We start from the raw sequence: 72,089 nt of genomic DNA, 5'->3' as shown, positions 1-72,089 counted from the left end.
TTACGAAAAGGTTCAAATTTTACTCGACAATGAAACATAAGACGAGCCTTTTCCAAAATTTTCAAATTATTGACCTGATCCTTTTTAAAATGGATCAAATAAAGTTCAGGAGCAAAACCAACACTACTGGTATTATTCGTGTTGGTTCTTTTCCTCATTTGAATTACTTGAATTGGAGAAAAACCTAACAAAGAATTTAATTCATTTGTGATCTCATCCGGTGTCTGATCGCCGGTGAGACCACGAAGTACAACTTTAAAAGGACGATCACCTCTAGTGTCGTACGTAAAAAATTGATGTTTTTTATTATTCAAATAATTTAAATTTTTTTGAAAATCATTTAAAGATTCCGCCAATATACGAGCAGTTCCCCTTCGACCGATCTGAAAAGAAATCTTCACATCCTTGACGGAAGTGACGATTTCTTTTCGAAAGGCATTGAAGTCAGGAATCGTGACCGTTATTGGTGGAATCTTTTCGTTTTTAAGAGTATAAGAAGAAGAAGAAGGTTTCTTAGTACTCTTATCAGAATTAAATATGAATATTTCCTCATCACCAATGTTATGAAGGACATCGAATGAATTGGAAATTTCAACTTTTTTGGCAGATGGCCCTGGATTAGGTTCAGCAATCCGTTTTCTTCCGGCCCTTGAGCCGGCCGAAGACTTCCCCATGCTGGAAAGAAAAGAGAAAATATGAATAAAAGAAAATGAAAATAATTTTAGCACTGAAAAGTGCTGATTGAAATACAGGTAAGGAAAAAATAAATAATTTAAAATGTTCCTGCAGGTACACAGCAACGATACGATGCTCCGGCGTACGTGTTGACGGCTCAACGGTACAGATGGAAGTGACATATGATGGTTTTAGTTAGATACAGCTAACTATGACCGAGTTAGCGATTCAATTAGCAGAGCTGACTTTTCAGCGAAGCCGAACACTGGTATTAAGCAATCAGTTTATATTTAATTCAATTTGTTAATTTAAGTATGTTCATTGACAAGTGCGGCGATATGAAATGCTAGGTACCTAGAAGAATTTGTAATGGAATGAAGGATAGGCGATGATTAAGTTAATTTGTTAAATGTAGATACTCGAAGGCAAAAAATAAATGTCCACTCAAGTTTCAGACAATTGAAGTTTTACCTAAAAAGCTTGTTTTAAAATATGGCCTAACAGAATTGCCACACATTTATTCAGTTTCTCATTATCAAAGAAAAAACGCTTACCTGCATCTAAGTTTGGAAAACATAAATTATACAACTCCCCAGACGGGCTGGCGAATTTGCAAAGTCATAGAAGCGGCAAATCAAGCAAATGAGAAAAGCCTAGCACTTCGATCGTGTGTTTCCACGAGCTGTCACAAAACCTCCCAATTCATCATCAAAAAGCACAGGGCCAGAAATGAACCGAAAATTCGGCCACCGGCTTTTGTTACATGAACTCTCAGACTGACTTTTGCTAACCTAGATTTTTACAATGTTTTTCGCCTTTCTTGGACTTTGGGCAGTTAATTTCAATCTAAAAATCCAACGCTTTAAGGTATTGTTGTCGTTGCCAAATTGCGCAATGGGGATGAAAAATGCTGCGAAACGAAACCAGCATAAAGCAACCGAAGGCGTTTGAAATAATGTATTTTCGTTTTTTTTTATAACTGAATCATTTTCCCCCGTGACAAAAATGACATTTCATTGGTCAAAATAAATTTATTTGTTGTAATAATATCTGATATCATTTTTTTACATTTTCTTGATATGAAATGACCACAAACTATGAACTGAACCTGGCATGGCAATTTGGCTAACCTTCATTAAAATTATGTCTTTTTTTTAAAGAAATTTCTGAAAAAAAAACATTCTTTATAACGATCCCTTCAAGTTTTCAACCAATTCCTGGTGCTGAACGAAGAAAATCCGCCAAGTTGATACGTTCACATGGAAAGTTGTTCTTTTATTGCCTTCCGATGGTTTCGAGTACCGAGTTTGTCTTAACTTTCTTTGGAAATGTCGGAAGCAACTCGGAAATGAGAGGCGCCAAACAGGTTTATGTGTGTTACCAGGGCCTCTCGTGAGGGAGGGCCCTTGCCTGGTTGTTGAATCAGTGTTGGGGGAATAAATTAATAAATCAACTCAATGAAGTGTGGTCAATTGAGAGTTCAGCTTGAACATTTCTCAAGCATGCGACTAATCTGATTATCGAGCCACTGAATAAACAAGGAAATAAAAGGAAATGGTATCTTTAATCTAATTATGAGTTTTTACCATGCTTCGTAAAAAAAAGTACTTGAAGCAATTTTATATAAAAACGGTAAGCAAAACAACGCTTGAAAAAAATGTACGAAAATTCTTTATTCGTATCACCAGAATAGAAAAATTAATTATTTTACAAATAAGGCTAAAAAACATTACAAGTCAATTTAGGTCTTTTCTAATAGCTTCACGTGACGAATAAAGAAACAACAACTATTTTTTTCGATGAATGCGATTTAAGTGTTGGGAAAACTAATTATTCAAACAGAGACCTGAGACCTGAAACTACAGACTTGAGACCTAAATCCCGAAATATGAACCCTAAAACATGAAAAATGGGATCGAAGGCATGAGACTACTGTCGTGATTTTACGAATCTCACTTCAGAGATTCACCTAAACACGTCTGTCGCTTGCAAGAATAGATCAATGACTGACTTTGTTTTGTTTGTTTGTCAAGTGCTGCCAAAATAGCAAATGTTCTCATAGAAATTTATTTTATTCAATTCATCTACAGTGTTGCCGAATACAACTATTATTTTATTTTATTCCTAATTAAATTTGATTTATTTCCTGTATATTCTTCATCTCATCCCTACATTCCTTCTCACCTCTATTCTTAATTAAAACTTTTCACACGTCAACATTTGTTTTTTTTTCTTTAGTGCGAAATTTTATTTACCAAATATTCTCAATTTTTATTCCATATTCCACATCTTTATTCTCCATCCTACAAATTTTATTTAATTTCTGCTTATCCTTCATCACATTTCTACATTCCTTCTCAACTCTATTCTCAATAGAATCTTTAGTTTACCGACTTTTGTTTTTTTTTAAATAAAAAAATTTATATCCCAAATATTCCTCATCTCAATTCTACATTCCATTCTCTGCAAAAGCTTTTCAAATCTTTTTTTTTTTGGAATATTCTTCATTTCATTCGAAAATATTCTTCACAAAAACCTTCCCATTTTGTGCTTTCTCTGTCGCTCTGCTTTTATTTACCAGAGCCGGAACAATCCGCAAAAAAACATTCTTAGCAACAGCTTTCTCAAACTGTGCTTTCCTTGTTACTCTGTCTCTGTTTACAACAGCCGGAATAATTCGATAGTATTCTAAGAAACAGCCTGCCCAACCAGAAGGCTTATTCAAAACAAACAATCAGCAGCAGCAGCCTTAAATATCTGCGCTTTTAACGGCAATTCCGTCTTATTTCCATCGGAAAGCAGCCTTAAATATCTGCGCTTTTCAGGGGAAATTCCATCTTATTTCCACCGGAAGGCCAAGTCAAAACAATCAGCAGCAGCAGCCTTAAATATCTGCGTTTTTCAGTGGCAATTCCATCTTATTTCCACCGGAAGGCCAAATCAAAACAATCAGCAGCAGCAGCCTTAAATATTTGCGCTTTTCAGGGGCAATTCCGTCTTATTTCCACCGGAAGGCCAAATCAAAACAATCAGCAGCAGCAGCCTCAAATATCTGCGCTTTTCAGGAGCAATTCCGTCTTATTTCCACCGGAAGGCCAAATCAAAACAATCAGCAGCAGCCTTAAATATCTGCGCTTTTCAGTGGCAATTCCGTCTTATTTCCACCGGAAGGCCAAATCAAAACAATCAGCAGCAGCAGCCTTAAATATCTGCGCTTTTAACGGCAATTCCGTCTTATTTCCATCGGAAAGCAGCCTTAAATATCTGCGCTTTTCAGGGGCAATTCCGTCTTATTTCCACCGGAAGGCCAAATCAAAACAATCAGCAGCAGCAGCCTTAAATATCTGCGCTTTTCAGGGGCAATTCCGTCTTATTTCCACCGGAAGGCCAAATCAAAACAATCAGCAGCAGCAGCCTCAAATATCTGCGCTTTTCAGGAGCAATTCCGTCTTATTTCCACCGGAAGGCCAAATCAAAACAATCAGCAGCAGCAGCCTTAAATATCTGCGCTTTTCAGGGGCAATTCCGTCTTATTTCCACCGGAAGGCCAAATCAAAACAATCAGCAGCAGCAGCCTTAAATATCTGCGCTTTTCAGGGGCAATTCCGTCTTATTTCCACCGGAAGGCCAAATCAAAACAATCAGCAGCAGCAGCCTCAAATATCTGCGCTTTTCAGGAGCAATTCCGTCTTATTTCCACCGGAAGGCCAAATCAAAACAATCAGCAGCAGCAGCCTTAAATATCTGCGCTTTTCAGGGACAATTCCGTCTTATTTCCACCGGAAGGCCAAATCAAAACAATCAGCAGCAGCAGCCTTAAATATCTGCGCTTTTCAGGGGCAATTCCGTCTTATTTCCACCGGAAGGCCAAATCAAAACAATCAGCAGCAGCAGCCTTAAATATCTGCGCTTTTCAGGGGCAATTCCGTCTTATTTCCACCGGAAGGCCATATCAAAACAATCAGCAGCAGCAGCCTTAAATATCTGCGCTTTTCAGGGACAATTCCGTCTTATTTCCACCGGAAGGCCAAATCAAAACAATCAGCAGCAGCAGCCTTAAATATCTGCGTTTTTCAGTGGCAATTCCGTCTTATTTCCACCGGAAGGCCAAATCAAAACAATCAGCAGCAGCCTTAAATATCTGCGCTTTTCAGTGGCAATTCCGTCTTATTTCCACCGGAAGGCCAAATCAAAACAATCAGCAGCAGCAGCCTTAAATATCTGCGCTTTTAACGGCAATTCCGTCTTATTTCCATCGGAAAGCAGCCTTAAATATCTGCGCTTTTCAGGGGCAATTCCGTCTTATTTCCACCGGAAGGCCAAATCAAAACAATCAGCAGCAGCAGCCTTAAATATCTGCGCTTTTCAGGGGCAATTCCGTCTTATTTCCACCGGAAGGCCAAATCAAAACAATCAGCAGCAGCAGCCTTAAATATCTGCGCTTTTCAGGGGCAATTCCGTCTTATTTCCACCGGAAGGCCAAATCAAAACAATCAGCAGCAGCAGCCTTAAATATCTGCGCTTTTCAGGGGCAATTCCGTCTTATTTCCACCGGAAGGCCAAATCAAAACAATCAGCAGCAGCAGCCTTAAATATCTGCGCTTTTCAGGGGCAATTCCGTCTTATTTCCACCGGAAGGCCAAATCAAAACAATCAGCAGCAGCAGCCTCAAATATCTGCGCTTTTCAGGAGCAATTCCGTCTTATTTCCACCGGAAGGCCAAATCAAAACAATCAGCAGCAGCAGCCTTAAATATCTGCGCTTTTCAGGGGCAATTCCGTCTTATTTCCACCGGAAGGCCAAATCAAAACAATCAGCAGCAGCAGCCTTAAATATCTGCGCTTTTCAGGGGCAATTCCGTCTTATTTCCACCGGAAGGCCAAATCAAAACAATCAGCAGCAGCAGCCTTAAATATCTGCGCTTTTCAGGGGCAATTCCGTCTTATTTCCACCGGAAGGCCAAATCAAAACAATCAGCAGCAGCAGCCTTAAATATCTGCGTTTTTCAGGGGCAATTCCGTCTTATTTCCACCGGAAGGCCAAATCAAAACAATCAGCAGCAGCAGCCTTAAATATCTGCGCTTTTCAGGGGCAATTCCGTCTTATTTCCACCGGAAGGCCAAATCAAAACAATCAGCAGCAGCAGCCTTAAATATCTGCGCTTTTCAGGGGCAATTCCGTCTTATTTCCACCGGAAGGCCAAATCAAAACAATCAGCAGCAGCAGCCTTAAATATCTGCGCTTTTCAGGGACAATTCCGTCTTATTTCCACCGGAAGGCCAAATCAAAACAATCAGCAGCAGCAGCCTTAAATATCTGCGCTTTTCAGGGGCAATTCCGTCTTATTTCCACCGGAAGGCCAAATCAAAACAATCAGCAGCAGCAGCCTTAAATATCTGCGCTTTTCAGGGGCAATTCCGTCTTATTTCCACCGGAAGGCCATATCAAAACAATCAGCAGCAGCAGCCTTAAATATCTGCGCTTTTCAGGGACAATTCCGTCTTATTTCCACCGGAAGGCCAAATCAAAACAATCAGCAGCAGCAGCCTTAAATATCTGCGTTTTTCAGTGGCAATTCCGTCTTATTTCCACCGGAAGGCCAAATCAAAACAATCAGCAGCAGCCTTAAATATCTGCGCTTTTCAGTGGCAATTCCGTCTTATTTCCACCGGAAGGCCAAATCAAAACAATCAGCAGCAGCAGCCTTAAATATCTGCGCTTTTAACGGCAATTCCGTCTTATTTCCATCGGAAAGCAGCCTTAAATATCTGCGCTTTTCAGGGGCAATTCCGTCTTATTTCCACCGGAAGGCCAAATCAAAACAATCAGCAGCAGCAGCCTTAAATATCTGCGCTTTTCAGGGGCAATTCCGTCTTATTTCCACCGGAAGGCCAAATCAAAACAATCAGCAGCAGCAGCCTTAAATATCTGCGCTTTTCAGGGGCAATTCCGTCTTATTTCCACCGGAAGGCCATATCAAAACAATCAGCAGCAGCAGCCTTAAATATCTGCGCTTTTCAGGGACAATTCCGTCTTATTTCCACCGGAAGGCCAAATCAAAACAATCAGCAGCAGCAGCCTTAAATATCTGCGTTTTTCAGTGGCAATTCCGTCTTATTTCCACCGGAAGGCCAAATCAAAACAATCAGCAGCAGCCTTAAATATCTGCGCTTTTCAGTGGCAATTCCGTCTTATTTCCACCGGAAGGCCAAATCAAAACAATCAGCAGCAGCAGCCTTAAATATCTGCGCTTTTAACGGCAATTCCGTCTTATTTCCATCGGAAAGCAGCCTTAAATATCTGCGCTTTTCAGGGGCAATTCCGTCTTATTTCCACCGGAAGGCCAAATCAAAACAATCAGCAGCAGCAGCCTTAAATATCTGCGCTTTTCAGGGGCAATTCCGTCTTATTTCCACCGGAAGGCCAAATCAAAACAATCAGCAGCAGCAGCCTTAAATATCTGCGCTTTTCAGGGGCAATTCCGTCTTATTTCCACCGGAAGGCCAAATCAAAACAATCAGCAGCAGCAGCCTCAAATATCTGCGCTTTTCAGGAGCAATTCCGTCTTATTTCCACCGGAAGGCCAAATCAAAACAATCAGCAGCAGCAGCCTTAAATATCTGCGCTTTTCAGGGGCAATTCCGTCTTATTTCCACCGGAAGGCCAAATCAAAACAATCAGCAGCAGCAGCCTTAAATATCTGCGCTTTTCAGGGGCAATTCCGTCTTATTTCCACCGGAAGGCCAAATCAAAACAATCAGCAGCAGCAGCCTTAAATATCTGCGCTTTTCAGGGGCAATTCCGTCTTATTTCCACCGGAAGGCCAAATCAAAACAATCAGCAGCAGCAGCCTTAAATATCTGCGTTTTTCAGGGGCAATTCCGTCTTATTTCCACCGGAAGGCCAAATCAAAACAATCAGCAGCAGCAGCCTTAAATATCTGCGCTTTTCAGGGGCAATTCCGTCTTATTTCCACCGGAAGGCCAAATCAAAACAATCAGCAGCAGCAGCCTTAAATATCTGCGCTTTTCAGGGGCAATTCCGTCTTATTTCCACCGGAAGGCCAAATCAAAACAATCAGCAGCAGCAGCCTTAAATATCTGCGCTTTTCAGGGACAATTCCGTCTTATTTCCACCGGAAGGCCAAATCAAAACAATCAGCAGCAGCAGCCTTAAATATCTGCGCTTTTCAGGGGCAATTCCGTCTTATTTCCACCGGAAGGCCAAATCAAAACAATCAGCAGCAGCAGCCTTAAATATCTGCGCTTTTCAGGGGCAATTCCGTCTTATTTCCACCGGAAGGCCATATCAAAACAATCAGCAGCAGCAGCCTTAAATATCTGCGCTTTTCAGGGACAATTCCGTCTTATTTCCACCGGAAGGCCAAATCAAAACAATCAGCAGCAGCAGCCTTAAATATCTGCGTTTTTCAGTGGCAATTCCGTCTTATTTCCACCGGAAGGCCAAATCAAAACAATCAGCAGCAGCCTTAAATATCTGCGCTTTTCAGTGGCAATTCCGTCTTATTTCCACCGGAAGGCCAAATCAAAACAATCAGCAGCAGCAGCCTTAAATATCTGCGCTTTTAACGGCAATTCCGTCTTATTTCCATCGGAAAGCAGCCTTAAATATCTGCGCTTTTCAGGGGCAATTCCGTCTTATTTCCACCGGAAGGCCAAATCAAAACAATCAGCAGCAGCAGCCTTAAATATCTGCGCTTTTCAGGGGCAATTCCGTCTTATTTCCACCGGAAGGCCAAATCAAAACAATCAGCAGCAGCAGCCTTAAATATCTGCGCTTTTCAGGGGCAATTCCGTCTTATTTCCACCGGAAGGCCAAATCAAAACAATCAGCAGCAGCAGCCTTAAATATCTGCGCTTTTCAGGGGCAATTCCGTCTTATTTCCACCGGAAGGCCAAATCAAAACAATCAGCAGCAGCAGCCTTAAATATCTGCGCTTTTCAGGGGCAATTCCGTCTTATTTCCACCGGAAGGCCAAATCAAAACAATCAGCAGCAGCAGCCTCAAATATCTGCGCTTTTCAGGAGCAATTCCGTCTTATTTCCACCGGAAGGCCAAATCAAAACAATCAGCAGCAGCAGCCTTAAATATCTGCGCTTTTCAGGGGCAATTCCGTCTTATTTCCACCGGAAGGCCAAATCAAAACAATCAGCAGCAGCAGCCTTAAATATCTGCGCTTTTCAGGGGCAATTCCGTCTTATTTCCACCGGAAGGCCAAATCAAAACAATCAGCAGCAGCAGCCTTAAATATCTGCGCTTTTCAGGGGCAATTCCGTCTTATTTCCACCGGAAGGCCAAATCAAAACAATCAGCAGCAGCAGCCTTAAATATCTGCGTTTTTCAGGGGCAATTCCGTCTTATTTCCACCGGAAGGCCAAATCAAAACAATCAGCAGCAGCAGCCTTAAATATCTGCGCTTTTCAGGGGCAATTCCGTCTTATTTCCACCGGAAGGCCAAATCAAAACAATCAGCAGCAGCAGCCTTAAATATCTGCGCTTTTCAGGGGCAATTCCGTCTTATTTCCACCGGAAGGCCAAATCAAAACAATCAGCAGCAGCAGCCTTAAATATCTGCGCTTTTCAGGGGCAATTCCGTCTTATTTCCACCGGAAGGCCAAATCAAAACAATCAGCAGCAGCAGCCTTAAATATCTGCGCTTTTCAGGGGCAATTCCGTCTTATTTCCACCGGAAGGCCAAATCAAAACAATCAGCAGCAGCAGCCTTAAATATCTGCGCTTTTCAGGGGCAATTCCGTCTTATTTCCACCGGAAGGCCAAATCAAAACAATCAGCAGCAACAGCCTTAAATATCTGCGCTTTTCAGGGGCAATTCCGTCTTATTTCCACCGGAAGGCCAAATCAAAACAATCAGCAGCAGCAGCCTTAAATATCTGCGTTTTTCAGTGGCAATTCCGTCTTATTTCCACCGGAAGGCCAAATCAAAACAATCAACAGCAGCAGCCTTAAATATCAGCGCTTTTCAGTGGCAATTCCGTCTTATTTCCACCGGAAGGCCAAATCAAAACAATCAGCAGCAGCAGCCTTAAATATCTGCGTTTTTCAGTGGCAATTCCGTCTTGTTTCCACCGGAAGGCCAAATAAAAACAATCAACAGCAGCAGCCTTAAATATCTGCGTTTTTCAGTGGCAATTCCGTCTTATTTCCACCGGAAGGCCAAATCAAAACAATCAGCAGCAGCAGCCTTAAATATTTGCGCTTTTCAGGGGCAATTCCGGCTTATTTCCACCGGAAGGCCAAATCGAAACAATCAGCAGCAGCAGCCTCAAATATCAGCGCTTTTCAGGAGCAATTCCGTCTTATTTCCACCGGAAGGACAAATCAAAACAATCAGCAGCAGCAGCCTTAAATATCTGCGCTTTTCAGGGGCAATTCCGTCTTATTTCCACCGGAAGGCCAAATCAAATCAATCATCAGCAGCAGCCTTAAATATCTGCGCTTTTCAGGGGCAATTCCGTCTTATTTCCACCGGAAGGCCTAATCAAAACAATCAGCAGCAGCAGCCTTAAATATCTGCGCTTTTCAGGGGCAATTCCGTCTTATTTCCACCGGAAGGCCAAATCAAAACAATCAGCAGCAGCAGCCTTAAATATCTGCGCTTTTCAAGGGTAATTCCGTCTTATTTCCACCGGAAGGCCAAATCAAAACAATCAGCAGCAGCAGCCTTAAATATCTGCGCTTTTCAGGGGCAATTCCGTCTTATTTCCACCGGAAGGCCAAATCAAAACAATCAGCAGCAGCAGCCTTAAATATCTGCGCTTTTCAGGGGCAATTCCGTCTTATTTCCACCGGAAGGCCAAATCAAAACAATCAGCAGCAGCAGCCTTAAATATCTGCGCTTTTCAGGGGCAATTCCGTCTTATTTCCACCGGAAGGCCAAATCAAAACAATCAGCAGCAGCAGCCTTAAATATCTGCGCTATTTTTGCTTACTCTACCAACCACGCCATTGTCGTGATTTTACGAATCTCACTTCAGAGATTCACCTAAACACGTCTGTCGCTCGCAAGAATAGATCAATGACTGACTTTGTTTTGTTTGTTTGTCAAGTGCTGCCAAAATAGCAAATGTTCTCATAGAAATTTATTTTATTCAATTCATCTACAGTGTTGCCGAATACAACTATTATTTTATTTTATTCCTAATTAAATTTGATTTATTTTCTGTATATTCTTCATCTCATCCCTACAACTACCACATAAGCACGAAATAAGCGCATTTCGTTTTCTGATATCTCAGAGAAAACGGCTCACATTTTGGGAGTCAAGCATATATAAGTTTTTTTTTAATACAACCTTATTTATTGTGCACTTTGTTTTTGGGGAGGCACTCATTTTCACGGGTTAGGAATTTTATTTGGCAAACTATAAAACCTTAATCTTGTAAGCCTTTCAACCAAGTGTATTCATGTTTCGACCTAAATATAAGTAAGAATAGTTTTAAGCGTAGATTAAGAGAAAATCAGTCTGTGTGATATTGAGTTATCGTAGGCCGTAATCGACAAAATAAAATAAATAAAATAAATATCTAGGATATTTTAACATATTTTAATTATTTAGCAAGATAAGCATTCTTGAGTAGTGAATCTTTCCTAAAGCTTCCCAATAAAGGATTTTCCTATGTGTTATACCTATCTTTACGATAGCCCGTCATTTTGACGAATTTGTTATGTTGATATGCCGGAAATATATATATTTTAAAGATAATTCAGGGCTGTAAAAGACTTTCGACAATTTAAATGCTTTAAAAATTGAACTAGCGATGATAAAACTCGAAAAAATAATTGTCAGATGTCGTACGCTATTTAAACAATAAAAACTATAAAAACTGTTTGAACTATTTTCAGCGGAATAGAGGGATTAAGCTGCCAAAAGTCAATTATGATTGAATAGCGGTGTTTATCTTTGCACACACGATAAATTAAAGTATTTTTATTTTCATTCAAATATGATTCATTAGAAATATGCTAGAAAAAAATGAATTGCTGTCTGCCTGTCTGTTTATAAACTCGTAAAATAATCAACAGATTTGTGTGAAACTTGGCAGATGAGGGTATTGTAGGCCAGAGAAGGTTTCTTTATTGGTTTCGGACCCCTCCCTTTTCTTGGAAGGAGGTGATATCTCATATAAAAGTAAAAAGTCTTCATATTTAACTCGAGAACTGATCAAGCAAATCATACCATACTTGGCATGAGGGGTACTTGGATACGAGGAATGTTTCTAAAAATGTTTGGCTCTCCTCTCTTCTTCCAGTGGAAAAAATACGAAGGGGGGAGGGGGCATACCTTACAATTTTTTACAAAACTGGAGAACTAATCAAGCTGGCATGGGAGGGTAACGCATAAATGTGTAACTGAAACAGAAGTGTTAATAACTGTAAGATTTTTGCAATACTATGTTGAGGCATTTTGCTTGCTCTGCGCATTTTTTGCCCAGTTCCTCTATGTTTCAGATTAATACTTTCTACATCTATCGTTGCACGTGCTGAACGAGGTTGGTCGTAAAACTTCTACTTTTCTGTAAAATATACTTTTATTAGTTATTTGTAGTCGTTTTGTTATTTGATGAAATGAATTTTTTTTGGTAAAAAATGTATGTGCTTCAGAGCTTCAGGTATCAGCAGTGGGGTAGGAAAAGCAACGGAAAGATATCCAAACAAACAAACTGTGCCTAGCCTAGGGATACCATACGTACTCTTTTAAGAGCACATGTACTCTTTTTCGATTAATGAATGAGCGTACTCTTCTTTTTGTGAAATTTCACGAAATGTACTCTTTTTTTTATGAAAGGAATTCAATAACATTTTCTCATATAAATTTACTATTTTTCATGAAGGTTGTATTCTTATAAATACAAGAGATCAAACTTTTAATGCATTCGTTGCAAAATTCTTTAGTATTGCTTCTTTTGTTGAATGTTTAAAAGGATGGCTATCAATGGAAGGAATCACGAGTACATTCACAGTTTCAATCGAGATTTTTCAATCAAAATAAGCGCCTTTGAGTATGCAATGATTAACGGACACTAGGCAATATGCATAGCAATAACTTGTTTAAATGCAGAGTGCACAAATTAAAAGCGCACCATTCAGCAATTATGTTATTAAAGAATAAAGAAATGGCGCCATTGAAAAATCTCTTTTAAAATGCAGATTTTTGCTATCATAAATGACCTAAAACATCATGGTTTTTTCAATAAATGGCGTTTGTCTTTTCAATTTTGAAAATTTTTCTCAGTGTACTCTTTTTGGCGTTGCAGGATATGGTAACCCTAGCCTAGCCTATCGTTCCCAGATACTTTTACGAAAAAGCGAGACATCGTCTTAACAAAAATTAACACAAAACATAGCGACAGAGGGTGCTCCTTTACAATTTTCAGCATTACTGTAAAAATAATCAAGCAAATGGAACAAATTTTGGTGTGGAAAGGTATTTGATTACAAGAAATGTTTCTAAGGGAGGAGGGTGCTCCCATACAATTTTCTGCATCACTCGGGAACTAACCCAGCAAATGGAACGAAATTTGGCTTAAGAGAGTATTTGAGCACAAGGAATGTACTACTGGTACTACTGCCTCCTTCCAGTTGCGTGATAGGAAGAAGAGAGGGGGCTGCTTTACAATTTCTCGCAAAACTCGAGAACTAATGGATCAAATGGAAACAACTCTGGCATGGGAAAGCATTTGGATACGTTAAATGGTAATATGTTTATTTGAGACTTCTTTCTCCTTCAATTGGGGATACAGTTAGATAAAACGGGAGCTCACATACGATTGTTTTGCATAAACCAAGAATTAATCTAACAAATGGAATCAAATATGCCATGGGAACAATCATAAAATCGAGCAAATGGAATAGAATTTGGCATGGTAGTATATTTGAATACACGGAATATTTGACATTACCTTCCATTTAAAGAAAATACGGTTCAAAAATTGACACTTGGCCAAAATTAAGATCGCGGAATAGATAAAATGTGAAAAGCGAAAAATCGACAAGTAGCAACTATTCGCAGCGAGTATCTGAAAAATGGCATCGTCGCTAGAACCGTTCTCGCATAAGAAAAGCTTAGTAGGCCCATGGGTTGTTACGTTTTTGCTCGTTTGAAGTGTCTGTAAAATTCGTGGCTCGCTATACATGGGAATTCTCTTTCTCATGTATAGTTAGCTAGTTGTAGAGCAAAGGCGGGACAATTCATGAGGCTTTTCATCAACATCCCAAGCAACCAAAATTCCCATAAAACAGGTACACAAACGCTTACTCAGCCCCAGTGTTCGGCATCGCTAATTGAAAAATTAGCACCGCTAATTATATCGCTAACACATTCAAAGTTAGCGATCGCTAATTAAATACGCAAAATGTGCCGAAAAAGATATCGCTTTAAGCTCAAACCGCTTATCGCTTATCGCTAACTGTTGGCCAATACTAAGGCCGAAACAAATATCAAACTTTTCTTTTGTCACGCCCTTTCCCCCTTCGGGTTTTCCAACTCCTCAAGGGGGAATAAATAAAGTTTGAAGTATTTCTTTTAAAATGTCAAAGATATATAGTGTTTTTATCACCTCTCTGTGTTCTACAAACAAAAAAAACTGAATTTTCGAAGACTTACAAGAGCAAAAGAACAGAATGTGGAATATGGCAGTTATATCTCTGTTTTTTGGTCAAAAATTTACCCGATTTATCGGTTTTGTGCAAAGTAGATAGTTTGCAATTTCGTTGCAAACAATCTTTTGCGGAATATTTTTTTTTGTTTTCTGCGTTATGTATTTTACATTATCCTCATTTAAAATCTTTAATCTTTCAAACTTGCAGGAGCAATGTCAAACTTGAACATCTATAAAACTCCTATTTGAACCTAAAATTAAAGTTACAATGAATTATTAGCAACTTAACAATTTCAATTGATTCTATGGTGATAAATATAAAACTATTGTTAACATCCCTTAATCAGCTTTTGTTTTAAAGTGCTTGAGATATTTACTTAGATTGCGTAAAAGGTGTTAAAAGAGCGAAAAATGACACTAAATACATGTTTCCTCTAACTCCAGTACGCATTCCTCCAATGAATCCTATTAAGCAATCAGAATGATGCCCAAGAATGTTACCTTAACTTGATTAATGACAAAAAGTTTATTCTATCACTAATAATTCGAGAGATTGATACAAATATATACAAATATATACAAATATAGCGGTCCTCAATCAGCGGAACCAAAAAATAGCGGAACTTTTTAATTCGCTACATCAATCCAAACATAATGGCAAAATTAAACCGCTAACGAAAAGTTAGCGGACTAACTAGCGATTAGCGGTTTTACGCTTTTGTGCCGAACACTGCTCAGCCCCATCATTTATATGAAGGACATTCTATGCAGCTCAAAATTTAAGTTCCTATTGATACTTTTGAGTTCCAAAACATGTCTTAATGATCTTCTATTCAGCTTCCAGCGGGCTCTTGATTCTGCTTCCAAAAAATCGCAAAATGAGCAAAAAATCTCTCTCTATCTCAACTGAACCGTTGGCTTCGGTTCATATCACCTTCTCTTGATTATTTACTGTGTTCTGTACTGGTGCCGCCATGATGCCACGCGCCAGATTCCAAACTCGACAAATTGCTCAATTGCTTCTTTCTTACATTTCCTACATATATCCCATCAGAATGGTCACTCAATCACTAAATTACTTGTTGAAAAAAAATTTGCCCGACTTGGGGATCGAACATCCCGACCTTCGTGGTGAGAATCGAGCACGCTACCACAAGACCATGTCTAGAGGTTGTTCTAACTGAAACTAAAACTCGAAGTGGTGGTTTGATTTTGAAAGCACATCAATGTACTTTTTGTGACTTACCAAATCCCGTTTTTAACACTTTTGTGCCCTTTATGTGACTTACCAAATCCCGTTTTGAGCACTTTTGTGCCCTTTATGTGACTTAAATCCCGTTTAACGTACGTATAGATCACTTAAGCAACTTTAAAGTTCGTTAGTGAGTACATTTAGTTCACTCATGGGAATTGGGCAAAACAAGTCACATACAACGTACATACTAATCACTTTTGCAACTTTCAAGTTCATTAATGAGTACATAAAGTTCACTAAAGGGAAGAAGGCAGTTTATTCTCTTTGTCAGCCAAAATGTAACTTCCAATGCCTATATTCAAGTAAATATGTGACTTTTGGTTGCTTGGGATGCCCTCAAGCCCAAAATTTCAACACCTATCAAGCTTTCTCCTATTGGCGTATCAATGCCTGTCTATCCACCTTTCTTTAATATTTCTATATAAAAAAATAGATTCTCTCTTGTTTTCATTTCGCCGAACATGCCATTAAAATTATAACCATTAAAATTACGGCGATTAAAATCATATAACAGTATTAAAAAGAGAAATTTTGTTTTATATTTAAATTTGTAGTTCTTGAACTTAATTCATACGCAAAATTCAAACATTTATTTCATATAATGTTTCAGAAATCATCAGACAAAACTCTGTTTATTTAAAATAGATATTTGAGTAACAGGAAGTGTTGTGATACTTTTTGAAGAATGAGGTTTCATTATAAGATTAATAAAATTTGAATTATGCTTTTTAATGGAGCATACTACCGGCTAGCAAAACGAGATATCTCGTATTGGGTCCAGAATATGATATTGTGATAAATTTCATACTTAAATCATTAATTTGATTCAATTTTGCATCAAGAAAACTTGATCCGAAAACCTGAGGATTTTTATCTCTCACTATTTTTGAAAATTTGATTTATTTTCATCAAAGGTAAAAATCTTTGAATTTGAAAAATAGTTTGGGCTTGTTTGAATTGAGTATAGGATAAGTTTTTTAAAATGAATGAAAGATTTTCCTATAAAAGCTTTTTTTTGCCAAAATCAACTAAGTTTTATCTATTAGACTCTTGAACAAATTCAAAGATTTTAACCATCGATGAAAGCGAATTTAGCTCACCTTTGAGTATAGGACCAATTTTCTAAAGTTACGATTTAATACGATTATTTTTAATGAATATGTATATGAATATGAATACATTTTTTTGTATTTGTGCATTGTTGGGCAAAAAATCATAGGTAAAAATCAGTCACCAAAACCCCCTTATGAGTCGGTTCATCCAACGGCCCTGTTATATGGTATCAATATTCAGAAACATTAAAAAAATTGTTTTCAGTTCATATAAATAGGAGAGGATTGAGGTGGAAATTTCAACTGATCAATTTTGATAGAGGGCAAACAAGTGGTGGCAAATGCTCAAAATATACAATTTAATGAGGGTTGCGTTGTTTGATTACAAAACAGAGGCTATCTAAGAACTACCTACTTGCTTGTAAATGATAAACTATGATTTTCCTGTTAGCTATAGCTCAACTTTTGTGTTCGATGGATTCAAAAATATGCACACGTTTTGGAAATAAATAATTGAATTTTAAATTTTGTTTTTTAAAACAACAGTTTTTTTTTGCATTGACGGTTAATGATAAATGAAATCTTGATTTTTATGCTGATGCTTCAAAATCATTGAAAAGCCAAAAAACATGTAAAATTAGGCTTCAAAAATTCTTTTTGCCTGTCTTCTGGACCTATGAAAATCCATGTGCCAGACGGGTTAGCACGATTTTTTGAACATTTTGTTCAAAAGTATGTATAATATTTGAGCAGTGAGCTTAAGAGCCGCAGTTTTATATCCAAAGAGCTGCAGTTTGTCGAACTATGGTTAAGAATTTTTGATGTAAATCTACTTATTTGATTAAGTGATCTTAGAATTTTCAGTACTTCAGTACTTTATTTCTTGACCAAAATCATCCAACACACCTAGATTTCTGCCATTTACGACTTCAAACTGAAAAAATATGTTTTACTGATTTAAAAAAAAAAATTTGAATGAGAAGCTTGTTTTTTATTCAAACTATAAATTAGATGAAAATCAAATAAATTGAAATAAATTGCGCGAAAACTTGTCTGCAACAAAATGGCATACTATATCATTGCAAAAAACCTTTAAATCAAGTTATTTTTTATCGATAAATTCAATGGAATCAGGATTAGAAAAGGTGAAACAACTGCCATCTTAAAAAATTTGTTTTTTTGGTCTTGTTATCTTTCGGACATTTGATTTTTTTTTTAAATTTACATAGAATACTTCAAACTTTATTTATTCCCCCCTTCGGATGTTTTGGATATTTCGGAAGGGGTAGGGGGCTGACAAATAAAGAAATTGATATTTGTTTCAGCCTTATTCATATTTTAACAAGCATAACACATAGTGGTATACCATACAAAATTTAAGTTTGATACGCTATTTCAAGTACCATCCTAATCATCTCGTATTACACTGAATCTTGATGACCCAAAAGGTATCGAACAATTTTCTACATCAATGGCTTCTAAAAACTCAATGTCCACAGATAATTAAACCTTTTTTACATAAAAAGTTCTAAGGTTGATAGGACATCAAATTGGCGTAGTCAGCAAAATTATTGTTTTCACCAGTTATTTGTTATTTACAAAAACATGAGATTTTCACCCTACCGTACACGGGGTAAGATTGATCACTTTTTTCATCATTTCTCGATTATTTTTCCTGTCAAGAGGAATGTTTCATATTTTTAAAACCAATACTGGACTCCTATGAACGTGAAACATGGTTTGCAGAAATTATATTTATTAAATGAAATGAATTTGCGGCTTTATCGGTGAGGGTTAAAGAGTTGAAATGAAAGACGGATAGAAGAACAGAAGAAAATTCTAAGGTGGTGAAAAGAAATTAACCATAATTAACTGTATATATATATATATATATATATATATATAATATATAATATAAACCATAATTAACTGTATCGAAAAATGTAGTGCCTTCTCTATTGGGTACTACTTCTTCAATACAGTTAATTGATGCGGGACAAAGAATTTAGCATGTGGTCAAGCTTCTATTTCAAATGCTCTTCGCTCTTTTCACCACCTTAGAATTTTCTTCTGTTCTTCTATCCGTCTTTCATTTCAACTCTTTAACCCTCACCGATAAAGCCGCAAATTCATTTCATAAAACAAATTCACGGTGATTTCTCCTCTTAAAATAATATTTATTAAATTTTATCCAAAACTCGATTTCTTCTTTTTTTAAGAATTTTATGCTTTGGGGTAACATTGATCATTATCTATTTTACGGTTTTAACGAGTTTTCCTGATCATAAAGAAAACAAAGCACCTTCATATGTCCCAATTCTTTAAATATGAAAAATTTACCTGAAAATACAATAAAAACTATACCAAAACTATAAATTTACTAAGGAAAAAGTTGAACTGTCACATAAATCAACCTGCTGCTTCTAATCGCTTTGATGTCATTAGGAAGGGTGTTTGTTTGCGAGCCTTCGAAAAAATAGATTTTTCAAGATTTTGAAATAACATTTTCACTTACATTTGAAATTTTCAAAAACAAACCAAGTTTTACCCTAATTGAAACTCTACATGTAGGTTTTTAAACGTAGAAAAAAGCTTTAAGAAATTTTAATTTTAGACCTAGTTATTGATGATTAAGTGGCAAAATTTCATGTTGATCAATGTTACTCCGATTTACGGTACTAAGAAAAAGGGGTAAGATGCAACAAACTCTGTTGTTAATGAAAAATCAAATGAAAACGTTTGTAAATTAATTGTTTTCCATTTATTTGTGAAGCATCAATTGCAGTTATTTTAAGTGTTGTTCGAATTTAATTTACCATTTTTTCTGTCAAAAATGATTTTAAAGAAAAAGCGTAAATTTGTTGCATACTTTTAGGGGTAAAAATACTACAAAATATTGTATTAACCGAAACCATGAAAATAAATCTCAGGATGGATGAAATTTTGTGTTAACAAAAACGTAATGCAAAACAATCATATCCCAGCACATAGAAAAGAGATTTATGAGGTTTAGTTTTGATTTGCATTATTTTTTTTTTTATTTTTGCCTCAGACAGGTAGCTGAATTATAAAAATATTGGTTGTTTTGCAGATGGTTATTTTAAAAAAATTGGTAATTGTCCAAAAAAATATTGACACCAAGATTGCTGGTATAGGATAATGAAAGCAATATAAAGTGTGTAGGTGATTACATTAAGCTTATTATTCATACCGGGTAAAGTTTTTAACGGCATCGAAAAATGTAGAAAATTTGTACATCTATTGCTCGATTTTTCAAACTTGTTATTAGCATCAAGCACTTTTAAAAACTCTTTAACGATGTTTAAATTAGGTTGCCAGAATTTTTCCACTCCCATCCAAGCCTAGCAATCCCATTCCGAGCATTTTTTCAAAAAAAACCTGGCAAAATCCGGGCATGGATTTCAATTTTTCAAATCCAAAAACGGGGCAAAATTTAGGTGTTATCATCAGAGATGCCATTCTCTACCGAGAAAGACGGAGAACGGAGAATAAATCACCCCCGTGCGATAGCTGCAAATCACCCGGGTGAGTTTTTTTGTTTCTCTCCTCACATTATTCGCACCCCGGTTTCGAAAGCCACACACACCTAATTCCAATAGCTCCGGCGTGCGACAATTCGTCACCGTAGAGCACCCCGGTGAAAACACAGGACAGACTGGTTCAAGCGATGAAAAAGCAAAGACAAAAACAAACACGATAAGGGTATATACGGGCGCCAGTATTGGCGAAAAATTGGCCTCAGCCATAACCTCAAACTTTCATGAGCTGACGGCCTCACCAGTGATGCTAGGCGCGTTACTAAAATCAGTATTTGTTTTTTTTTAACTAATTATAATATTTCTGAATTGATTAAATTTTTTAACAATCACAACTAATCGTTTGAATTCATTACGGGGCGTCTCTAATAAAATTGATGAAGATAAGCCATCTTCCGCTAATGAATTTTCAAGGTGAATTTAAAACATTTGAAATATATTTTCATGTACTGCTCGGTAAAGTAAAAAGAGTTGTTTCCAACTTCTAAACGAATGCAAAATCATTCACTGTTACAAAAAAAAGTAAATTAATAAAAGCCACGTTGATGTTGACTATGAAAATAATAGCCTGCATGCTCTGATTAATTATAATATTTTCACATAATTCACTACATCGTTTAAGTGTGCGATACAGACAGTTGTTATTCAGTTCAGATAAATGTTGCGTTTAATTTCATATTCTAATAGAAATCTAGGGGAAAGTTGCAAATTCTCAGTACTCATAAAAACGTTTTTCAATAAAAATTCAATTTAAAATATAATCATTTTCCAAATGTCAATGCACTTGGCAGCCCTGACCACCCAAAAAAATCAAAACACGAGCATCTGTGTGTCGCTTTTCCACAGGGCGAATTTGTCGATATTAGTACCGCAAAATCGCGTTTATCGTGCGCCCTTCTCAAAAATTGATTCTGTTCTCCCATGGTTTGAGGTTAGGGCTGAGGCCTCCTGCTAAGGTGGTGTTCGTGTAAAACTGTCAATATATCCTAATGGTGTGCATAATAATAGCATCAACAAACGCTGAATGTTCCGGGCGAGTGAAACAGCTTCGTATGTGTTGGTAAACGCAACAAGCCAAGCCAGCTGCCGTCGCTGTTGCTCTCCGTGGTGAAAACATTTTTTCACTGTAGTGTGTGTTCGCTCTGTCGTGTTGATTTACAAATTCTCTACAGAGGTTCGGCTAAAAATCTCTGCGGTGCGTTTCAGAGAATCTCTACCGAGAATCGAAAACCGAGCACGTCGCACAGTGGGGCAGAACTGACCAATCGATGGTCAAAACCTCATAACTTTTTCAAATCAAATCCTACTGGTTCGAAGTCTTCTGAAAAGTTGTTCATCTAATCAATATCTTTAATATGATGTATTTTTTTTCATCTAGATATTGTAAAATTTGATCTAGATAACTTTGTTTAGCAGATATCCCTTATCAGCTTGAAGGCTACTCAGTATGGTGTCCCAAAATTGCATTATGTCTGATAATCTGGGGGCTCACCCCCCATACGATAGATTAGGATGTGGAGAAAAAAACTTTTGTATGGGGCCGACCAAAAAAATTATGTTTATAGGTTCCGCAAGCGCGATCTTTGAAAAAAAAGTCCACTTTCAAAGTATTTGATTTTAGATAAATTCTGGGTTCAAGAACTTTCACAAAATTGATCTATTTTATATTTTTTTTAATTTTGTTTGGATTAAATACTACACGTTAAAAATGAAAAATGAACCAAATTTGTTTTGAAATAGAAAATAAGCAAGCTATTTTCATAAAAAAAAAATATTTTTTTTTATCCATTTTTTGAAAATTTTTAGTTTTTAACTGACCAAAAAGTGTACCAAGCGTGAAATATTTTTGATACCAATGCCATCAAAAGATGCGGATTATGTGCAATTAAACTTTGCTGAACAAAGCATGTTGTTTGTATTATTGTGTGAAGAGTTATTCACGGTTTAATCCTTAAAAAATCACAATTTTGGATTTTTTTTTAATTTATCAAATTTGTCAGAAAAATACCTACTTTGAAATCAAAATACTTGCAAAAAAAAAAGACTTTGATGGTTTAAGGGAGTAATCAGAAGGCCATATGGCAAATTTGAGCAGAATCGGAAAACAGGAAGGGGTTGCACTGAATCTCAAGTGCAAAAGGGATTCTGAGGCATAATGTTCTGAAGAAGCATAACAAATTGGGTTTTCATCAAACTTTTTGTTTTTCTACCAATCGAATGCTTGATACTATCAATTTTATTAAAATATCAATTAAGACTAACATTTCACCCAAAGACTGCAACTCGATTGGACTGAAAACCAAAAAGTTATGGCTGTTCAAAGATTTTATATTTGTGGCAAATTGTCGTTTCATACACAATGATTACATTTTACTCATTGCGTTTTACAGGACTATTTGCGATCAAAATTCAATCTTTGAACAGCCATAACTTTTTTGTTTTCAGCCCAAACGAGTTGCACTCTTCAGATGAAATATTAGTCTTAATTAAAATTTTAATAAAATTGACAGTATCAAGCATTCGATTGGTAGAAAAAAAACTACTAGTTCAGACTACTCGAACGAACTGAACAGGTTGAGAACACGCTACTAAGTCAATTTTTTATGCTCGAGTTGCTGCCGTGCATTGAACGGAATTTTGTTCTAAATGTCATGTCAGTGAGATCAGTGGTAACAGAACAAATAAATTCAGATAAATAAGCCATAAACTCATATTGGTACCTCGTTAAACTAATGGATCAAGTAGGCTGTTGCTCAATATGGTAGAAAAAAACATGGTTGCATTGTTTTTTTTTAAATATCAAAACATTCATGTAATTAATTTTTGTTTAATTTTTGAGTAAAACTGGAAGATTTAGTTTTTTTTTCCTTTTGAACGAATGTTGTAAAGACATTTCACAGAAAAAAGTTGAATAAAAAATTCAGTTAGTTAACAGATACTAAGCATCTGAGCAAAGGATTTTGACAAGGTTATAGAAGTTTATATTCCAAAGAATCTTATCTGCTTGTCTGAAGATAAAAAAAAAACTTTTAATAACCAAAATAGTATTATCAAAATAACAAAAAAGAAAATAAGTTTAGAAAAAATTAAATGAACTGAATTTCAAATTCGATTGAGTTCAAGTTTTTCTAGCAAAACCATTTTCAAAAGCAATCTCAAAAGAACGAAAATTGTCCAAAAACATGTTTCACTAAAACGTGAATAACTTTTGAATAGGCAAAAACTGGCAACTACTTTTTGTTTTGTTGGATAGCTGAGACTTCCATTCTCATGTTTGAGTAGAAATGAGAGTGGGGTAACGTGGGGTAACATGTTTTCCAAATGTCCGAATATGATGAAAATTCGAAATTTTTTAACGTTATATGTTTAAGCTCGTAAAAAACAAAACAATTTTTTTTTCAATTCTTCAACCTCAAATAAATCAATTTCATGTTATTCTGAACACATCCATGCTACTTTTTTTTTATTTCTTCAAGAAATAAAATTTTAGTGGAGTATTGAAAATATTTTTTTATTTTTGCGTTAAAATGCAACTGCATCAAACCCCAACTTCACCTACGTAGAGAATTATATGAAGCAACGAATTTTAAGATTTGTTTGACAGATTTGTGATCGGTGTGATGTCTAGTTTCTGAAAAGCATAAATTTATGATGAATTTTGGAAATTTACAAAAAGGGGTTTTGGCCAAGCTTTCGTAGGTTCTGCCCCACTGTGCGTCGGTTATTCTCGTTAGAGAAATTGCAAGCCTGGTTATCATATATTAAAACCAAGGCCGGATTAAGGGGGGGGCAAAGGGGGCAATTGCCCCGGGCCCCCCGACCCAAGGGGGCCCCCCTGGGACTACCAATGAAAAAAAAATATCAATTTACGAATACATTAAGTAAATATATATTCATATATTTCGATTAAATGTTGATTTCATGTATATCTAATATCAATATATTATCAAGAGTCTCTTGTCAAGAGAGATCTCCAGTAGTCTTAGTTCAAGAATTAAAAGTTAAGATTGAAGTTTATACAAATAATAATCATCAAAAAGTAAGATATTAACGAGATTTTTTTTATTTTACTTCATTGACATTGACACTTGTGGATTAAAAAATATATAATCAAGGGCCCCCCGAAAGTACTCGCACAATAAAAATGGCAAAAAAAAATCATATACACAGGAATTATCAACGGTGATAAAATGTATACATCGGACAGAGAACATTCCTTGGCAGGACTTTTTTACAGTCTCAGCAGTAATTTTTTAATAGGCGTTTGAAGCGCTGCCGAATTTGATTTATGGTTTTCCAGTAGTGCAAGTGGGATGCAGCTAAAATATTACCCAACTTTTGGCAGATCTTACGGAAAAGGAGAGAAAAAAACCCTATTTAAGCACAAACACATGCTTGGAAATGAGAGTTACAGAAAAAATAGCAAAACCCTAGCCATGGGCCATGGTAGGACCTTTCTTTTTATCTTAGCAGCAAAAGAGAAATATTTTGAGAGCTTACGCGTACGCCTACCCTTTTTCTTTTTACTTTCGATTTCGCTTTACTGGGTTACTCTCACGCACACGGTTAAACATTCCCACTTGCATCCCATCCCATCTGCACTAGTGCGAAACCATCACCCAAAATCGACAGCGCTCCCATCGCCTACGGAAAAGGAGAAAGTTGAGCTTTCGCACACACACAAACACACCAAATCCATTCGCGTTAATGTTTAAATGATGTTATTGCATCCACCTCACGCACGAAGTTGTACATGCAGATTTTCTAATTTGAATCGTTCTTTGCCTTGTTCAGACGTATTTCCGGTCGTTGAAAACCAAGTTTGAGTGGTGACGCATATTTTTATTTTCTGTGGGTTGAGTAAGCTTAAATATAAAGAAATATTGATAGTTCTTATTCAACTAAGTTGTCGAAAAAAGATACAGTATTTTTTCAAGCAGGGTGAAAAGCACTGTCGGTTTTGCATCGTTGTTAACCTGATTCAAGGTACATAGTTTAATTTCTGTTGAAAAACGTATAGCTTATAATTCTTTTCTACTCAGGTGTTTTAACACACAGATGCCGCGTAAAAATCTTCTTTCCGGAGCTTTAAAGCGTAAAATCGCCAGAGAACGCGATGAAAGACTGGCGAAAGTTGTTTCGAAAACAATTTCAATAACTACTTATTTTGCTAATCCTTTGGATTCCACTAAACCGGAAGATGTGGCTCCTAGTACCTCACAGGAAATTCAACAATCCAACACATCCCTTCAAATAGCACCTGAAATTGAAAGTACATCTAGCAAATCTGATGAATTTCCGTCAACATCCGAAAATGTTTATATACATGAAAAACGGGACACTATTGAAGATTCTATGGATGAACATTTTAACTTTGAAGGTAATCATTCTGGTAAATCTCTTTATCACTGAAGTCTGATTTTATGCTTTGATTTCAAATAGATCCAGCAACGTGGTTTCCTGTTCGGGATAAACATTTGACCTTCTGGTCAATCCGGAAGGAAATATGCAACAACAATAAAAATGAAGCCGATCTCTATCCAGAATCAAAACGCGTTTTCAAGATAGGTGAAACTTCGTACAACCGGTTCTTTAACAGCTCTATGTTTTACTTGAAGCACGATAATGGAGAACTTCACCTGCGGAAGTGGCTAATCTACAGCAAATCTAAGGGTAGTGTGTATTGCTTTTACTGTGTCTTAATGGTATGTATGTATGTATGTATGGTTCCCCCATCGGTAGCAAGGTCCTGCCTATGTCTGTGTGGCTTGGCCTTCGAATTTCTTCTAGGGCTTCCACGGTCCGATGGTTCGTCGAAAGAACGCATCCAACCCTCAGAAACCTACAATGGCCGGCTACCCGTGCCGCTTGCAATAATTTCATTGGATTATCCCCAGATGCATTCCTTCTAAATATGTAGCACAGATCTTGAAAATTTGGAAAATTACGTAGTTTTTAGAGATAATATGTTGATATAATAAACGATAGTAAATTATAATATAACATAAGTAATGAGTGAAAACAAATTATTAAAAATGGTACACAAAAATAATGAATATAAAAATATAGTATTGTTTAAAAAGGATACAGTTGTGAATTGATAATCAGGTGTACCAATTTATTGCACAGCTATGTTTCTGTACCGAATATGAGAAGACGACGTAAATATGAAACGATCTCACCAATACTTCCGTGTACTCTTGTCTGGATATCCATCATCAATATTTTCGTTGTCACTCGCCATGCACGTTTTTCACACTAACATTTTTGATATTCACATATTCATGCTATATTGAAAGCATACACCTCCACTAATAAACCGTCGGTCCACTCATTTTCGAGACCTCTACTGTTCGACGCCATAATTGACCAAAATATCGCTTTTACACTTGAATTCATTGTACTACATACTTATGCGTTATTGTTAAAAAAAACTACGCACATGATCTCCAATTTGAATAATTCTGGCCAGTACGAACCGCATGCCATGCCATCAATATTTATCGATTTTATATTTTCGGACCATTGCACCAAAGTAGGCTGTGGTTTTTATTTAACGCATACCGATGCCGGGGCAGAATCCAATATTCACGAAAACAAAGCCAGATTTTTGTTTCGCTGGAAGCCCTAAATTTTTTTCCACAGCCAACTAATATGCACTCTTCATGTTGTTACCATTTTCACAATGTCACAAATTGGTAAGCAGCCCGATTGAGAACTATTCCTTGACATATTCACATCACCACAAAAGAAATCAACCAACTCACGAACGGATATAAAAACAACCGAACCGTACGCGACGGCTGCTCAATGCATACTGCTTTTACTGTGTCTTAATGGTGAGTACAAAATCAGTCTTTTCGTCAGAGAATGGATTTAGTAATTGGAAAAAAGCTGAAGATAAACTCAAATCTCATGAACGCAGTGATGAGCATCGACAATCGGTGTTGAAATTCAATTGTCGATGCACTGAATCATGTCAAGTGGATTTGAAGCTTGAAAAAGATATGGAAGAAACAAGAAAGTACTGGCAGAAAGTTTTACGTAGGGTTGTTGAAGTCGTTCGTTTTTTAGCCGAAAGAGGCTTGGCTTTTAGAGGAAATGACGAAATAGTGGGATCTGCAAGAAATGGAAATTTTTTAGGAATTATCGAACTTTTGGCTAAATTTGACCCTTTTCTGGCAGAACATTTGCAAAATCACGCTAATCCAGGAAAAGGAAAGCAATCTTATTTATCGTCTACGATATACGAGGAATTGATCCAGATCATGTCCAACGAAGTTAAACAGAGAATAAATGAGGAAATCAAAGCCGCCAAATATTTTTCGGTGTCAGTGGATTCAACTCCTGACTTAGGTCACACTGATCAGCTAACAGTGATTATTCGTTACGTTTTGTTTGGTAAACCGATTGAAAGATTCCTAATATTTTTGCAACCCGGCTCGCATAAGGCTGCGGACCTTTCAAATGCTTTGCTGAACTATCTAAAAACTGAAAATATCGATTTTGCAAATTGTAGAGGTCAATCTTATGACAATGCTCACAATATGGCTGGAAAATACTCCGGAATGCAAGCGAGATTATTGGATATAAACCATCTGGCAACGTTTATCCCATGTGCAGCCCACTCATTAAACTTGGTAGGTGAATCGGCCGCAAGCTCATGTTCTGCAGTAGTTAAGTTCTTCAGTTTCATCCAGAGATTGTACGCATTTTTTGCTAATTCGACTGATCGCTGGCAAATTTTTTTGAGCACATTTAACAACGAAAAACAATTGACATTAAAATCTTTGTCTGACACGCGCTGGTCTGCTCGTGCCGATGCTGTCGAAGCTCTTCACCAAGGATATGAAAAAATTCAAACAGCGCTAAGGATTCTCGAAAACACCGAAGATAAGGCCCCGTTAGTTCGACACGAAGCAATGTGTCTAGCTAATAAAATGGACGATTTCGAGAACGCTTTACTAACCGAAATTTGGGCAAAAATTCTCGTTCGATTTAATCTCTCATGCAAGGCGCTTCAGGGATCAAACGTGGATTTGTTGAAAATTGTCAACATATACGATTCTCTTGACGTGTTTTTGAATTCTCTACAAGCAAGATTCGAAGAGCTGGAGCTTAAAGCAATGCAGTTGGTTGGTGAAAAAAAATATAATGATAAGCAATCTAGAAAGTTTACTGGTGCCGCTGATACAACAGTTTCGGAAGAAAGATTTAGAAATGATGTCTTTTTGGCGCTCTTGAACAACATCCAACAAGCTTTGAAAAAAAGACGCGACGCTTACCAAATTGTCTACAAGAGGTTTTCAGCTTTGATAAACCTTTGCTCTTTAACCGAAACTGAAATACGCTCTGAGGCTGAAGAACTTATTAGTTTTTATCCGAACGATTTGAATAACTATCTCCAAGACGAAATGATCCAGTTTGCTGAGTTCGCTAAAGCGAGATCGTGTTTAACACCAGCGGAACAGGCGTTATGCATACATGATTTAGATTTGGCAGATACTTTCCCAAACGTGAATGTTGCTCTCCGAATATATCTTAGCATGATGATGACAAATTGCTCCGGAGAACGTAGCTTTAGTAAGCTAGCCATAATCAAAAATAGGCTTCGAACTGCCACTACGGATGAACGTTTGAGTGCTTTAGCATTGCTGAGCATTGAAAGTGAAATACTGAGGGAAATTGATTTTAATGATGTTATAGAACTGTTTGCAGATGCAAAATCCAGAAAACAAAACCTTTGTTATCCTGTTATATAGTTTGTTATAAATAAAACATTTTCTTTAAATGATTACTTTGTATTTCGTTTTATTGGATTTTCTCTAATTATTTGAAATGGTAAAAAAACCTGACTATAGAAGGGGCCCCCCGGCTAAATTTGCCCCGGGCCCCCCGAGGTCTTAATCCGGCCCTGATTAAAACAAAAAAAAAACGCAAAAAATGAAATTAATATTTTATTAATGTAATTGCAGACTTCCAAAAAGATTTTGGAACACTTAAAAATTTAAAGGTTTATAAAAGTAAATCAGCGAAATTATTTGAAACAACCGTTAAAAACTTCCATACCGTTAATCGATTTTGATGAAACTTACTCAAAAGCTTTGATTTTTTTTTGGTTTTTTTGTGAAAATTGTGAAAAAATCCGGGCAATAACCGGACTTTTTTACGATATCCGGGCAACCGGGCCGGACCAGGACTTTCTCGAAATTTTGCATCAAATATTCGGGCAAACCCGGATAAATCCAGGCAATCTGTCAAGCTTATGTTAAAAGCTATGTAATCATCAATTTGTTATTATTCTATGATAACCATCCACCATGAATCGATCATATCAATTCCTCGTTTGACGGTATATACATAAATTCATTCAAAATCCTTCCCAACCTTCAGCACCACATATTGACAAAAAAAAACCCCCTAATGACCGTTGTTACGCTTCATCTCATGATCACTCAAGCCGTTTAAGGAGTTTGGTACATCAATTTTACTTGGTCTTTTGTGGCGACGGCCAAGTAAGGTTCCAATTAATATTTTATAATATGGCTAATGCCTCTCCGGCCAGGTAAGGTGAGATCAATTTGCACCACGTCCAATTATGAGCTTATTATAATGGGCAAACATTTGCTGGAGTTCTACATCTCCATTATGGCCGTTCGGCTTCCGAAACTTCGTTTCTTACATATGATTTGCATTGGCTAGTTTTTGAGATGGACCGTTGACGATTTTCATTGAAAACAAATAAACTACGGAAACTTCGGTTCGATTTTTAACGGTTTAGATTTTTTTTTTTCAAATTAGTTGATGATTTAAGTGAAATTGTAACCTTAACAGTTTTCAAATAAAAAAAAACCTTAAAAAATATAACGAATCATTTACCTTGACTTTCACATTCGGCTGCTCTTAACGACGCCCCAGTGATTTGACGTCAATCACCTGCCGGTTTTCAATACCAAAACAATTCTGTTCAAACACCAATAACAAACACAAACCGATCGGATGGAACATTGGTATTTTATTGAGTAATTGAGTGTTAGGAGATATAATTGATGAAAAAACATTTTCATCTAGCTCTAGATTGGTTTAACCTAGGTGGAAACGAAGAGATGAAGATGAATGAAAAGCACAAAAAGAAAACATATTGATGAATTTGCCAATGGCAATGGCACTACAATAATGATGATCATGATCGACTGTGTGAAGAATGATACTAGACAGGTACTAGAGTGTATTATCCGAGCTGCATGGCATATGGCAGTCATTGCTAGCGGCACTACTTCCACTGCTGCTTCCGCCGGAAAGAGCAGCCGATGCATCCACCGATCCTTGCGAAGATCCTCCGGAAGATCCGAGCGAAGCATTCAGCACCAAACTGGTAACCCCACCAACGATCGAGGACACGATGTTGCCAATGAACCCGAAGAGATCAGAACCCTGGGATGAGATAACAATAATATGGAAAGTTTATGAAACATTTTGAAACTTCAAATTAAGTGCAATTTACTTTTGATCCAGTATGCTCTGCAGCAGGATCACCCTTTCGTTTGGCTTCCTTCAGCCCAGACAGGAAGTTGTTGATGAAAAGTTCTGGTCTCAGTGGTAGATCTTCGTCTTCGGGATCCTGAAGTGTTAAAAAATGGGATATCCATTTAATACATATAAAGTATGATGATTGTAAGGAAATTGAGTGGTTTACTGATTTGTAAATAAGTTAAGCCAATACATATGTACACTGCCGGCTTTAAGTTTGTGATTACCCCCTCAAAAACATCCAAATTTTGTTCAGTCATATCTCAGTAATCTTATGATATATTGCATTTTTTTATCTCATTCAAAAGATGATGAGAAAAATCTTGTTCGATGTATTTAGCAAAAGGTATATGTTCAATTAACATAACTTAAAGTTTGTTTAACCTTCCCCTGCCATTCGGGACAATATGATCCGACGCAAACTTTAAAATCGTCATAACTCTTTTGAAAAAAAATCGGAAAAATATGAAATTTGGAACATATTACTAAAACCACGAGAACCTGTAGAAAAAGCAACTTCCGGTGACCACCGGAAATGCTACAACTGGCAAGCCGAAAAAAAAAGTTACACATAAGCCGTTCGGGTCAATATGACCCGAGAGTTTGCGCGCGTTCCCCTGATGATATATGTATGTTAACCGATTTTCATGATTTTACATCCATTAGTTAGAAAATTTTTTTTAGTTTCTGAATCTATAAAATTTCAGTTGATGTAACGTCTGGATTCTGCTCCGAATGAAAAAAAACACCCGAAAATAATGTCTTCTCAGAATTCCCATATCTTCTAATTGCTTTGGCGTATTAAAATTATTTTATAAGCTTTGAAATTGTGAAAAATAAATCTTTTTAAACATTTAGAAAAATTGAAGGTCATATGGAATTTTTGGTCGCTACCGTGGAATTTCTGAAAAAAGCTTCTTTTTTTGAACTTTTGCTTTGCAGTGTTGTATCTCATTCTTAACTGAACCGATTTCCAAAATTAAAATTTTATTTTTATTATGATAACATGATCACCATTTTCACTGAATATACATAGTATCTCAAATATTACTGTTACTCGTAATAAAAGAATGAAAACCAGAAAAAAAAATCGTAGTTTTCGTACCCAGCTGTTACGATGCGCGCGTTTCTCATTTTGTTATCGCGATTCCTTAAAACTTTTCATGAAACCTGCCACTTTTTACCCAATGATAGATTTTAATCTCTACAATCGATTGATATGCTTTTGATGTGATTTTTTAAAAATTCGTAGCAACGTATTCCGAATTTACTAAAAGATGTAGGAATTCGACCAGATTTTCATACGTTTTGTAGCAAGCAAGCTCAACCCCCCGGGAGAGCTTAAATCGAACAAAATCCATGACTCTCCCGGTCGTGCTCTCGAAATCTGCCTTCCTATAGCATACTGAAGGAATCGCCCTCATGGCTACGTAGGGTGATTTGTGCTGATACGTATGAATACTTTTAAGCAACTCATAGCTAAGTAACTGTCATTATCATTTTGATTGTTTTTCAGCTATTCAAAGTTACAGAGACCTAGTTCAGAAATGTTAATGGCATTCGCGACTTTATCAACGTTGCACAGTTGGCGGATCGTTATTGAAAAACTATCCGGTACAACTGTATTCGATGTATACTCTTGGGCTCGAACTCGCGGACATCTGCTCAGGAGACAACAGACTTGCCAACTGAGCTATATCACAAGCCCTTTTCTCGTATTACAAATAACAGTAATATTTGAGATACTATAAGTATTCAGTGAAAATGATAATCATGTCATCAAAATAAAACTCAAATTTGAATTTTGAAAATCGGTTCAATAAAGAATGAGATACAGCGCTGCTAAGAAAAAACGTTACCTCTTTTAAATAGTGAGAACTTTTTTATCCGGTAATTCCAAGATTGAGGCCGAAACTCCCATGGGACCCTAAAATTTGTATATATTTTTGAAAAGATTTATTTTTTACAATTTCAAAACATATAAAAAAAATTTAATACACCTACATATACTGCAGATATAAGAATTTTAAAATGATGTCTTTTTTCGGAAGTTTTCTGTTCAAAGCATTCTATAGGTCATCTGCTAAGTCAAATCGATTTAAGTTTTATATATTCAAAATCTTGAATAAATTATCTAACCAATGAATGTCATAACTATCGGTCGAGATATGTGACCAGTGGAACGAAATCAATTTAACTAGTCAAAACAAGCGAAAAATAATTTGTTCAAAATTTTGCGAACGGCTTAGGAAGGTTAAAGTTGGAACATTAAAAAACAATCGCAGATAAAATTTAAACCCAATTATCTCAGAGTGAGTGGTGGGAACCAAACTTCAAGTTTGAGTTGCATTCGAAGCCATTTTTTTCATACTTATCGAAACACATTTGTTAAATTTTTAGCAAAACAATTTTATAGTACCTAAAATAGATAAAATAGCTACTTAAGTTATTGACCAAAAGTTTTGGACCACCCCTCACTATGTTGTATCGACCAAAAGTTTGGGATCAGTCTTCCAAAACATGCAATTTTATTTCGTGAGTATCTATGTCGTCAAACAATGTATCGCTGATCTGATGAATTATATTTAAGTTCATGAGTTGTACTTGAACTTTAGATATTGAGTGAAAATGAAAAAAGGTACAATCTGCTGTAAGTATTAAAAAAATGGAGTTGAATTACAAAGTTATCTCACTTTTAAAAGTAAAATATATCACGATCTATAGAGAAGCATGAAGAGACTTGATCCTATTTCTTGTTTTCATGATATATTTTCGGAAAAAATAGATACTTGTCGTCTTTTACAGTTTCTGACAGCATGGAATATCATATTTCTATGCTCCAAAAATGACGTCAATAATTAATCTCGTAGATGATTACGGAACATTTTCGTGAACAAAACCTCATTTTTCATTTTTCGGATTGAAAACATGACATTGATAATTTTGGAAACAAGATTGAGAGTGTATCTCAAATCTTTCAGAAGTTTTTAAAAAATTGATGTTTTGAGCAACTTACTAAGTAGGAGAAGTTAGGGTAAATATTTTGAGAAAAATTAAAAAAAATAAGATACATTAAACGCTATATAAAAAACAATTTATCAAGATAACGATAACCAAATATATTCAATTCTTGAAATAAAATTTCAACCTTTAAACAATTTGAAGATTACAAATTTAAAAAATACCTTGTCTTCGTTATGATGAGAATAGTATGACAGAAAAATGCAAAGATTTTCAACAATTTCAAGCATCTCAAAGTATATTATTTCAGTAAAATTCCACGTCGAGTTACATATTAAAATGAAGAACAAAGTTTCAATTCTTTGAATAAATAAAAAGTAGCTGCTTAAACGTGCTGATGAAAAAGTTATTCAAATTTTTGTGAGGCATGTTTTTGGCGTTGATCATGAAATTCAAATAATTTTCTCAGTAACTCGATCTCGATTTACTATTGAGTGTGAGATTTAATAAAGGCCGTACCAAAATAGTTAATTTTATTTTGATCACAAAATAATAAACAAATAAATAACGTTTAAAAATACTGATTAGCATTTTAACAAAAATTAAATAATATAAAAAAAAGTGTCAATTAATTTCAAATTTTAATACGGATTTGGGAGAGAAGATACAATGAAATGCTACAAAAAATTCGGAACTATCATCACTGAACTGAACACTGCTTCTTATTCAAACAAACTATATACAACTTATTCATTACAAAGCTTTTGGAAATAATTCTAGTGTTGCCGAAAGCATTTATGGTTATTAAGATTAGTTTTTTTTTAATTTAATTACAATGATAAATTCAAATCCTAAAATCCTAGAATTTTCAAATGTTATCTATAAACCGTTAAATCTTTTCAATTTATGTTTTGCGTAGAGTTTGGAAGAACCTTTAAACATTTATTATAAAAAGTTTTTGATTCGATACTTTTTTAGATAAATTTTGTCCCTTTCAAAAATGCTAAAGCTTAGTGCATTTAGAAACGGGACAGTTACGTATGCGTGTATCTCAAAAACCATTCGTTTGATCGAAATACTTTATATGAAGGAAATGAAGGTAATCTTATAATAATTCATGAACAAATTAAAAAAAATATATTTATCGTTTTTTGTGTGAAAAATTTCTTCTTTATTCTTGGTATCTCCCGTCGCCGTCGGCGCACACTTTTTTCAGTTATGATATTGATCAGTTTTTTTTCAACTTATACTTCGTCTAATCTGTATGTTAGGTGGCTGCATCCTCATCCTTCAACTTCTGCTAGTTTTCGGACCAATACTTCTCATTTTGAAGGAACTAAGGGCAACTTAGTGGATACAGCCGTTTCGAAATTAACAAAACTTTAGGGGAGAGTGGGGATACTTGATCCCCTTTTCTTATTTTCACCATATCTTTTTGGAAAAATTTAGCAACCCGCCGTGTTTGACATTTTTTGACAGCTTGTAACTTCAAGTTTCTATGCTCCAAAAATTAGAACGATACTTGAACCCGTTGATGAACTAGAAACATTTTCGTGGGAGTAAAAAAATTGCGATTTTTCTGAAGTTAGGGGAGACTTGATCCCCTATTGAAGGAGACTTGATCTTTTATTCAGGAAGCCGTAATCCTTGTATAAAAATCAAACAAAACCCCAAGATAGAATGTTATTTGACTATTTTGGTCATGTTTGTTCTCATTTCACAATTTATAGCAGACATAAAAAGAAAATTCTATAGCTTTGTCTCAACGCTAATAACATTGCATACTTAAAGGCGCTATTTTTTATAATTAAGAGAAAATTAATTATTTTTGCTTTTTTCTTCAGACAATTGTTTGATAAGTATTAGTTTTTGGATAAATATTAGTAATTTCGTAATCAGAAGTCATAACGATCAATTCAGAAGAAAAATATGCCGTTTGGAAGGGGGATCAATTGTACCCAACTCTAGGGGATCAATTGTACCCATTATCAACAGTTTAGAAAACTTTTTCTGAAAAAAGTTGAGAGTTTTCCTTCGCTTTGAAAATACGGCATTATGAAGTTCATTTTACGCTCGAACGATGGATACATTGAAACAAATATTTTTTTCATAATTTTCCCATGTAAGGAACATTTTGAAGTGATGAAAAAAGATCTTCAAGTTACATTTTCTGAAATTTTTCAAACAAAGTTCAATTACTCAAACAATTATTTTGTTAAAAAATTTTAAACTACTAGCATTGTTATTTTGCTCATTTTGGCACATTTTTCTAGAACATTTGATCTTTGTAAAACATTCCAGTTTCGAGATATAGCTAAGGAATCAAGTATCCCCAGGGATCAAGTATTCTCATTCTCCCCTATTATTTTCGAGCCATTTAAAAGCGTTTTAAATGATATTTCTGCTGGAAAAATCTGTCAATAACGAAGTTAAACCATCATGAGACTGAACTCAAAGAATAATCGGTTAGTATATATCGTAGGTTGCGAAGAGTATATAGAAGATTACTCTTTTTTTGCTTTTAAAAACAGCAAAAACCAAAGCTTTCGTTGTAAAATTTCTTGTACTTTTCCACAGGAGCGGAATTTTTGCAAATCACTATATTTTATACAAAACAGACAGCAAGTACAAACTTTATTCTGCTAGGGACCTTGCCACGAGCAGACATGTTAAAAGAGTCAAACGCTGAAATTTGTTTGAAATAGAGTTTTTTATAAGTATTGTCGTTCATAAGAAACCATCTGTCTCACTGCTTCGGTACCGGCTATACAGCTTACGGACTCTGGAACTAGCGGAAACTTGTTGTTCGAGGTTAGGTTTGAATGACTCATTACTAGGCAACACTTTCGGGTTATCGAAGAAATTTTTTTGAAATGTTCAATCTTACTTCTACAATCTTCACTTAGTTTTTCGCTTATTAAAAATTAAAAATTCTGGTAAGAAACTTGACTTTCCTGATGACCCTAAACCGTAATTGCCGAACATGTGCTTCACTCCAATGCTTGATTTGAACTTTGTGGACATTTTTACAGTGTTTGCATACTTTTCTACTACTCGTACACAGTAATTCTTTGAACAATCAGCAACCAACTGAAAATGATGGATACTGCCAATTTCTTTTCTTTTCCTCTTGCATCGTAAATATCTCAGAAACGCGTAAATTTAAAATTTTGATTTTTTTTAAATAAATCTGATAGTACTTTTTACAGGCAGCAAAATGCTGTCAAAATTTTGAATGTGCGATAACCAAATGAGCTATCAGTAAAAGAAAGTGTTGCATTTCTAAAAAAAAACTAAGCTTTAGAAGCTAAAATTAGTCGATGAAATATCTTTTATTACCAAAAAGATTTCATCCGAAGACATCAAACCTTTATGGATTGATTTAAAGAAGTTGCGAGGTTTTGTCCAGCACCAAGCAGATTCTGCCCACTGTGCGACGGTTGCTTTAAAAATTGTAATTTTCTGGAAGTTGAAAGAGACTTGACCATTTATTCACTTGAATCAAAAATGCATAAACGAATGATTAGAGATTGCCATTTTGTTTATTCTGCTTTTCATGTCATAATTTATTAAAGACTGTATCACTGAGTATTGGGCCGTTTTCTCTTATGTATTACACTGCCTCTAGTTTTTTTTCGAGAAACAAATAACAGCGTTTTGATCTGTAAGATTTGTTGATCTAGTGTTGAAATTTTTGTCAGGATCGTAACACCCGTTAAAGCGTATTAATACGGATCGCGAGAGAAGGAAAAATAATTCTGCACAACCACGTAATAAACCCAACATAGTCAGGAATAACTCTCGAGATCGAAAATCCATGGAACCTTTCCCTTAAGGTTTGCATGGTAACATTTCTGGCCGTTTTTCTATTTCAAATAAAAAGGAAAAAAACAGAAAACCTCGGGAAATACCCCTTTAGGGAAATGGTCCAGATAGGTTCAAATTAATTTTTGGAATAAATTTGCCCGCAAGTCGATGATTTGGCAAGCCAAATTGTACATATATTTGACAGTGAGAAATTTGGTTTTCGAAAGAAAACTTAAATTTTTATCACCGGAGCAAACATGTATGGACAAGTTTGCAAGTAGGAACTTCTTCAGGAGATAGCTGCAAGTATTTTTGTGAATCGCTGCCAACGGAGTATCATCCACGCTTGCTAGCTTGGCAACTGGATCTCAAATGAGGAACTACATCGCCGGTGTCATCAAAGGGCGCTAGAAATCGAGATTCAGGAACGTAAGTGGAGATGGATTGGGCACACGCTGCGAAAAGATGAGAACGAGATTTGCAAAGAGGCGCTTGAATGGAGAGGTAGACCCAGTAACTTGTGACGGCGAAGCCTAACCGCCCAAATCCGAACTGTCGACGAGAATCTTGACTGGGACCAGGTGAAGACGCTGGCTCCGGATCGTAAACAGTGGAGGTATTTTAGCACGGCCCTCTGCGCCGTAAAATCGCCATGGGACCATTCAGTTAGTAAGTACCTTAAAACGTGGTAACATTGATCACCGGGGTAGTTCTGATCAACATGAAATTTTTCTACATAATCATCAATAACTCAATCTATATAAGCAAAATAGCCAACCTATTAAGGGGCGTATTATCCAAAGCGCATTGAGTTAGTTTTACATAATCCGTGATGGAGTTAAGATAAGCATTCAAAATTATTCTGGTTAATCCGGGCTTGCTCTAGTTTACAATAAAATTTTCCAGTTCAATGTGGCCGGGATGCCTCGATATTGTAAAAACTGTCCGGATTTTTCTCGGTTATTTGGAAAATTGAGCAAAAATCTAAAATCCAGTCTTGAAATTTTCGCCAAAAAAAAAAAGTTTTGTGAAAGTTTGTTTCATTAAAATAAGCGATTTGTTTTTTTTTTAGATTCCTGATGTGTTTCGACAAAACTGTAATCATTTCTCCTTACTCTCAACTGTGGAAAATTTCAAGATAAGACGGAAGGCCTTAAAAATCTGTATCCCTCTTACTTGTGCATTCAAAAAGTTTAATAAAAAAATTATTTTTGGTCAATGCAGAGGGTGAAAATTAATGTGGAAAAATTAACTGCAGGTATAACATAAATGATCAGTCCGTATAAGATTCACCCTAGACTTAGCACGTCATTCGGTATGCAAGCAAAGGTCTAGCAAGCAAGGAACATTTAGTTCGACCAAAAAGAAAAGTTCAACCAATTCAAATTAGCTGCGTTAAAGTCATATCTAAGATTTTTAAGAATAAAAAATGTTTGTTTTGTTGAAACTCAAAAACTATCGTTTAAATTATTAAAATGTTATTGCAAGCTTGGGCCAATTTGGATTTTTTCCACTATTCCCGGAAATCTGGAATGTTTGTTATTCGAATTTTTTAAATTTCATGTAAGACGAATCATTCCATACAACCCCAATAATATGAAAAAAAAATGCAGTTTCACTTCTATTTTTTGTTAATCCATGTTGAAAATGCCTATTTGAATTGATTTGAAGTGCAATATTGCCAATTTGATAAATTTATGACGTCATAGAAGAGTTTCTTTTATTACAAAAGTCTGCTACCGAGAATGCTTAGAAATTAAAGCAATTGCTTGGAGATTTGTATAGCAATTGCTTCAAATTTGGGCTGTATTCCTACCAAACTAGCTTGTTCAAAAGGTAAAAGATTCTGTCTGAGAAAACAGCTGTCAAAACAAACTTTATTCATAGCAACCGAAGCAATTGCTTGAAGTGAATACTTGCTTAGCAAAAGCAGTTTTTTTTCCATACCACCTAATATTTACCTGCAGCCATTGCCCTATTGCCTCAGATTATTGTTATTGTGTTAATGTTTCTATGAACGAGCCAGACCTTCATAATCGTTAGAAGAAATCGAGCTATCCAAAAAAACCGATTGTTTTGTTTCATTATTTCGTCCAGAGAAACTGAGGAAATCAGCATTAAGCAGGAAAAATTCAACAAATGAAACTTGATAGATCAGTACGGAGCTTGAAATCAAGTCTTGTGTATAAAATTTATAAACAACAATCACAGTCAAGATATCACACAAATAACTTTCCATGAACTACGAGAAACTCATTACTTTAATGATACTAAGTTCAAATTAGATGGGTTCGATTAGCCTGTAGATTGTTGGCAGATTTGTCTTCTTCAACTATGCTGTTAGCAGGGCCGTAGGAAGAACCGACTCATGGGGGGGGTTTTCATGACCAATTTTTTACTACGATATTTTTTCTTAATGAATGCACGGATAATAAAAATAAAATAGAATTTCCTATACTATTTGATTATTTAATTCAAGTTCTTTACATATACCTTATATTCTTAAATCTTTGAAATGGTAAGGTAAGATATTCATTTAAGGAACCTTTTATTTTCAAAAAAACTTTGAATTGGCACAAAAACACTTGTGGACCTAGCTTTTCATTTGATTTTAGCAAAGAGAAAGTTTTTTTTAAGAAACCTTGCAAAATAAATTAAATTTTCAAAAGTAAAAGATTAAAATTTTGTGGTTCTTATCTGTTTCTTGTTAAGTCATTCCAAGTTTTAGATTTGAGTTTGAAATTTGAATTTTGAAAAAACTGCAACTGCAATGTTGAACAATACCCAAAAATATGTCCCTGCTATTTGTTTTTAGAAAGATAACAGACAAATTTTTTCATCGAAAATCAATTCCATAATAATAACTCTGTGGATGGTTTTAAGAAAAATCAAAATCGCATTTTTCTTAACAAATGACAAAACTGACTCAAATTTTAAATTAAATTTGTAGTTTTTAGCTGAAATATGTATTCAAAATGACTTGATGAAGAATTTGATATTTTTAAATGAAACTAACAATCAAAATCTCTTTCTAGAAATTTATACCTGAACTCAGAATTTTAATTTCAGAGTTGTTTTCGAATTTATATGTGATTTCTGAAATAAAAATTAAAAAAAAACTATTCCTGAATTTTGATTCCAAATCAGCATTTCCATTACAAGCCAAGAATTGGTTGGTTTTTGTTTTGAACTCTCAACCATGAACCTATCATTTTATTTCTGATGTTTTGGGTTTCAATCAGAATTTATTATTTTTATTATAATCTCCATATGACTTGCAAATTTAAATTTAAATGCGAATTTAGAAGAAAAAAAAATGAATCTGATTCAAGTTTTCAATTCTGACTCGCCAATTTGAAGCTTTATAATGTTTGGATTTTGCAAAAGAAATTATTTTCATTATTTTTAAAATGGAATTTTGAAGAATTGAGTTTATAAACTTCGATTGAAAAAAAAAAACTAAGATGGTTTCTAATTTTCTTTGATTTTTTAATGTGGAAAGTTATCATTCAAATATTGAAAACGCATATGAGATTCAAAAATCACGTATCCTCTTTTGATTGAAATATAACATAAATTTGATCGATTTCAAACAGCTTTTGATTTCAATTTTTAATGGTGATTCGAACCAAAAATCAAAAATTCTGGATACATAATCCGAAATATGTAAATAGTGCAATAAAGATTTTAACAATATGAAACTTTAACCTCTGGAATGAGTATAATCTTATTTAAAATTTAGTTTCGAGAAACAAATTGCTATTAACAAGCAAACAAAATTTGAAAAATTGAGGCAGAATTCAGAACCGAGGATTAGTTTTCAAGGTTTTGGCATTGTTTCTGAGTGAAGATTGTTACTCATGAACAACCTTACTGAATGATCAAAATTTGATTAAGAATTTAAAATTTTGAGTGTAGAGTAGAATACCTCGCTTGCCTTTCTGAACCTTCATGGGGGGGGTTTAACACCAAACCCCCCCCCCCCCCCCCCGTTCCTACGGCCATGGCTGTTAGTCAAAAAACTTACAGCTCGGGGTTTCATTTTTTTATCTTTATCACCGTCATCTCGATTCAAGTCGACCATTCTTACGGTCGTTTTCGGTACGTAGCTTATGGAATAGTCCTACCAGATACCATGCATGTGACATGAACGACGACGGATTGACCGTATTCATGCAAATGTCAAGTTTTTTCTTCGCTGTTCAAGTAGTGACATCAAATTACAACCGATTCAGCTAAATGAGTGACATTCATCGGCTGAAGGTGGATCGTTGATAAATGCTTCCGGACGTCGTCACTGCATGGTTAAATTGAAATAGGGGAACATGCCCTATTATGCGCCACCTAAGCGAATCGCTGATTTTCTATGTATTCCACGTACAAATTGTGTTAAAAATGGGTGTAATCGTTGAAGAAAAGTGTTTTCTACAAATTCCTATGATTTTTCATTACTCAAATTGCTATAGTTTCTTCAAAAACATGATTTTTTAAAACCATGTTCAAAGCCACAGAACAAAACTGTGTTGCGAATACGCGCCGCTGTGTATTCAATACGCGCCGCTGTGTATTCAATACGCGCCTAGCAGCCGAACACACCCGAGAGCAGCCGAAGACCGAAAACACACCAATACTTACAGATACTTTGACTGAAAAGAAAATCAAAATGGACTAATAGAAATTTAACAAAAAATGAAAAATAGATTTTTTGGGCTGAATTAACGCTCAAAATATGGTTTTAGACTTTTTGTTCATTTTCAATGAAAATTGGCCTTTTTGAAAAATCGATGCTATTTTCAGCGTACTACGATTGGCGCGTTATAAAGAGCGCATGGGCCGTGATAGAACATACCCATGAAAAGCATATCTTAGCGAGTTCAGTATGATTTTTTAGCATAAAATCATAATTTAGATTCTCCTCTATCGATGTGTCAGAAAAAATTGTCTTATTCGTTTTTCTCTGCTTGGTGACACCTTATTAAAAGTGTTTTAAAATTTAGATCGAAATGAAAAAAAACCTAAATTGTGAAATTATCACGACACAGGGGCATTTTAAGGAAAAATTCATACTTGCCATGACCAATCACAGCATTTAAAACAAATTGGTAATATTTTGCAGGCTTAAAATGTTTCAGATTCTTCAGAACAAGAGTGGCGCGTATTAGCCACATGGGGCGTTATATGAACTTTTCCCCTATTTTTTTTTATGCATCAGAAAGGTAATTGAATATACTGAAAGCATGAAATACTCATTGATTGAAATGCAGTTAAAAGCCCTTAATGGGCTGACCGTAGCAGTTGTGTTGATGGTTTGATGTTGCCTTAAAGCTTGAAATTAACCTCCACATGGAAGCTTTTATGAGATGAGTTCAAGGGGTTGGCCCTCCTCCAATGAAGATTGCTTAGAAATGGTAATGACTTCGAATCTCAATAGTTTTCTGTCGATCTAAAAGACGATTTTGAATAGTTTTATATGTATTCATTTTGATTTATAGTTTTAAAATCACTGTTTCACATAAATTCGAGAGATTTTCCAGATTTATTTTCATCAAAATATTTTCAAAATATTGCAGTTATAAAATTTCGTGGAGCTTATTATTAAAAAAAATCAATGTGCGGCCCCTCAAGGAAAATTTATATTTGATTTGGCTCGTTGGTTCAAAAGGTTGCTCCCCTTGTTCTAAACAATTTCAACCCAAAACTTTCTCGCTTATCACGTGACATGTACCTTAGTATCTACCTACTAGTTTTACAAAGTAACGAACAAACTCTGCCAGTAGGTATTAGAAAAAATGTTAGGACTACGTCATGGAGGTAAATCGCTGATACTTACGCATAAATACAAACCATTTTAAATTACATCTTTGGCAACTTGTAAAATGAGTCTTGAAAGTTGCTTCAAGCATTTCCGTTATCTTTACTTACAGAACTAAGCGCAGCAATCACTGCACCCAAGAAGTTTCCAAAAAATGCACCATTGTTATCCTAGAAGAAAGATTCATTTTCTCAATACTTGGGTTAGGGAAGTTTTTGTACACATGATCAGTATTTAAAAGACCAATATACTCACAGCACCTCCACCGGAAAACCCTTCAATGGCAATACCGACATAGCTTCCCAAAACTTTACCAAAATTCTCATCACCCTAAGAAATACGATAGTAGTTGTAACGTCAAAAAATTACATTTATGTAGTTTTTTTTCTTGAGTGCAACTTACACCTAGTAAACCTGCAATCAATCCTGTGCCCGTTCCCAACAATCCAGGGATGTCCAATCCATCAGGCTGGAATATAAAATTTATAAAATTATAACAAAATGTAAGTTTACGGCTCTCGGCATATGCACTTACTCCAAACAAGTTGGTCACGGCAGCTGAAATGGCTCCAACCAGGGCACCCACATCTGAGCCTTCGTCGCCACCGCTTAGTCCAGCAATCAAACCCACCAATCCTCCGGGAGCTTCTTCCTGCGATTCGGATTCCGATCCATCTTCCTTGGAGTTGTCAAAATCCACCGATACAACAGTGTCTCCACCATTTTTATTATCGTCCTCAGCTTCGTCTTCACCATCGTCCTGCCGTCTCCGGAAGAGTGAATCGATGTGATTCTTGAACAAAAAAATATGCTACCCATTAGCACCCGAAACTTATCGATTAAACTCAAAGTGCAAATCCCCTTCCAATCATAATACCTCCAAATCGTTCTGAACCACAGTTTCGTAGAAGTTGTAGTCCGGCATCCGGTTTCCGATCAATCGTTTCACGGCCATGCCATCCAGCTGCTGCAGCTGCTGTCGACCATTATTGGCTGCATCGTGCCGTTCCAAGTACTGGACGGTTTCTTTGACCTTGCTGGACAGATTTTTCCGCATGCCGTTGATGTGCCGATTTACTTCCCGTTTGATCTGCCTCAGATCGTAGTCTCCGGTGGTGCCATTTTTCGGACTTACCGTGCCGGGGTTTTTGCGCAGCAGCGGCAGATGAGAGGATTGTTTTTCTCGCTAAAAAGTTGGTACAACAAATGGAGCAGCATTGAGGTGAGATCAAGCTTATTGGTTCCGGTTTGCTAATGGAAGATGTGAGCTTATCCGTCATTTTGAACGATATACGGTTTCAATAAAATGAAAACTAAATCAATGACTATTTGAAAAAGTTTCATAAATTTTCAAGCTTTTTCAAATAACCTTGTTTATTATTTATCATAAAACGCAGGACTAAACTTTAACAAAACAAACTTATATCTTAAATATCCAAGCTTTCCTTATCGTAGTACTCCATAATTTTTAAATTTTTCCGCCCCATTAGAGTGTTCAAAAAACAGAAGTGGTTGATCAAGAACCGCGATAGTATAAAATTTAATTTTTGTTAATTTTCGCAGTGAGATTATTTATCACCTTTTCGATAGCCGCTAAAAGAATCTCATTCTTTTATTTCTTCTTATCATTATTATAGAGTTATTAGGTATTTATTCGAAATTGAAATTTTTTAACTGAAGGTCTTTCATTTTATGACTTGTGATAACTTTTGAATATACTGTTGTTCGAAATTTCATGATTTGATTTATCCATGCCTTTGATTTGGACTCCGTGCTTCCCAAAACTGCTTTTTCTGAACTTAAGATTCTGAAACTAGCGATACCATTAAAATAAGAAAATATGCAAATTTAAATTTTGAAGTATCAAGTAACATAGCATGAATCTTAAAACAATGGCTCTGATCGTACGCCGTACGCTTTACAATTTAGGGTTTGCCAAAGCAAATGAAAAGGATAAGCTCAAACAAGGCCATTTTTCGCCACAAACATTTAAAAAAAAATTAATTTTTCTTCATGACACTTTAAACCCCAACGTGCTGAAAAAGTCGATCCTAAAAATTCAAACAGCTATAACTTTTAAACCACTGTTCCAAATTTCACAAACTTGAATTTGTTGAAATACTCGAAGTTGTCCTGTGTATAGGTAACTGCTTTTGAATAATTACCATAGCTTCCTCAACGTTTTTCAATGATTTAACCCTCATCCGCATTAGAGTGTCATTTTGACACTATTGCCAGTTTGAAGGCTTGTAACTTTTTTATGAAGCTTCAAAATACAAAAATTTCTTCGGGAACCCTAAATGAATTCAAAAGTTCTTTAATATTGCATCTTTACTTTATTTATGTACGAACCCTGGAAGCCTGGACAAAAAAACTCCCTTTTCCGACTTAGAGTGTCATTTTGACAATCCAAAAGTAAAATCTATTTAAGTCGTTTGAATTATTATGGATTTCATATAAAATCAATATCAATAGAAACCTTGTAATGTCAGTAAAATATGTTTAGAACATTATATATAGCTAAAGCTTATAGTTTTCTCGTTATTCTGCATGAAAGAAAAAAAATCCGAAAAAACATGCCTCAGGAAAACTGCTGTAGTTCATATATTACACGTCCAAAAAAATATTTGCCTTATGCATATGAAAGCTGAAGTTAATTTCTACATCATGAAACCAAGAAATATTTTTTCAATTTTTTTTTAATGAAATGGTCACAAAAAGTTCAAAAAAGTGGTCTGAAAAACCTACTTTTCGTTAGATTGCTAGTAAAAACTGTTTGAGCGGTGCTAGAGCTTTTGTAAAAAATATCATTACAAATTCTATTCTAATTCTGACATTTTGTTGACTTAAGATTTTCCATGCAACAAAAATTGAATTTACTGGAATTTTGCAAAGTTGACTACTTTGCGCGATTTTTTCACAAGTTGAAATTTCATCTGTTTGCTCTCCGAGTAGGTACGGTGGGCGGTGATTTGGACAGAGAGCGAAGCCGACAGACGAAATAATGATGCGTGTCGTGAGTTTCTTGGTTGGAAATTCTCTCTCGGCTTGGCTCTCTGCCCAAATCACCACCCACCGTACCTACGAGGAGAGCAAACAAACACGTTTTGCTGGACGTGCTGCTTGTGGTTCTTGAAATTCAGGAATGATCTTACGTTTATAATTTTCATATTTTTGTGAAATCTCACAGCGTGAATTGTTGCCCCTCACTAGAATGTAGATTAAATGTGCTTTCCAATGAATATACTTTTGATTGGTCCAAACAAAGTAAAAGCACTGAAAATCCGGGTACAACCTGACGGTGGACCACAAAAACAGATGAAATTTCAATTTGTAAAAAATTCGCGCAAAGTAGTGAACTTTGAAAAATTCCAGCAAATTCAATTTTTGTTGCATGGAAAATCTAAAGACAGCCAAATGTTAGAATTTTAATAGATTTTGTAGTCATATTTTCTTCAAAACTCTACCATCACTCAAAAAGTATTTACAAGCAATCGAATGAAAAGTAGGTTTTTAGACCACTTTTGTGAACTTTTTGCGACCATTTCATTAAAAAAAAATTTAAAAAAATATTTCTTGGTTTCATGATGTAGAAATTAACTTCAGCTTTCATATGCATAACGCAAATATTTTTTTTTTGGACTTGTAATATATGAACTACAGTAGTTTTCCTGAGGCATGTTTTTTCGAATTTTTTTTCTTTCATGCTGAATAACGAGAAAACTAAAAGCTTTAGCTATATATATAATGTTCTAAACATATTTTACTGACATTATAAGGTTTTTAGTGATATCAGTTTCATCGTAATCGGTTAGATATGAAAAGAGTTATGACGATTTTTGCTTGGAGTGTCAAATTGACACTTCTAGTGCTGATTAGGATAATGAAATCTAATGCGGATGAGGGTTAGTTTCTCAGCAAACATTTAAGAAGGTATAGCGTGGGAAAAACAGAATTATTCAAACAAATAAACCAGATGAAAAGATTGTATTAAACTTACCAAAATAGCATATGCTTCAAATGTGAAGGCGATACATCTACAATGACAAAACTCCAATCACGCCACAAAAAAGCAAAATAAACGACTTCAAGCAATTTGATTTAAACGAAAAAAAAATGTGAGGTGTTACACGCTTTTGGCTATATGCTGAACTGAAGCAATTTTTAATAGCGTAAGCACTCATGATATTCCGGACCAAAGTTTTGTCCACCGGATCCGTTTTCCGCCCAGATTTGTTTTTGTCCACTAAGCTTCTTTCCTATCCATACTTCCGAATGGTATTTCAGACCGCTCCAATGCTTACTTCTTCCGTTTTCGCCAACTTACTTATTTAAATGTTGGGGATAGCACATCTTTCAGTACAAACTTATATTCCAGTCAATTGTTGCGATTATTTTACCTCATTTTTTGCAAAGCTTTCGGTAGTATCTGCAGGCTTCACATGTTTTTTTCAAATAATATTTGGTATGGGACAAAAAAAATCGATCCTTTCCGCTTGGACAATTAAACGGGTTCATCTTATTTGATACGATCTGGATTTTGTTGGATCGGTACCAAGCCATCGATTCATTTGAGAAGTGAACTGGTAAAAAATCAGGCTTAAACGGGCCTTCTCGGACGTTTTAAGTTTTATGAGATGGGAAATTGGTGTCAGGTTTCAAATTAAGGCTCAGGGGTCGACCCCTTTGGTCGTCCATATTAATTTTTTCCTTTTTTAGCGATATTGTCGTAAGTATGTATCGAATACATCCTATCGTCACGGTGCCTTAGGATTGGGGACGATAGGATGTATGGCTGGAGGGAATCTCAGTCGCTAACGGAACCTGTGGGGCACCAGGGCGCACCCCACAGTATACAGCCCTTACTGTGTTACAGCAGGGCACTGACACAGCTGACCTTTACTTCCCTAGCTACTCGTGGGATCAAAATATGTACACAAACAAACAAATACAAAACAATACGAGTGCCGACTGCTCGTCTCAGCCGGATAATATGGAAGTCACAGAAGGTGAACTCGAAAGACAGCTCTCTAACGAGTCATTCACGGGAGTGCCATCCATCTCATCTTCCGCATTAGATTCACCTGCGGAAATGAACGACGAGAGCGACGATGATGGGGTTAATGTCACCATCAAAACAGCAGAAATGCCGAAAAAAGATAAAAATCTCGACACACGGCAGCTAAGTGGTGCGGCCAAGAGAAGGCTAAGAAAGCTTATGGCCAAGAACGTACCATATGAAGAGGCAATGCGCCTAATTTCCACTGAAAGGAATACGCCCCCTGCAAAAAATGTAAAACGGGCGCGCAGTGGAGATAACGATGGTTCAAATAGTGTGGAAAAATCGAGAGCCAAGAAGGCCAGAGGGCCACAAGCCCCTGCGAGACAGCCATACGAATCAAAGCAAGTTCGACCACAGACCAATGAGGGTCGTGAAGGTCTACATAGGGCCAAACGCCCAATGAGACCAATAGAGAAAATTAAAGGCAAGTCCAAGCAAAGACCCTCCTATAGTGAGGTTGCTGGTTCTGTGAGGGTAGGCATATTAGCCAAAGATTACCCCAGCACACAGCTGAAAACAGAACAACTGAAAATGGTACAGCAAGCGATTAAACGGGCTGTTCTCGGTCAAAGACAGGAGAAACTTAAACCGAAGTTCGCTCAATGTTCGTACAAATCTGGTTTCATGGTTGTGACGTGTCTTGACCAGGCTACATCGGACTGGCTAAAGCAAGTTACACCATCAATCAAGCCATGGGTAGGAGCTGAGCTAGTCGCCGTTGGAGATAATCAAATCCCAAGATCGGAGATCCTGAAGGCTCACCTACCTGGAGCTGCCGAGGACGATATCGGTACGATTCAGGCTACAATTGAAAGCCAAAACGATGAGCTTAGCACTGAAAGCTGGAGATTCTACGATATCCACAAAAAGAACGAAGCTCTCGAAGTGGTTTTCACCGTAGACGAAACCTCGATGAAAGAGTTGGAGAAGAGGAACTTCGTCATATACTATGGATTTGGTTCCAGTAAAATCTGGAAAATAACCAAGAGAAATCCAGAAAGCAGAGCTGTTGAAGGGAACACCACCGATAAAGCTGCTCAAGGACCCGGGCAGCCTAAACAGGGCCTTGTAAAGGACCAGTCGGCGAAAGACCAGGTCCAACCCACAGAAGGGGAGTCGATTAGCAAAGGAAATACTTCGGCAACACTCGATCTCAAAGAACCAGAGTCTAAGGACCAGGGCCAATCTATGGACCAGGGACAAGACTCAGGGACAAACGAGATAAATGAGAATAGCCCCAGTAAATCCAATGCAGATTGCTCACCGGAAGGGACTAGGTTGTTGAACATGGGCCCACGCTTGGAACAAGATCAACTTAAACCAGGCCCGAGTGGAATGAGCAGTTTTAAAGGTAAAGTAACCATCAACAAACCTGCAAACAAAAAACTATCAAGAAACCCTAGCACATGGAGCAAACCAAAAGGAGGAAAGCCAACATGTGCAAATGGCAAAAAGCCGGTGCTTTGCCCCACCACCACGGGCAAAAAACCCCAAAAATGAGCACCCTAAAATGTGTTCAGGCGAATCTTCATCATGCTGTAGGAGCCTCGAGTACACTACTTAGAAGATTCGTCTCCGAAAACCTGGACCTTGCCTTTATCCAGGAACCTTGGGTTAACAAGGGTAAGGTACAAGGGCTTTACACGCCGAATGGTAAGATTCTTTACGACGAAAGAAGCGCTCACCCAAGGGCTGCTTTACTAGTTAATAAAAGAATTAAATTTACTCCCTTTACAGAATTTATCGACGGAGACATCACGGCTATACGAATGGAAATACCGACACCGAAAGGTAAGCACACGGTAAGTGTAGCCTCAGCGTATTTCCCGGGAGATAGCACCGATATACCCCCACCGATGGTAGTAGAATTCATGAGAAAATGCCGGGCACAAAACCAGCAGTTTCTCGTCTGCTGCGATGCTAACGCTCATCACACGCTGTGGGGAAGTACAGACATCAACAATAGAGGTGAGTCTTTATTAGAGTTTCTTTCACAAAATCATGTTGAAATATGTAATGAGGGAAACAAACCTACGTTCACAACGGCGAACAGACAAGAAGTCCTCGATTTAACTCTATGCACACCACTGCTTCTAGGGAAAATAAATAACTGGGAGGTGTCGGATGAAGAATCACTGTCTGATCACAGACATATTACATTCGACATAGTGGGAGGAGAAATAATCAGGGACATTTATAGAGACCCTAGGAACACCAACTGGGATCTCTACAAACACACACTTGAAGTTTGTAAACCTTTGTTGGATGTGAAAATACGAACAACAAAGCAATTAGAGGAAGCTTCAAACAGTTTTACCAATAAGATCATATACGCTTTCGAAGCAAGCTGTCCACTGATGGAACGTGTTTCAAACAGAAGAGTTCCTTGGTGGAACAGACAACTAGAAAAGTTAAGGAAAAAAACAAGGAGACTTTTCAACAAAGCAAAAGCTGACTCAAACTGGGATGACTATCGTAAGTCCCTAACGGAGTACAATAAAAATATTCGTAAAGCTAAGAGAAGTAGTTGGAGGCACATGTGTGAATCCGTTCAATCTACGCCAGAAGCTGCCAGGCTCCAGAAAGTTCTATCTAAAGAACACTCAAATGGACTGGGTCAATTGAAGAAAAACAATGGGGAGTTCACTACAGACCCAGAAGAAACACTTCAATTACTACTAAGTACGCATTTCCCAGGATCCATTGAAGGGATAGAGATTGTAGACACTCCGGCTGGAAGACCCAGACGAAATGTCAGACGCGAGGAAGCTCTCCGCAAATCGCGCGCAATCTTTAAACCGTCAATGGTTGACTGGGCGATAAGTACATTTGAGCCATTTAAAGCTGCTGGTGAAGATGGAATTATACCAATCCAAATACAGCAAGCAAAACAAATGGTAACACCTGCCTTGGTAGAGATGTTCGTCGCCAGTATGACCCTCTGTCATATTCCCACTCAGTGGAAAAAGGTACGAGTTATCTTCATCCCGAAACCAGGGAAAAAAGATAAAACTCAACCAAAGGCATTCAGACCTATAAGTCTGACATCCATTATCTTGAAAATAATGGAGAAGATACTTGACGAGCACATTAAATCTCAGTATCTTAGCTCAAGTAAGCTAAATAATTTCCAGTTCGCTTACAAAAAAGGTATGTCAACGGTTACGGCCTTACATACTTTAACACAAAAACTAGAAAAGACCCTAGAGGCAAAAGAAATAGCACTCGCTTCTTTTCTAGACATTGAAGGGGCATTCGACAACGCATCTCACAGTTCAATCGAAACAGCTATGAAAAGACGAGGATGCCACTCGGCAATTGTTGACTGGACTAGTACCATGCTTATAAATAGAACCATCTATGCAAGCTTGGGAGGACTTACAATCAAAGCCACTCCAACAAAGGGATGTCCCCAAGGTGGGGTTCTATCACCGTTGTTGTGGTCATTGATCGTGGACGACCTCCTAAACAAACTTGTATCTATGGGTTTCGAAGTTATTGGCTTTGCAGACGACGTAGTAATAATAGTTCGGGGAAAATATGAGAATGTGTTGTCAAACAGAATGCAATCTGCACTTAACTACGCACTATTCTGGTGCAGGGAAGAGGGACTGAACATTAACCCTTCCAAAACTACTGTGATAGCATTCACTACGAGAAGAAAAATTGCACTAAAACCACTAACATTAGACGGGGAAGTGCTAAACTTCGAATCACAGGTGAAATATCTAGACATCATACTAGATTCAAAGCTATCATGGAATCCGCAGATAGAGCATGTAATAGCCAAGGCTACAATAGCTCTATGGGTTTGCCTCAAAGGAGTAGGGAAAAAATGGGGACTAAGGCCGAAAATTATCCATTGGATATTTACAGCTATAATAAGACCCAAAATCTCGTATGCTTCTTTAGTGTGGTGGACCAAAACTGTGCAAGCTACGGCCCGGAAGAAACTAGCGAAGCTTCAAAGAATAGCAACCCTAGCTATAACTGGCGCTATGCGAAGCACATCAAACGAGGCTCTGAATGCACTACTAAATATACTGCCACTACATCAATTTATTGAGTTAGAGGCAGAACGTAGTGCCTTGAGACTCTCCAAAAACAAAACTCTCTATGAGGGGGATCTTACAGGACACCTTAAAATCCTAAAGATATTTAAAATAAACTCACTTATTGTGAAGAACGATGACTGGATGGAACCCGTTTTCAACCTAGACATACCATACAATGTAACTATCAATAATAGGGACGTGTGGGAGTCAGGTGGACCTGCGGTTCCTTCCGGATCAATAAAATTCTTCACTGATGGGTCTAAAATGGATAATAGAACTGGGGCAGGGGTGTTCGGACCTAGACTCAGGATCTCAATTCCTATGGGAAACTGGCCAACAGTATTCCAAGCAGAAGTTCAAGCAATTTTAGAGTGCACTTTAGCCTGTTTGAAAAGAGGATACAGGTACACAAGTATCTATATATTCTCTGATAGTCAGGCCGCTCTTCGAGCACTAAGTACCTTCACATGTTACTCCAAGCTAGTATGGGAGTGTATTGTTGCACTAAGAAACCTGGCCATACGGAACAGAGTATTTTTATTCTGGGTTCCAGGCCACTGCGGTATCCTAGGGAACGAAGAAGCAGACCAGCTAGCTAGGGAAGGATCTCAGGGCCTGTTAATTGGACCTGAACCTTTCTGCGGAGTATCTAGGAGTGCCTTGAATATGGAACTCAAGAACTGGGAAAGCACCACTATTGTCTCCAACTGGAGAACAGCAGAGGGAGCAACTCAGGCGAAAAGATTCATTGAACCAAGCGCACGACTCTCCAAAAACATGTTGAACTTAAGTAAGCACGAGTTAAGTACTTACACTGGTCTATTGACAGGACACTGTCCAACAAAACAGCATCTCAAAAGGATAAACATTATTCAAAACGACGACTGTCGGTTCTGCGGGTTCGAAAAAGAAACTGCAGAGCATCTCTTATGCAACTGCTGCGCCCTCCTTAAGAGGAGAGAGCGTGTTCTTGGGGCAAAGTTAATAAGCGCACAAGACATATGGTTGCATATCAGCCCTAAGAAGGTTATATCATACATCTTTGATATCATACCCGATTGGGATAAAATGCTTAGTCAGCAATCAACTGTCACTTCAACCCATAGTGCAGGTGAGCCTGATAGCATACAGTAACGCGGGGTAATTACCACAATAGATCAACTACTGGTCGCAGTGGGCTCTCCCCTACAAGGAAAAAAAAAATGTATCGAATGGAAATGAAACTTTGTACCAGGAAATTTTAAGGAGCATTTAAATCAATCAATTTAAGATCGCAATTGAAAAAGGGTCTTCCATATTGTTTGTTTTCGCGATATTATTATAATTATTTATCGGATTGAGATGAAATTTTGCAAATAGAGGTTTTGAGAGAAGAGCATTTTATTTAGTGTATAAAATTTAGGGTCACAGGTCGTCGAAAGTGGTCGTTCCTATTAACTTGTCTCTGTATTTTTTTAAATATTTACTAATATTTAATGCATTGATATGAGATGAAAATTTACCCACAGGCTATTGATTTAGGCATCAAAGTCTGCTCGGGTAACCCAAATCCAAAATTCAAATTTAGGATCTCTTCAGAATTGCAGAAAAAACGATTTCTGAAACTGAATTGTGGTTTAAATTTCAAATCTAAGCCAAAAATATAAATTTATTTCAGAACCCTCAATTAAAAAGCTATACATTAAATCTGTTCTTTTGGGATTCAATCAGATTTTTCATTACAAATATTTAATTTTAATAAGATGTGCGAATCTCAATTAAAATATTAGTTCAAAACGATTCCAAAGATTCAGAGATTTTCGTTATGTTTTAAATTTGAATAATGATAAGGTTCCAAATAATATTTCAATATCTTGTTTATCATATTTTTTTTAATCGCAGCACAGCTTTCTTGGACACTGAGTGAAATTTGTATAAGCATTTCGTTGCTGATCTACAGTTTATGTTCCGATGCATGTTTTTAAGATATTTTTGTTAGACATTGAATAACGGGAAACTGAAATGTTGTAGATGAATATTTGAATTACGTTGCGAGACTTCTAAAAGTGTTATTTTTATACAAATCGGTTGAGGATAAGAAAGATATAACGATTTCAGGCAGAAGTGTCAAATTAACACTCCATGAGAGTTCCCGAAAAAATGTCTGGGACGCATGAGGGTTGAAATAAGCTTTCCATGTCTGTTATGTTTTCCTATGTCAATAAGCCTGGAACAAATATCAAAAACTTTTTTTATAACCCTCCTTCCCACCCTATTAAAATTTTTCGAAAATCCACGAAGTAAAAAACTAAAGTTTGGGGTATTTTTGTTGATTCGTAGTTTTTCAATTTTCGATCTAAAATAACTAAATTTTTCGATTTAGTGGAATAAAGATCGAAAGCAAGTTTGTTGCATGCAAGCTTTTGTCCAACTTGATCCAACATGATTTTTTTACTATCCCTAAAGAGAAACTAATAATATTCTATCAATTTTATTGAATGCTATAGAGACGAACATTAAACTTATATAAGAATCCTTGCCAAAACGTTAACGGGCCAAATATTTGTAAACTTTTTGATCGTACACAACTCTATTTTTTATGTCCTCACCCGCAATCGCTATATTATAACCAACTGAATAGCTTGAATTGTGCCAAAAATCATACGGAACATGAAAAAATTCAGTCAACTTCCTATAATATTTAAAAAAAATTTTAAAATATAACTAAGGTAATAAGACTTCCAAAAACTTTCAAATCAAATCTAAATATTGAACACCAAAATTGTTGTTGATGTTTGGGGGGATTTTTTTTTACAAATATTTGTGATCTACAACAAAGAATGTCCTCTATCTGGTTTTCATTAAATGATTTTTTTGAGTGAGTGGAAAACTTTTTTTTAAAGTTACGTAACGTTTCGGGTCATTTTTCTTCGTCCATCTTGTAAAGAAAGGCAGCAGAAGTTTACTCCATTCGACAAGCAGATGTTTAACTCACCAAAAAAAAAAACAATAAGTTAAAACCATTTAAAATTCTTTGAAAAAATTCTTCGACTGGATTTTTTCCTGTGATTTTGGCAACGTTGTTCATGAACAATGAACCTACTCAGGAAGCGTTTATGCAATTTGCTAAATATTTTTATATAACCGTTTGATTTTTGGAAATTTGTTGAAGAAAAATTAGATTTCAGAGAAAAACAGGTAAAAAATTCACAAACAGAGCATACATGATTAAAATACGTACGTAAATACGTCTTGGTGGTTGAGTGGTTAGCGTGGTAAGACGGTAATCGCTGGTCCACTGATGGCATGGGTTCAATTCCCATCTCGGTACTGGGTGTTAAATGTTAATCTTAAGTTGTCCACGTGATTTATTTAGTCTGCAATAGCCGCTCAGTGTTGCCCTGCGATGTAAATCTGGAGCTCCCTTGCTTTACTTTGAGGATCCGGGAAATTTTTTGGACAACGAACGTTTCATAAAGTAACAAATTTGCAACAATTAATGCATGAAAAAAGTGAAAATCGTAGTATATACCTATTAAATTAAACATCATTTGCAACTGTTTGAAATTATTTTAAACGGAAAACAAAGAAATCATGGAATGAAAGGTTAAGTCAGATATAAAAGAAAGTTAGCATTTTTTTATAATTTTTAAAATGATTCTCAAGTGGAAAAATCATCGTGATGTTCTCTTTGCTACCAGCAATGCATCCAGATGGCTAAAATTCAGATGGGAATTGAGTAATTGTCTCTGGCAACGATTTGACGGCTATGAGAACGAAATTTTGCGCTCTCTTGCATCCTTCCGGTAGGTACGAATAAGGTGTCGGATAGCGCCCAATTTGTGAAGTTATCGTCGCTTAAGAAATAATACAAATTTATGTATGTATAGGGAAAAGTGTTCCTAAATGCGCATACAGCCTTTCGACGAAATGGTTGATATATCAACATATCTTATCAGTGCAGCTGGGTGATCCGCTTTTGACACATAACATAAAAACTTTTTATTGATATACCATGGCAAAAAAGATTAAACTTCAAACAAGATTTTTTAACAGTTTTTTTAAATATATTGAATTCATTCATTTAGCGAAATCATTAATATATTGTAATAAGAGACAGGTTTTGAATGCCCATATCATGCAGGTTAAATGCCTCTTTCATAAAAAAATAGATTAGCCGTATATTTTTTTTTAACTTTTTATCATTTGAACATTTATCATTGAAACATTACAATCTTTAGTGAAAAGAGAAGAGTTTAATATAAATTTGATAAAAATATGAAATGAACAAAATATTACCATGAAATATATCCATCTGGCATTCCTGATATTGGTGAGTATGGTGGGGTAAAAGTACGATCTTAGCGCTATCCTATTTTTAGAAAATTTTGCAGTTGTTTTTCCAACAAACCGAGAACATCATTCGATTCCTTAGACTTTGATCTCTCTTCTAAAAAATCACGAAGATAATCGATCGACGCATTTGACAGCAGTAGTGAAAATGCCTGACTGCTATCAAAACGTACTTTTACTCCACCTCTGGGGCAAAAGTTCAAATGATGTGGGGTAAAAGTACGACCATTCAAAATTCCACAATTCTGCTTGAAGTCAAGAGGAAAATTATTTTGTATCAATCTTTGCCTTCAGCAGCAGCTTCTGTTTTCGCTTCTGATACAAATCCTATACATGGGCGAAAAAACCTGCGCGAATTTGGAGTTCTCCACTAATTGTTCTTATTTAAGGGGTTTACGAAATTCAGTTCTCATCGTATTTGAGTAATTTTTCGCGCGAGCAAGTCATTGTAGAAACAAAAATATGCACTGATGTTTTAAGTGCTTTTTAAAATAAAAGTTAAAACTTTCCGTTCAGATTTAATTCAGTGGACCCTGTATATAATTTGTACTTTTGCCCCATAAAATTTCCATCGAAAGCCAGAATTTCGATTGCTTTAACATGTTTGCCGTTATTTTGATCATTTATGCATAAAAGCTACTTTACCCCATTTTTCAGAGTATTTACAACTTCTACAAATAAAAATTATGTCTTGATGTAGGCAGTCCAAATCTTAACCAACCCACGTCAGAGTTTTGAATTTTACTGTTCTCGGTTTGGGATAATATCAAAACGTATTTTTAACCTACTCGTACTTTTACCCCACCTTACTCTATATGCAAAAGATCCAGTGATAAATACAATTTCGTCACTATTTCAGTTTTGATGTACACTTAACATCAGTTTCTACCATTTTCAATTGAATTATACGAAAACGTTGCAAGTGAAACTGAAATATACATGATATGCGTATTTAACCCATCCGGTATCTAAAATTGGCTATTTTGACTACTTAAATTATAAAATCATTTTCTCAAAAGCTGTCAGAAATATCAACAGGAAAATTGCTCCAAAGTATATAAAACTATGTCGGCTCATGTGTTTATAGATTTCAGGCCCTTATCAATGAATTATGGGAATAATGAGTATGCTCCTTATTATGCGCATTAAGCACGCATCTCCCCTGCTGCCTTCACATTGGTAGGTAAATGCTATTTTTCAACTTTTTTATGATTATTTTATAATGGATGTATATGGAAGGTGTACAAAGCAGCATAAGAATATAGCTACAAAAATTTTTGCTGCGATGTTAGCATTGCCTGGTTTCTGACACAATTGTCAACTACAAAAAACACACCTCCGAAATCCTTTTCATTTCTTTCCGATACTGTTCGTAGCTCATCGGTTTACTAGCCAGCTCCAAGGCCCCATTGAGAATCCCAATAGCAACCCTATCCCGCTCCATGGATTTTTCCAACGCTGCCACTTTTCGAGTTTTCATTTCAAACTTGGTCACATTGTACGTCTGACTAAGATCCCGCAACTGTCGATTGATTCGTTTTTCCATTGCAGCTTCCCCCTGGATAGCCCCAAACAGTATTCCAATCATGGCGACACGTTTCAAATCACTTTCCAGCGTTGCATTTCGAATCGAATCCACTGATTCCGAAGAAGTTGAACTATTGACGGGAGTCACTTGGGGAGAAGGCACTTGAGTTATCACCGTTTGGGGAAAGGACTCAGCTTTGTGTACAACACTTTCAATTATCACTAGAACAAATACAACGATTGTCAGAAACTTCATTGTACCTCCAGGTCAAATGTCACAAATCACTCTGAAGAGTTTGACCCAGTGGAAAATCTAATATATACATTTCCAACGGTGGACATATTCATTCATAGAAACATTATCGACTAAAGAGGGGTCTTCTAGCTGCTGCTGAAAAAGGATATGAGGAAATCTCTAATCAATACATGTCACATGCATTCTTTGGAGAACTCGTCTCCATTCAAGAATAAAACCCCTGATTAGGGCTACAGCAAACTTCAACAACGGCAACAATGAATGTTTAAGCCGGACACGCTTGATTGAAAATCAGTCAGCGTAAATCGCGCATGAGTGTTTCAAGTTTTCCAGCTGCTGAAAAGCAAGTTCTCGTTGTTTGTAAACCATCTTGCATTGTTGGGTACTTAACAATTTGGTCTGCGGACCGTGTGATGGCGTCTAGTTAGGTGCGGAATTCGAAGGGCACGGATGAGGATGATGACTTGAAATGTGTTTTGTTTTCAGAATTTGAGCTTGGCCGTTTGTCGATTCGTTCAAGGGTCAATAACCATCGTTGATAGTGATAGTAGGTAGAACACTGACCTGCCTCATTTTTATGCAAACAAAATGGTTAAGTCGAAAAATTATCATTTCCATTCTGAAAGGTGTCGTGTTCTGCGTTTTTTTTTTTTGCAAATCGAACGTCCTTCCGGTATTTTGAATCTCGCGTATAATAAAAACACCTTAAAACGCAAACGTCTAACGCAAGCGTCGCAACTAGAATGACCAGACCGGTTTTGCACCGCTTTTCATCAGCCCAAGACTCTCTCTCTTTTACTCAAACATTTCTCTCTTTTATTTCGACATGTAGTTGAGCATGTCGAAATAAAAGCTCTTTCTCAAAGCTTCCAACAAAGTAACTGAAATTTACATTCGGAACACTGATACAAATCGATCGATAATTACCATGAAATTGTTCAGGATTGAATCATTCAACGGAATGTTTATTTAATATGTTTTCCTTATTCACTACATTATTCCCCTTCTCTATTCTCGATTTTTTTTTATTCAAATGATCAAGACATCAAGACAATATACTTTACAAATGTCCATTCTAAAGAGGGGGAAATAAAAACACACTAAATTTTCTTTTATCCTAATTTTATGAATTTCCTTAGCAAAGGTGTTGAAGAGCATGTCATATCACCAAATACGTAAGGAGCAAAAAGTAAAAAAACTATCATGAGATTTGTCAAAATTTTTTATGGAACTTCATTTGCTTCTCATTCGTGCTTATACAAAACCTTCACTTGAACTCGGATTCCCTCGTCAAATGTAATTATTCTAGAGAAAGTTAGTTTAATTTAATTTTGTCAGGCAGGCATCCAGAATGACTATTAAGACAGCAAACTATACCTCATTTGAAGCTAGGCCAACGAAACGAATTAACCCATAATTCTATTATTATATCGTTACTACGTGGTGACAGAATCCATGTTGATCTGATTTTTTTTTTTGTTCTAAGATTCATATTCCAAAACTCTTCTCTGAACAAATGTGTTCTTATCATCACCGCATTTTACCATAATTTAATGTTTTCTAAATGTTATTAGCGTCAAAATTGTTTGGTTTTCTCTACAAACCGAAAACGGTTTTTGGGACTTTCGAATCAAGTCTCATATTGTCGATCTTTTGAAAACACTTGGATTGAACCTCCGGAGTATTTATAAACCAATGATATCAAAGTAAATCTCTTTTGACCGTACTAAATCCAATTTTTTTTTTAACTTCTTTTAACAAATAACCACGGGCGATCTTCATTTACTGGTCTCAGGTTTCAAACCGAGAACTCCAGTGTGAAGTAGCGTTATTTATGTTGAACTATCGGTAAATCAGGATCCACTTTGATTTCATCATCGATATATTTCAATGACTCTCTAACACATATAAACCAAGTTCTATATCGCTATTTTTCGAAGAGTCTCTCGCTCTTGCATATCAAATTCAATGATCGATATTTATTTCATTTCTCTCTTTTTTACATGTCTTATGCCACTCACGCGTAGCTTGTAACCTACAATTTGATAAGAAATTTTTTTTTCTTCAGGCTTCAAACCGAAGATTTCTTTTTTTAATTTGTTGTTTTTTCCGTCTCAGGATTTCAACCGAGAGCAAGAAAATTTTGACGAAATGGAAGTTTGCCAGAGAACTAACGAAAATTTTCAAGTATGCCAAGAGTCTCTCGCTCTTGCAATTTCAACGACTCAGAGTACTCTCGCTCTGCCTTTTAATTTATTATTTTATTTTTTTACGAGGCTCAGAGATCTCTCGCTCTGCCTCCTTTCTTTCACATTCATTTTTCCAACTCAGAGTTCTCTCGCTCTGCCATATTTTCCAGACATCATCCTTCAACCTCGAAATTTTCGTCAGTTCTCCAACATTTCCAATTTAACTCCAAAACACTTTTTCTTCTTCTTGAAAACGTTTTTTTTAACACTGAATTTCTTACCGAGCGGTCCGAATACCGACGACGCCATTGTCGTGTTCTGCGCTTTTTTTTTGCAAATCGAACGTCCTTCCGGTATTTTGAATCTCGCGTATAATAAAAACACCTTAAAACGCAAACGTCTAACGCAAGCGTCGCAACTAGAATGACCAGACCGGTTTTGCACCGCTTTTCATCAGCCCAAGACTCTCTCTCTTTTACTCAAACATTTCTCTCTTTTATTTCGACATGTAGTTGAGCATGTCGAAATAAAAGCTCTTTCTCAAAGCTTCCAACAAAGTAACTGAAATTTACATTCGGAACACTGATACAAATCGATCGATAATTACCATGAAATTGTTCAGGATTGAATCATTCAACGGAATGTTTATTTAATATGTTTTCCTTATTCACTACAAAAGGGTGAGTGGATGGACGGTGATAAGCAACGTACTTAATCCTTAAATTATTTACTTCCAACTTTTATTTCGCCTTTCAGCAACATCTGACTAAAGGGTGATACGGTCAAAATTTGGTCAAGGGAAAGCGCGTGTAAATCGGTGAAACCGTTTATTAAAAAAAATCAAATTAAATTTCTTTTTCAAGTTTAATTAGTATCAAATTTAGGAAAAATATTCAGTTATTCTTCCGCTTTTCCAAATCCGAATTGCCGGGCCTTACGCTTAACTCCTGCCATCAGATTTTGTACAGCCACCTAGTCCAACCGGCTCGTCCTTAGTAGTTTTTTTGGTTTTCTTTAGGTTCCGCTTGACAATAGCCCAGTATTTCTCAATTGGGCGGAGCTCTGGCGTGTTGTGAGGGTTCTTGTCTTTGGGAACCACCTGCACGTTGTTGACAGCGTACCACTCCATGGCCTTTTAACCGTAATGGCAAGATGCCAAATCCGGCCAAAACAGTACGGAGCAACCGTGTTTCTTCAGGAAAGGCAGCAGAAGTTTATTCAAACACTCTTTCACGTAAATTTCTTGGTTGGCAGTCCCGGAAGCTATGAAAATGCTGCTTTTCAAGACACAGGTAAAGATGGCTTGCCAAACCAGAAATTTCTTCGCGAACTTTGACAGTTTCATGTGCTTGAAAATATCTGCTACCTTTCCCCTTCCTTTTGCCGTATAAAACTCCTGTCCCGGAAGCTGCTTGTAGTCGGCTTTGACGTAGGTTTCGTCGTCCATTACCACGCAGTCAAACTTCGTCAGCATCGTCGTGTACAGCCTCCGGGATCGCGCTTTGGCCGTCGTATTTTGTTTATCATCGCGATTCGGAGTCACCACCTTCTTGTAAGTCGATAGTCCGGCTCTTTTTTTTGGCTCAATGCACGGTTGTAGACGATACACCCAGCTTATTTGCGGCATCTCGGAGAGACAGGTTAGGGTTTCGCTTGAACCTACCGGCAACTCTCTTTGTCGTCTCAGCGGCTTCCGGTTTTCGATTCCCTCCCGATGCAGACTTCCTGGCTGTCAACAAACGTTCGCCAAACACTTTAATTACATTTGTAACGGTTGATTTGGCAACTTTTAGCGATTTTGCCAGCTATGCGTGCGAGTAGCCCGGATTTGCGCGATGCGCGAGCAAAATTTTGATACGCTGCTCTTCTTCCTTGGACGGCATTTTGACAACTGAAGAGTGAATTCCAAAATCAAAATAGGAGCAACGTTCTACACACACACACCTTCAAAATGAGGGGTGTTCAGGTTTTTTAAATGCAAAATTGAAAGAAATACGTCAAGTTGATATTGACCAAATTTTGACCGTATCACCCTTTAGTAAAGAAAAAGGAGAGAGATTGTCAACTCAGAATGGCCTAGAGAGTGTCGCGCTCGCAATCATCGGCTACACATCTCCCCCTACACAAAAATGCAAAAACAGGGACAATATGATTTGGATTCAAAATTTCTCATTGAAAATATGCACATACATGCATATTTAAATTTTTTCTCAGAACTTCTTCAAAACATTCTTGTGAGCGTCTTAACATATTCTTTTGTGCTTGTTTCTGTAAATAATATTTTTAATCTACGAAACTGAACACTTCATTGTAATCAAACTTGAATTGGATTTTCAATCTTAACTCAGTTTTGCTCTACTCTCAGTTGGCATCTACTTCTCACAACTGATCTTTAAATCATCGCAGCTGAAAGCTCAACTTTTTCAACTTCAACTTTCCGTCTCACAACGCTTGCTTTGTGAGGGGCTCTCACATACGGATGATTAATCCAGATACAACTCTGGATCGTCTCCCAAATTAGATACACGCTCGGCCATATTGAACCATTAATGTTCGAAAAATAACCATAATCCAAGTTCTGTGGGTTAAGACGTTTTATGACTTTTCAGTGAAAACTCATAAAATTAGATTTGGCGGAGAACTTCGGTTATGGTTATTTTTCAACCGTGTTCGTATAGGTGAAAAACGCTTGAAAAATAACTATTTTCAGAAAAAGGGAACGCGATTATTTATTTTGAGAGTAAGAAGGAACATTTCCGCATTGAATTTGATGATTTTTTTTTCACATTTATATTCAAAATTTCATAAAATTTATAAATTTTTATCATTTTTTTTGAACATTACAAAATATTTGAATAATAAAATTATCCTAGCATTTTTTTTTCGATGGAAACTGGAACAGCGGGGGACGATGATGAGTGCGCGGGACAAACAGCATCCTCAATCCAGTTGAATACGGACTGGAATTTGCTCGACTAAGCATCCGGCTCGCGATAAGATCCCGGTGATACATCCTGTTTCCCGAACTAACAAAATATTCAGAACGTCTGCTCCAACTAGTTGCGTTTGTTCTGGAATTTGGATTAGGTATTGGTTGTCTTTATCGGAGAACCTATAAACATAGAAACGAGAAATAAAACTCAAAAAAGGTGATCTCAAATCAACTAACATTAAATAAAAAACACTCACCTCTTACGCCTTGGACTCGATTTCTTCGAAATCAAGCCATCCGAATTTACCTCGATCAGGAGATACTTCCTTGGCAGATAATTTTTCTCAGCCATTCCAAGGTGTTGATGCTTGCACGGACGGATCAGAAATGAAATATATGCTAGAATTTTTTACCATTTTTTTTGGTTTTAAGCAATAACTTTGAAATTGGTTGAAATTCAACAGTTCACTATGGTTAAAAAATAACAATAGTCGTTGTTTTCAGGCAAAAAACCATAAAACGGTTGAAAAAAAAACTCAAAAATGGTTATAAAAAAATGAGCGTGTACTCCGTCATAATCAGTTGAAAACTTGAGCCTTTGATTGAACTTCCATCGCTATCAAATTTCAGTAGGAACTCTCCTCACGACTGGATATTCACGACTAGGAATTTCCATCATGACTGGAATCTCAAGCTTTGATTGGAACTTCCATTCAATCAAACTTCAGTCGGAACCCTCATCACTACTGGAAAACTCGAGCCTTTGATTAGAACTTCCTTTGCAATCAAACTTCAGTCGAAACTTTCATCTCGACTAGAATCTCAAACTTTTGATTGGAACCTTCATCGAAATGAAATTTTTTACGGAACTCTAATCGCGACTAGAATCTCATGCTTTTGATTGGAACTCTCATCGAAATCAAACATCAAACTTCAGTCGGAACTTCCATCATGACTGGAATCTCAGGCTTTGATTGAAACTCCCATCGCAATCAAATTTCAGTCGGAACTTCCATCTCGACTGGGAACTCAAGCTTTTAATTGGAACTTTCATCGCACTCCAACCCAACTAGAATCTCATGCTTTTGATTGAAACTCTCATCACATCCAAACTGCAGTCGGAACTCTTATCTCGACTGGAAAACTGGTTGGTTATTAAAGCACGGTATCAAAGTAACAATCATTGGTTATCTCGAACATCGTAAATTTCTTTGGTGTTACCTATTTAACGTAAATACGTGAAATAAACAATATTAATTTTGGTCCTCCTGATCCAATGTTAACCTTCAAAACACTCTTCATGTTGGTCCTTCCGATCAACCGTAAAATTGTGAAATAAACCTCCAAAACACTTCTCACTTCTCAAGTAAATCTTCAGAACACTCCTCATGTTAGTCCTCCTCCCGACCTTATCAATGTCCCTACAAGGATCTGGTTCTGGACAGAGGTTCAGGAAAGTGTTCAAAGAGCACCATATGAATCGTTAGCTTAATTCAAAGTTATTGATTCATAAATTCAAGTGTTTTATTGAATACAAATCAAAAACCTTACATTTTAAGGACTAAAACGTTATGGTTTATTGAGAGTAATCTGTACCAACATTATGTACTTAGAGTTTTTCAATGCGGCATGAGGGTTCAGATGTTACTCAACGGAACCGTATCTAGGGAAATATTTCTACGATAACCCACTAGAAAAGAGGTCAACGCACTGCTTTTCAAGTGTCACTTAGAGTGTTCCATAATTACGCAAAACTGACAGCCGGCAGTTGAAATGGCTGGAATTACCCGAAACCGACCTTGAGCTGATTGCCTCAAAACAAGCTTACTTAATGTAACCCAGCATATCTGCTTAGCTCACATTATAATGCGACATTTGTGGCGTGTGCTATTTCACAAGACAAATCATCGCCGAGATGTACTAGCTCAGCGGCAATAATCGTCAACCAGAATATGAAAGAGAAGCAACGAAAAAAAACGGGCGAAACATCGTCATTTGAGACTGGTAATTAAAAACATTTAACTAACTATGATCACGTGCTATCCGGAGCCCGCGGGGCACTAAGTGCGAAGAACTTCAATTGAAATTGACTGTCTACCGCCTGCGAGATTAAATGTGATGTTCCCTAAAGGTAACAATTTGTCAAACCTAATGGTTTTGTGGATGCTCAAAATGCCTAGCTCGGATTCAAGATAGTTGTCACACTTTGATCATTAACGCAACCGTTGTTGGTATTCTTATTTTGAGGATGATGATTAGATAATAAGGTACCGGGTTATACGGAAAGTGAACCATGTCAGCAAAAAGTATTTAGTAGATGAATTTTGTAGGTTACCTTGTTACCTTTATTTTTAATCCAAGTGGCTGTGCGTATCTTTTAATCCACGCCTTATTTCTATAATATATCCTATGAAATCAAATTAATTAATATTCAGTCTCAAACTTTTGCTTCAGTACTACAGTTTGATAAAAATAACCACAATATATTTCTTGGGAGCCTGAAATACGATTTAAAGTCTGCTGATAAGTTTTGATGCAAAAATCATTTTTGCAGTTAAGTAATTTTTGTTTTATAATGATAATTTTTAGAAAAAAAAATTGTTACTCACTCACTGGTCGGTGATTCAATCAGACCAATTTGGCATTTGTGCATTGGAATTGAACCCCTGTGCGCCGGCGACTTTCACTGACGTCAAATCACTTTGACCAGACATCTATCAAACATCTTCCAAGTTTCGGCATCAGTACAGCAAAAAGGGTTGCCGATTGCCGAGATGATCGATTACGCGCGAAGAATCTTGATTTCAAATGCATCGATAATATAAACAGCTAGCTAGAATAATAAAGGTGTCCACGATGAAATTGCCATACTGTGAAATTGTTCTAACCATTTAAGCGTTGGATAGAATTAATTGAAATTTAGGTGGATTTAGATTACAGTGAGTGCATTGTTTACATCCTGCAAGTTTTAAAGTCCTGTGATCAAAACTCGCGGAAATGGAGTCGAAAGAACAGCTCGTGCGTGATAAAATCTTGTGCATTCATCGCGAGAACAAGTATCTCTAGCATTTTTCCATCGCTAAAACGTTGGGAATCACGAGTTCCACGGTGTTGCGGGTGGTCAAACGTTCCTCGAACCGTTTTATCAACGGAATCCCAGAAGTGAAGGAAAAAGTATTCCGTACAACACCAAAAATCACAACCGCGTAGTTGGGGCCTTCAACCGAAGCCCGAATGCCTCCGTTCGGGATGTGGCTAATAAGCTGCACCTAAGCCGAAGTTTTGTCCAGAAGGCCAAAACTAAGGCTGGGCTTAGAACGTTCAAGGTAGAAAAGGTTCCTTATTGCGACGGGAGGAAGAAAAAGTCCGCCAAAACCCGTGCCAGGAAGTTGTACCTCAACATGCTGACGAAAGTTGAATGCTGCATCATGGAAGACGAAACATACATATGTGAAGGCCGACTTCAAACAGATCCCCGGCAACCTGTTTTTCACGGCCAAGGATAAGTTCAGCGTTTCGGAGCATGTCTGCACTAAGGAGATGTCCATATTGGCGAATAAATTCCTGGTTTGGCAAGCTATCTACACGTGCGGAAAGCGGAGTGCACCTTTCGTGACCCAGGACACAATGAACGGACAGGTGTTCATGAAAGAGTGCCTCCAGAAGCGGCTGATTCCTCTCCTGAACGTCCCAACAATCTTCTGGCCAGATTCGTGCCACTACTCGAAGGACGTGCTAAAGTAGTTTGCGGACAATAAGGTCAATTTCGTGCCGAAAATGTTCAACCCTCCCAACACTTCGGAGCTCCGCCCCTTCGAGAAGTGATAGATTTATAAATTGTGAATGATGGTTAAAGAATTTTAAACGCAGTCAATCCTAAATGAATTTAAGAAATCTAGCGTAACATTTCAAAAGGGCGAAACTGCCAAATTTAAACAAATCGAGTTAAAGGTCATTCTGGATTCACGCGGTTGCACTTTACCTAACTAGCGCGGTTTCATCTTAAAATAACTTAAAACTTTCAAAAAATCATTAAAATTCAATTGGGCGAAACTTCCTGTTGATGCATTTTCGTTGGAACGTGAAGTTACGCCTATTCAAAATGGGGTTCATTTTTCTATTCGTGTAGGGCCAACAGGCGTAACTGAGTTGACCGTGTGTGACAAAACGGCCCAATTAGTTTTTGCGTGTAGGACCAATGGGCGAAACTTCAAATCCAAAACAAAAACGGCCGAGCAATTGGGCGAAACTTGCAGGCGTAACTGAAATCGAAAACACAAAAAGACGAAACTCGAAAATCTCTGAAATTTAATGAAAAAAGTAAAAGATTTTGATAACCAACGATCAATAAGTGAATGTAATGCACATTTTTTTTATTTTGTAGATGTATGATGTATTATGTAAGCTAACATCCTATGTAAAGTGGCACAGCCCGTTTGCAGCGAACTATTCGCACATAACAATTCGATCTCGATTTCCAACTCATTGACTAAAAATGCCTTTGAGTGGACTGTTTCAAGGGAATGAATGTACAAGTAGAGTAACCTGTACTATTCTGTGGGGTAAGGATAGTATGTCTCCACCGAAAGTACAATTTATTGACAATCAATTGAAAACAGGATTTGATTAGATGTTCCGAAATTTCAAACGCATTTTTCTCGTTTCGAGCTAACTGCTAGTTTCGCCCTTATGAAATGTTACACTAGAAATGAAGATTCAAAGTTTTTTTATAGGATAAAAGTATTTTGATATATTCAAAATTTTCATATAAATAACATTATTTGCAACTAATTGGATTCTGGAATATATTTTATGATTCCGTTTCTATGACATAATAATCTCATACAATTTACTCCTTTTGGAGATTTACATAGGTAACTTTAAAATGGTAGGGGTATAAAAATAACGAATACAATTTAAAAAAGATGCCTGACCATGTTTTTCAAAAAATTCATCCTCTCAAGTAAAGGAAACAAATACATTGATAAAATTATTGGCTAAATTAACAATTGCTAGGAGTTAAATACGATGCTTCAACGTAGGGTACCATTATAGCTAGAATCAACTTTAAAAGTTAAAAATACTGACAATCTTGAAATGTCAATATTTTTATTATGTCATTTTGCCACTTTAGTCAGTTTTCACAATTCCACCATTTTTTAATCTTGTCAATTTAGTCAATTATGTCAAATTTGTCAATTTTCAAAATTTTGTAAATTTGGTCAATCTTGTCAATTTTGCGAAATTTGTCAATTTAGTCAATTTTGTAAATTTTGTAAATTTTTTTATTTTGTACAATTTGTAAATTTTGTAAATTTTGTAAATTTTGTAAATTTTGTAAATTTTGTAAATTTTGTAAATTCTGTAAATTTTGTAAATTTTGTAAATTTTGTAAATTTTGTAAATTTTGTAAATTTTGTAAATTTTGTAAATTTTGTAAATTTTGTAAATTTTGTAAATTTTGTAAATTTTGTAAATTTTGTAAATTTTGTAAATTTTGTAAATTTTGTAAATTTTGTAAATTTTGTAAATTTTGTAAATTTTGTAAATTTTGTAAATTTTGTAAATTTTGTAAATTTTGTAAGTTTTGTAAATTTTGTAAATATTGTGAATTTTGTAAATTTTGTAAATTTTGTAAATTTTGTAAATTTTGTAAATTTTGTAAATTTTGTAAATTTTGTAAATTTTGTAAATTTTGTAAATTTTGTAAATTTTGTAAATTTTGTAAATTTTGTAAATTTTGTAAATTTTGTAAAATTTGTGAATTTTGTAAATTTTGTAAATTTTGTAAATTTTGTAAAGTTTGTAAATTTTTTAAATTTTGTAAATTTTGTAAATTTTGTAAATTTTGTAAATTTTATAAATTTTATAAATTTTGTAAATTTTGTAAATTTTGTAAAATTTGTTTATTATGTAAATTTTGTAAATTTTGTAAATTTTGTAAATTTTGTAAATTTTTTAAATTTTGTAAATTTTGTAAATTTTGTAAAGTTTGTAAATTTTGTATTTTTTTTTTAATTTTATCAGTTTTCTCCATATTGTCAATTTTGTCAATCTTGTCATTCTTGTCAATTTTGTAAATTCTATTAAATTTGTCAATTTTGTCGATGTAATCAATGTTGCAAATTTTTGAATTTGACGATTTTGTCGACTTCATCAATTTTGTCATTTTTGTCAATTTTGTCATTTTTGTAAATTTTGTCAATTTTGTCAATCTTGTCTATTTTGTCAACATTGTCAATTTTGTCAATCTTGTCAATTTTGTCAATTCTGTCAATTTTTTCAGTATTGTTAATTTAATCATTTGTCTATTTTGGCAATTTTTCCAGTTTTGTCAATTTTGTCCATTTCGTAAATTTTGTCAGTTTTGTCAATTTTGTCAATTTTGTCAATTTTGTCAATTTTGTTAGTTTTGTCAATTTTGTTGTTTTTGTCAGTTTCGTCAATATTGTTAATTTTTTCAATTTCGTCAATTCTGTCAACCTTGTCAATATAGTGAATTTTTTGAATTTTGTAAATTTTGTCGATTTTGTAAGTTTTATCCATTTTGTCATTATTAAAAATTTTGCCAATTTTGTCATCTTGTCCATTTTGTCAATCTTGTCAATGTTAACAATTTTGTCATTTTTTTCAATGTTGTCAAGTTGTCAATTTTGGAAATTTTTCGAATTTTGTCGATTTTATCAATTTTGACAGTTTTGTCAATTTTGTCATTTTTTTTTTCAATTTTGACAATCTTGTCAATTTTGTCAACTTAACAAATTTGTCAATTTTAACAATTTTGTCAGTTTTGCCAATTTTATCAATTGGTCAATTTTGACAATTTTGTAAATTTCGTCAATTTTGTCAATCTTGTCGAAAAGCATGAGATTATTTTCTTACCCAATATAGCCATTTTCAATGTTCATAAGAGATTCTGCAATAAACTTTATTTTATAAACAATTTGTATTCAATGCCATGCTTTCATGCTAGTACTGTTCGTCAAAAGTTAGAGAATATAGGTGGTACTGCATGTCAGAAATTTTGCTGCAAATCGCCAATACAAATCGCCTTCGTTTACATCTTCATCAGCTTGTCACCTTTAATCTATCATCATCCTCGTTTGCTATAATTCTAAAGGATCTAATTTCAAATACAAAAAAAAATTATTAAAAAACTGTAGCGGCCACCACACTCCTCCACACCAAAAAGCTCGCATGAGTCCCCTGATAATGGACGCTGCTGTTCTCAGCACGTTTGACAGCCAATGAAAAAAGAAAGAAAAAATACACGACCAAATTTTACTCATGCTGAGAACTCAAAATTTTATTTAAAGTCTGCTTCATTTAATATTGGAACAAATTCTTTTGCTCATTGTGGCGCTCTTAGTGGACGGATTTGGAAACTTTTTTCACCCACGTGTCGGGAAATTCATTACCTTTCACCATGTATTTATGTCATAACACCAAACGATAGCATTTTGTAAACAACCGCCATGGAAGCCGAACGGAGAGATCAAATTGTGTACAGTTTTCTTGAAAATCCATTGTTGTCGGCATCGAAGCTAGCTAAACAGCTTAAAATGCCCAGAAATACCGTATGGCGTGTTATCAAGCAGTACAAGGAAACATTGACGACGGCTCGGAAGCCGCATTCGAAGCGTCGGAGTGGAACTGTCGACCGGAAACTGCGTGGGAAAGTCATCAAGGCCGTCAAGAGGAATCCCAATCTTTCAGACCGCGATTTGGCCAATAAGTTCCAGGCCGCTCACAGTACGGTGCGACGAATTCGTCTCCGGGAAGGAATAAGGTCATTCCGAGCCAGCAAACAGCCAAATCGGACGCTGAAGCAGAACAATGTGGCCAGAATCCGTGCTCGAAAGCTATACGACCAAGTGCTGACCAAGTTCGACGGATGTATTCTGATGGACGATGAGACCTACGTGAGGCGGACTTCGGGCAAATCCCAGGTCAAAAATTTTATTTGGCGACGGCTCGGGGGGATGTTCCTGCCAAATTTAAGTTCGTGTTTGCGGATAAATTCGCCCGCAAGTACATGATTTGGCAGGGGATATGCAGTTGTGGACAGAAAACCGTGTGCGCCGTCTAATGTGCCGTATTACGGGAAAAGTACGAGAATTTCTTCGAAACAGCAATGAATAATTTTTTTATGAAAGAGTAAAGAAAATGCTACATTTGTATGAAAAACAAATTCTGAATTCGTTAATAAATGACTGAACTACACGCAATTGTTTGTGTTCCAATATTAAATGAGGCAGACTTTAATTGCAAAGAAATGTGACGAATACTATTTAAATAGCTAACTTACACTATGAATCTCAATGGAAAACGATTTCCTTCAAAGAGATTCACGTTTAAGACAATCAAAATTTAAACAAAAAGATTATACTAGAATCAATAGATTTTTACATTTTAAGATTAAGGTTACACTAAATTAACGCTACATA

General features: G+C 36.1%; 1 protein-coding gene across 1 annotated transcript; it reads right to left on the bottom strand.

The window, feature by feature from the left end:
- Positions 1–30,309: 30,309 nt before the first annotated feature.
- LOC129760749 (uncharacterized) lies at positions 30,310–45,493 on the bottom strand. The gene is made up of 7 exons (XM_055758410.1): positions 45,455–45,493; positions 44,167–44,475; positions 43,825–44,082; positions 43,693–43,758; positions 43,545–43,619; positions 30,684–30,800; positions 30,310–30,613 (listed from the first exon to the last, which is right to left on the bottom strand). The coding sequence occupies exons 1-7, from the start codon at positions 45,491–45,493 to the stop codon at positions 30,401–30,403; spliced, it is 1,077 nt and encodes a 358-aa protein (XP_055614385.1). The 3' UTR covers positions 30,310–30,400.
- Between the last annotated feature and the right edge of the window lie 26,596 nt (positions 45,494–72,089).

This window comes from Uranotaenia lowii, chromosome 1 (assembly GCF_029784155.1).
Source record: "Uranotaenia lowii strain MFRU-FL chromosome 1, ASM2978415v1, whole genome shotgun sequence".
NCBI classification, from domain to species: domain Eukaryota; kingdom Metazoa; phylum Arthropoda; class Insecta; order Diptera; family Culicidae; genus Uranotaenia; species Uranotaenia lowii.
The sequence above is the reverse complement of the archived record's forward strand: the minus strand, read 5'-3'. Positions and strand labels throughout refer to the sequence as shown.

Excerpts from the sequence above, each read along its gene's own strand:
- LOC129760749 (XM_055758410.1), bottom strand. The coding sequence starts at position 45,493 with ATGAGGGTTAAATCATTGAAAAACGTTGAGGAAGCTATG. Across the intron at positions 44,476-45,454 it reads AAAACGTTGAGGAAGCTATG|CGAGAAAAACAATCCTCTCA; the intron begins GTAATTATTCAA and ends CCAACTTTTTAG. Across the intron at positions 43,620-43,692 it reads TGATTGCAGGTTTACTAGGT|GGTGATGAGAATTTTGGTAA; the intron begins GTAAGTTGCACT and ends CGTATTTCTTAG.